Below are 72,089 nucleotides of genomic sequence, written 5' to 3' on the forward strand. Positions count from 1 at the left end.
ATCAGCACTTGCTCGGATGATAAAAAAAATTATCTGACACATGCAGAACTGGAAAAATGCCAGAATATTTGTAATATACTGACAGACTGCATCTACCGCAATACATCAGAATAAAACTGTAACTGCAATGTAAGTTTGCACTGAGGAACACAAAGATTTCTTTTTCCCTTCATTACATATGCACACTCTATAAATCCTGGGCTTATCTGTCACCTACAAGTAAGTCACAAAAAAACTTGGTTGAGACACGCTGGTGCAGAGATGGGCAATTCTAAGCACCTGCCAGCACATGCTGGAGCTTCAGCATTGCCAATTCCCCACTCTCCCCCAGGGTGTAGGCTCCCTTTCCAGTGCAGGACACACAGGGCACAGGGTTCATAAGGGGATTGCTTCCTGATCCAAGGGGAAAACGACCTCATCCTTCTGAACACGGTGATGTATGTAGCTGTCATATTGTCTGTCAAATCCCAGCAATTTCATAGTCTCAACAAGAGAAAGAAACGCCTTGCAGGCTTGCCAAATGGCCTTGACACTTACAAGTCTTACGAGCACTAATTCGATATTAAAGTTTCAACTAGTTCCATTCTACAGGAAAGGTCATATTTCAAAAACAATTTTATTCTAAATCAGAACACAAGCTGGAAATGCTGAGGATTCCCATCCACCATCCAGCAAACAACAACAATGACAGGATATGTTAGCCCCAAGAGTTACAAGTCTTACAGCTGGAGCATTTCACAAAAATGATTTTGAAGCAGGAGCAGAGAATTTGAGACACCTTAGCATCAAAGACACAGCACATCATCCTTCCCATTGGCCTGGGTGGGTTGGGGGGAGGACGAGAATTATACACTTGTTAAGCATATAAAGGTCAAATAAAAATGTGAATTTTAAAACTGCCATCATACCTGACCTTTGCCACTCGTATGAAACTTCAGAAAAGAACATTTTCTATAAAATATTGATAAGGCAAGCCTTAAAAAAAGCTTAGCAAAAACTCAGTAATATAAGACCAATTATTAAGTGTAAATCCAGTAAGGAGAGTGCAGCTTTTTCTCAGAACTGCAGCATGCCTGTGACACTCTTGTCTATTCTGCAACACAACAGCTGCAGCTCAGCTAAACACACATCATCTCACATGGTCACAGCACCACAGCTGGAGTAGTGGATTTAGGACCTGTTGGCTAACTAACCACCAGGTACCAGGAGATCACAGTGAACTTGGTGCTACAAGAACTAAATTTCAAGCGCTATCCAAAGTGAATAACTGAAGTTAGCTTGATGACACCTATAATAGTTACGATCACTCTTCTATTTTTCTGGTAAATGAAGCCTAAGCAGCACTTATATCTGCTCTATCTTTAAAGTCTTGTCCTAAGAGACAGAATTTCAGGGCATATGAATAATCTCTAGAGATACCCTGGTTACAAGTCCTGTGCTCATCAGCCTGGGCGCACACCAGGGTATAGTTACCAGCTGCCTAGGAAGATGCTCAATGAAGACCACAGCAGTTATCTCAACTGTACGTAGGTATTCAATGATTTTGTATACAAGAACTCTATACCTCACTGAAAAAAAGGAAAAAATAGATCAAAATGCAAAATTACAGTATTCCTAATTAGTAGTCATAGTGAATAAGAAACTCGAACCCTCAGAATGACATACATGTACAGCGAATACTTACACAAACAAAAGCGCGTTGTACCAGGGAAGTCAGTCATACCAGTCCAGTTGTCTACTCCGACAACTTTTGCAGGAGAGCCTTGATTATCATTGTCTGTGTCGGCATGTCAACGGAAAGAACTTTCTATTTTCCAACCACTTTTTGAGATTAGCCTTTTTTCTTAGAGTGTTCCACTAATTGTTTTTTTCTTCACTTGCATCAGCAGGAGACCCAATTATAGCTCTATCTTCAATTTGCAATAACCTCCTTTTTAAATAGCGTAAGTCACCTTTTCACCTTTTATTACAGAGATAGCATAAAGGTCTGATAGAGAAATAGCGCACATCCTAAATTCCATTTTTCAGAAATAGGATTTTATAATTGTTGGTCACTTTCCTTGATTTAATTTAAATCACATTTACATCCTAATATGACCTAGAAGAAACTATTTCAGAGTCATAGTTTTCTGTATGTAGTTTTAGGTTTTTAACACTGTATCAACTACCTCCTATTTTTACCGATTAAAATCTTTCAGGTTTTTTCCCTCCAGAAGTCCCAGCATCATTGAATCTATTGTCACTCACTGAAAGTATTTTTTTTTTTTTAAATAAATAAGTAGGCCATCTATCCTTGGGCATGCAAACTGTTAACCTTGAAAGCTGCTGTATGTGGTTGACTGATATGTATTGGATGCACAGAGATGAACAAACTGGGACAGTATTTAGTTGGAGTAAACTCCCAAGATGCTATTAGTTGTGATTTCAAAAAGACAGCTCTCACTTCCACCTGGCAAATGCAATTATGCAATAGAAGCATAGTTCAACAAAATAAACAACAGCTCAAACCAGCAATTTACAGAATGACGTGCACTATCTACTTTAAATGTATTTGAGAAACAATGACAATAAATCAAAGTGCTTGTTCATTTTGGGAACCTGAATCACCAGAAAACCATGCAGTTCTCACTTTAAAAACAATCTTATAATCAGTTAATAGCTTAACAAACGTTTTAAAATAGCTTATGTAAGTTGAATCTTTGAGAGACTTGTTAACAATAATTAATATTATTGAAAAAGAGTTCTGTAAGCTTTGAAGAAAAATGAGCCTAACTGAACTCCACTCAGCCCAAATTCTTTCAACTGAAGACAAAACCCCCCACCGTACACACTACAGAAAAGGAAGGTTAAAAATGGATGGGACTGAAATCTTAAGATGCCAGAGGAACTAGCAGGATAGTGCTGCTCTTGCTTTTCAGAGGGTAAATGCTTTAAAATAATGGTAAACACTAGAAAATGACTAGTAAGGTTGGCACATCTTCACTGAAGTAAATGAATTTACACCTGCAGATAATTCGGCTTTAAAACAGGAGACTTATTTCTAAAAGCAGTGTGGTTTTTTTTTAAACTAATGATGAAAAGCAGCAAGACATTTCATAGCTAGGATTTAGATTTTCTTACAAAAGGCAAAAGTAGTCCTAATGTTTCCCCTTTCCACCTTTGAGTCTCACTGAATAGTCTCAACTCTTCTGCTCTCGAGTCAAAGTCCAAGATTGAGGGACCAGCCAGAGACTGTTCATAGAGCAAGAACTGTCATCCCAAGCTCTGCATTCCCATCTCTGATGGGCTGGGACCCTTTCTGCAATTCAGCCTTCGCACCCCTCACAAGCCCAGTGTGCTTCACTTTCTGCTGCCCCTCCCTTCCTTGGGCTGTCAGACAGCTAACCCTGTCTCTACCTGCTGCAGATCTGAGCAGCACCTTAGTAACAGGAGGACATGGTTGCCAAAGCTTTCTTCAAGTTACACTTTGATTGTGCTGCATTTCACATACTTAGGAGGGAATCACAGCAAATTCAAGCACCTTCAAATAGGTGCATGTTTATAGAGACTAGGAAGAGAAAGATAACACAAAAGGAAAAAAAATAAAGTCTTAAAACCTAGTTTCTGATATTCATCTTGATCTGCTAGGAATCACAACTTAATTTCAGCATTAAAAAAGTAGCTATGAATAAGTATTTAAATATATTTTAGAAGAGGAAAGCTAATAAACAAACAAAACCCCAAAAGCTAAAATCCACAGTAGGAGCATAATGCACACCATCCAAGCCAAGGACTGAAGAACCCACACATGCTTCCTAGTTTAGCTGGAAAGAAAGGAAGCATCTGTCCTGCCACACCTGCTATTGCAGCCTTACACTCAAAATATGAAGTGACAGAGCTGTAGGAAGGAAAATAATCCCGCAGACTCTACCATCAAAGAACATCATCAGAGCCACATCAGGAGCATGACTCACACACACTGAGACTGCTCAAAAGAAAGATTAGTTTAACTCTAATTAGTTTAACATTCTGATAACAACTTGAGATATTTCAATTTTGTGAATTGCACTGGGGGAGAAGGGGGGGCTTTCTAAGCCATCCTACTCTGTAACACTTACCTGGATTTCTTCTCCTGTTCCAGGCTAAACTAATGCAAAATTCACCAAGGTAAGGTCTTTAAACCACAGATTTCCCTGATCACTAGCAGGCAGCAGTCACCAGCAGTTTCAATGCAGCTCAGGTTCATGGAAACAAATGTTTCAGGCTCCCTGCTGACTCAGGCAAGCACCAGGGCCCTGGGAGCAACCCCTTCATTTTCCTTAGGGGCAGTCAAATAGAGGACAAGCTTTTTATTCAACTGCTGCATTGCACCTGTTTTCCTCTCTTCAAAGAGCTTTATTTGTATATGTTATGCAAAGATAAGTTAAATATTATTGGAAATACACTAATAGGAGTATATACTTCTTGTAGCTGAATTGCCTGTACTGGCTATGGGATCTGAAAGCATTAAAGGAGTTTCCAGAGCACAGTTATTTGGGAATCAGTTTCTATGCATGATAAACTAAGATAGATGTTATATTCCAGCCTGAAAAAATAAATAAGTATCATTTTCACTGCCACTGTCAGTATAATTAATAAATAACACTTACCACACAGTGACATGAAGGCAGAAGGGGTCAGCATGGAGAAAACAATGCGAGTGGCAGCAGCATGACAGGGTCCGTCCTCCTGTCCGGTACGCACACACTGCCATCAAGCAGCGGAGAGAGGAACAAAAACAGTTTCTGGGCTGTGTTGCCACACTGATTGACTGGCACAGCACACACACAAAGAACTGCAATAAACATTATAAACCAGAGCAAAATCCTGGCCCACTCCATGTCCTCAGGTGTCCTCAAGCAACAACAGCTTCACAAGCATTACCCTCCCGATGCAGTTATGGCTGCAACTCATCTACATTAACACCTGAGCTGATGAGGTCCATAGTTATTGCTGACAGGAAAACTTTTGTTTCCACACCAGCTTCAGGCTAGAACAGAAACTGTTTTTACCCCTTTGGAGACACCAAAGTTGCCGAGAGCCACCTCAGGTGTGGCCTGGGGACGCCCAGCCAGGCCCAGGCCTGCTCTGGGGAGCCCTGCCCAGCCCAGCAGGAGAGCCGTGGTCTCACCCTCCTGCTTTCTCCTGGCAGGCAGGGGCTCCTGCAAACACCTTCACCTCAGGATGGCCCCAGGTGAGGGGAATTGGGCTTCCTGGCCTTGGGAGGGCCCAATCTGGCACAGCTGCTAGGCATCGTACCTCACCCTGACTTGAAATCAAGGGTGGGGATTGTAAGAGCCCAGCTTTCTCACCACAGGGAAACAAAGGCAAAAGAGGAATTCCAGGCTGAACAAAACAAGGTGTTTAATAGAAAAAGCAACAGCTTTGGGATTGCTGACACACTCACAGTAACAGCACCCGTCCTCAGGCCCTGCCACCTGACATCCCAGCCACAACAAGCCATAACAAGAAACAAAAACCCAATCTCCTCCAGAGGAGCTCAGAGCTAGGGGGTGAAGCAGATAACAGCAAACCACCCAGATACCATCCACAAGAGCGTGCAAATTGCACTAGTCTATCCCTGTCCTTTTGTTACAAATGCTATCAAAACTAAAGTATTTTGGAAATTGCAAAAATTGGAGTAGCTTGCATTTTATTTTGGCCAAATTGTCAGCCAAGTTTGATACCTTCACCTACCCTTTATCTTTAGTCTTTCAGTGAAATAATTGTGAATTTCTAGTCAGAGAGACACTCTCCAGCTAACGCATCCTCCTCTCTTCAGCGCAGTAGTCAAATAACAACCTAATAATAAGCTGGTGTCTATGCGTTTGGTTACTTACAGGAAGCACATTCTAAACTGCACACATACATAAAATAGCACATTGCTGGTAGTCAGTAAAGACTCCCTCTTTGTCCAAAAGCCTGCGTTTATAGAGAAGACCCATTGCCGAACCATCCCTGCTGCTGTAGCATTGCAGTAGGGGCAACAGTGAAATCCCAACGGAGCCTTGCTCACCAAAGCTGTGATACAAGCGGTTCCTAGGACTGTAGCAGGGGCTCAGCACATCTGAAGCAAATAAACTTGGCCAGTAGGTACTCATAAACTAGTGGTGACTTTCATAAGTTAGTGATAGCATTGTGGTATATGCAATAAATAGATTAAAAGAGGTGGAAAATCTGCTGGGCTTAAGCAAAGTACTGCATATCCTGTGGAATCATTGAGAGCTATAGATGAGCTACAGAGCCAGGTAAGCTTATGGGGTTTTAATGTGTGATTAACTTTTGACTTATATCAAAAGGAAATTTCTATCCAAGGAATTTTATCCGTGAATTTTCCACAGAACTGCTTCAGAACCGATGTGTCTGTGTCATATTTTATTTCCAAAGCTCCCTGCACTGTTCTGTAATTTCAGCTTCCCTTCAGGGGTGCATTTTCTCAGGAGATTGCCCCAGGAGATTTTGGGTTCCATAGCGCTCCCATTTTTCCACTTGAGAAATTTGGAAAGAAACGTTTGAGTAAACGCACAGTTTACCATGCACCACGAATAGCACCCTGGGATACACTGCGTGACGGCTTTAATTCACATGGCCGCGTTCCTTAGCACACAGAGGTGCATTGCAATCCCTGCATCGCACAACACTGCACATGCACAGACAGCGCTTGCCGAGGATGTCTGAAAAGCAGAGTTCCAGGAAGAGGGACTTGCTGAAAATCCAGAAATTACCAGCAGGCCAGGTTCTTCTCAATTTTTTCACTTCCTGGGTCAACAGAGCTTTGTTATATCCCCAGGCTTTATTTATCAGTCTTCAAAACCCACTATCCCAGGATGTCTGTCTCTTCCTTTAAACAGCCAGCACATCAGAAATGCCAGCAGGCAGTAGCTACAGAATGCTGCCAAACATACACGCACGCACGATGTCTAAACAAAAAACCCAGGCCCATAAGGTGAAATCCTAACCATGATGCTGTCATTCTTGTATTCTTTATCTGAAATTTAGCAGGTGTGCAATCCTCTGTTTTTTTTCTAACAGGTGGAAAATGTCATCTTGTCACGAGAGATTCAATGTAAAACACTCTAATGCTCTATTGCAGTGGTTTATATATCTCAACGTTCATCACCTAACAACGAGATAGAATAGCTTTTTCTATTCTCTGAGCCATAATTTAGTTTGTCAGTTACTGGCAAATATATTTCAGTGTTGCACCCTGCAAACATGTAAAAATATCAAATGCATTGTATTGTTAATAATATGGTTGTAAGTCATTCATGGCAATTAAACTTGCATTACAATTACATTTCTTCTGACCATAATGATGTTCCTGTTATGCCATTTTATTACTGCACAGTGAAAAGTACAAATAAATGTATACCCTACAAGAAAATTAATGAGGTATACTGACTTGTTTTAAGTGCTTTTAAACATTGTCCTTTGGAAATATAAACTGGCATAAAAATATGTGGTATAAAGATTTCACGCAAAAAAAAAAATCTTTTTTTTCCTTTGTTTATATTTCTCAACCAATATGACCACTGATTTCCAGTTATATTCCAGTACTAGATATTTTATCTAATAGATATGTTGAGCTTTGGCAGGAAATTTTATACTGTCATTTCCCAGTTGAGAGAATCAATGAAATTAAGGTACTATCAGAATAGCATGTCTGAATTCACACCCTCAGCTAGCAATACTGCTTTACAAGTATTACTTAATATTTTGTTGGTTTTGCCTTCATAATCTGCTTTCTTGCCTTAATATATTGTTGTGTTGCCTGTGCTAGCAAAAAGCAGGAAATAAGTAAAATACTTAGCCAACAAGATTTTGAGACCAAAACTCCTTTTCAAGGGATAGAATAAAGAAAACTATTCATTTCACTGTACCTAATACCAAGCCTTTTTTTCCAATAGTTCTGGTACTAGATATGCAGAGATTTCTGGCTAACTCTCATTTGAGAAGGAGGCAAAAGTTACTTTTTTGAGGACCTAAAACCATTTTTTTTTTTTTTTGTACTGGACTTCTAACGCACTTTAACCCCACGTTCCGGAAAGATGAATTCAAACCAAAATAAGCAGAGACAAGGAATACCAGAATGATGGAAGAGCTATTGTAGAAAATAAAACTTTTGGATGCTTAAGCCTTAGCAAATCAAAAGCTAAGAGTGTTATTTATAGAGGGCACTCACATCCAACTAGAAAAGTGGAAGCAAACCCTCCAAATACTACAAAGGTGGAGCTGGAATCAGTTAGGAAAGGAACTAAGATGTTGTGGCTGCTAGCTATTGCCAGCAAATAGATTTATTGCCCCATGAGGCTTCTTGTAGTTCAGTGTTTGTCCCTTGCAATGATAGTGGAAGGCTGAGTGATGAAGCAGTCACAGTGGGTAACGGAGGGGACTGAGCCAGAGCGCAGTTTCAGGGTGAGCCTCCACTCAGGTTTAGGCTTCGAACAGTGTTCTTTTTTTTTCCTAAATTGCATTAATTACCCAGTCTTGCCTTGCAGGGAACATTAGTTAGTCATTAAAGCACAGTGGTAGGAATCATAAGGTTGGATTCTGGCTTAACTCTTTCAAAGCTTTATTGTGGGGGTTTTTCCTAATCTTCTTCTGCGCCACTGGAATCAGTATTTTGCTGCCTCCCACAAGGGAGCTAGCAGATAACTGATGGATTATTGAAATCACTTTCTGAAAACTCTCCAGGCACCTATCTGCATCTGTAGATGTCTAAATGCATTTAACATCTGGCCTTAAAGTCCTCCAGGTTGGTAAAGCATGGCTAGAGAAGTGCTACAGAGGTGCAAAGTATTATCTCAGTTATTAAGTATACACGTTTCCTTGGATACAAGTCAGGCTAAATCATGCTTTTTTTTGCTATATGCTAATATGCTTTTGCAAATTAATTAAGGAAGGAATTGGGCATATGAAGAGAATTACTTGAACGATGCCTGAAGGATTACTAGTTTAACTTCATTTACTTGAAAAATTGAAAGTAGGCAGAAAATGTCAGGTTGTGTGTCTGAGTCTTCATACTGTTAAAAAAAAAAAAAAAGGTAGAAAAAAAAGCCCTTTTTGTTATACAGAAACAAGGAGAGTCACCAGAGAGCTTTTCAGCATTCCATGTTATTCCTGTTGCTAAGGAAACTTTCCTTCATCTGTGCTCAGTAAGGCATCCTCAATAATTCCTCCACAGAAGGATGGCATTACAGATCAGTGTCAGAAAAATCAGCTGACAATTAACCAGAAAACTAGTCACTGAAAAGTTCTAACAGGAGAATTCCCAATTTTCTTTTATAAAGCCCAGGATGATTTGTAGCAGGGAGGAGCCTGTAGGAACTATAGCAAGTCTGTATGATTACTCTTGTCCCGACAGAATTTCCCTCAAGAGGCAAAATAGAAACAAACAAGAATAAAACTAATCGTTTGGCTTGGATTTTGTTGGCATTGTCCCATTAGCTTTCATCCTGTACACTCTCAGTTGTACTTTCTAAAAGACAAAGTAAAAATCTCCCTCACCTTAAAGAGAGCAGGAAAGAAAGAAATCATCAAAATCTCTGTACTCTGTAGTAGATTTCACTCCCTCTGTTGCATGTGTTCATTTTCAATCCATTACACATGCACCACCATGGCTTTCAATACCATTGTTCACAAAACAACGTACCATTTATCATGAGAAAGACAGCAGAGTTGTCTCATATAAATAATAAGTGCTAGTGTGCTATCTAATTTATGTTGTAAGATTTCTTATTCTTTTCCAGCGAAAGTTTACCTGCTTTCATTATATAAGTCTTGAAATACAAGCTAGCAGCTAACTTTATTACGCCCTTTAATACAAATCAAATACTCTAAAAACACTACATTTCCCAGGGGAGTTTGGAATCATGATTCTGCCACATTTCACAAACCAGGAAGGAAGGGGAGCTTTGGTCTATCTCTCTTCCTAATGCAAAAGATCTGCTGCTCCAGCACTGTCTGGCTGACCTCCTTTCTCCAGCAGCATTTCACCACAGATACGTCAAGAGAGAGTGCAAGAAATGGGGCTCGTACCCCGTGACCCTGCTCTGACATACTTTCCAGAGAACAGAGCTTCCAGTAATCACTAGTTAGAGAGGATTAAACCTATTACTTTACCCTGTCCATTTTGTCTAATAGTCACTAATGACCTTATGCTCTGTGCTTTTGTCTAATTGCTTTTTAAAGCCATTTGCACTTTTGCCTAGTGTTAAAATACGCATATTATTGGTCCCAGTAGTGTTGCTCTCATAAAAAATGTGATACAGAAGACAGTAGACCAAATTTTCATTTGATGCACACTTATGTATGGTAAAAACAAGTAAAAGGATAGACTAGGAGACCCTTTCTCTTTCCTGAAGGGAAGCAGTGGGTGCCTTACACTATGCCACTTGTAATATTCACTTAGAAAATACTATGGCTCCTGAAAAGGAGATGAACCTTGTATGCTTCACCCTCCTGTTCCTACTCCATGGTGTGTCTCTGCTCTATGAGAATTTCTGGTCACACTTCCGCCACCTTTTGTTGGAAAGTCTATTTCCAGAACAAGTTTTTGTTTTCCTCTTTGAAGCCATTTGTTGTGGCATACAATTTCTATCTGTTCCAGAACTGAGACAAACGCAAGTTTCAGCAGAGATGCAGTTCACTTCTCCCCTTAATCACACAATGTAATCCAACAGTATTCGTCCTAGGAGATCTACAACTCTAATGCACGCAGAACTGGTCTTTCATCTTCAGAGCCAGATGTGGATTCACCTGATGCATACCCTTCCAGTGGCGTACTTCCTGAAGAGATTTTTCTTCCTCTATATAAGGGATTTCAAGAATGTTATTTTCCTATTTGAACTGCTTTGTTTTCCAGGATCACGAACCAGGATCAGGTTTTCTATTGTACGATGTTGAGCTACTGAAAACAGCTTCTCTTTTTCATTGCATATGTGAATATTAGCCATTTGTATATATAGTGGTAATGTAATATCCAGACACATATATTTCAATAGCATCAACATTTATACCTTGGCTTACAGTTACATCATACACACAGATATGGACAAGCAAATCCAGTCCATTCACAAGCCAGTTCCCTCTTCTGATTATTACAATCTTTTCTATTTTTCCTTAACAATATGCATAGCCTTCAGCAGGAATTCTGTGTATATGATTTCAAGCCATAGAATGTTTTTTCTTGTTTCTTCTTCATCTCCTGGATAAGAGCCCATGAAACAATCTGAACATCTCCAGCACCAGCATGTGATCTTCTACACTGGCCTGTTGAATGTGACCACAAGATTACTTCTCTGGAACCTGCCAAAACAAGTCTTATGCTGTGGTGTATAAAACTGTAAGCAATTCCCTCTTTCCAACAAATTGAGAACCTCAAAGGGATACCATTTCTTTTCAGATGGCTTAGGTTTTGCTCACAAGACCTTAGCTTTCATCTTGGTTAGCAGTGAATCTGAAGGAATGGAAAACACTGAAGTATTGTGGTATGTCTGGAATATGAAAGATACATTCTGTTGCTTCTTTGATGTCTCATGAAAGAAAACTGAAAGAATACAAATGCAATATCATTAAAACACATTACTAATCCAGCAGGAATGGAGAGGCTTGTGCATTATAAATTTTTGCTCAAGACTACTTCAAACTATGATTTGTAACCTATTGAGGAAACTGTCATGAATAATGAGTTTCAAGATGACAATGAATTTTAAAGTTTCTTGAGTGAAATATGGATGACAATTTTTTACCACCATTTTGAAATACCTTGAAGTGGCAGTTGCTGGTTAGAGAACAAAAAGCCAAATGGCATGGTTTAGTTATACAGAAAATGGAAGATAATGATGCATGAAATAAACATAGAAGAATTGAGGAAAATACTGGAAAGTGGAAGTGCAGAAAACAGTTTGACCCACCAGTGAGCCTAGTCCTATTTCTATGGAAATGAGCTCATTACTGCTAATTTTTTTTTTAAGCTCCTGGTTGATTCATGAAGTGCTTTTTGAATTCCGATAAGGGCTTCATGAATCACTGAAAAAAAACATTTGAACAAAATATCCAGAGTCAAATGATTACCAACTCCCATAGATTAATCAGCAGCCTGAGTACTTTATACAACAGAGCATGCACTAGGAGAGCCAGCTTTTTCCCCTGGTATCATAAGTCTATAATGTTTCGTTCTGCAAAGAAAAGGGATCATGCTTCTGAAATCTAATTCTGGATGGTTACTCCATCCAAGAGCCTATATTAAATAGGAAATACATCTTTGATTTTTTCCCCTGCTGTTTCCATGTTTGATCTGTTTTAAAAATCAGCATCACGAGAATCAGGCCATAGAATTGCTTCTCGTTCCTCAGAAATAAGAGCATCTGTGGTATTCATACAAACGGTGCTTTCACATTTGTAACCAAGTCAGTATTGGCTGTAGGCTCTCCTAAGCAGGTAAGGGAAATGCCCGAGGGCCAAAACACTGGTTCTTCTTAAACCTTCAGAATTCTGAAATAAAAATAAAATAAAGCAATGGATTTAAATAGCAAGTGAGCTTTATTTCTTTTATAAACCCAGCAATTTTTAAGAGTGTCTATAGACATGAACAGAGTACGTGTCTGTGACAGTGGTATTTTTAACTGAACAATGCTGACTGACTTTACACCTTATACATACAGCATCTACACTGAACACCTTTTGTTAATTCTCTGTACACTCCAAAAAGAATGCCCTTGGCAAATTCTGTGACTTTCTGCTAATTTGCCTTGTACTAATTTTCAAGGTGTGTGTAGGTCACGAGCATTCTCCGGTATGCATCTTGTAACAATGCACTTACTAGAAATTATACAAAATAAATCTAATCCTATTTCGTGTAAGTGCATTGTGTCTCTTTTCCAAAACCTTTCACATTTTAGAAATGACTATATATCATACTTCAAACATGACAAATAGAAATAACCAGTCCTCATCAGACATGCACAGGCCATGCTGTCCTGCGAATATGCATTCTTTAAACAGTTATAGGACTCTGCACTGTTAATTGCAAACAATGGATTAATTGACATTTGAAGCGCCAAGTATTTGGATTGGCTTTTTAAAAATATTATCTAGAGATGGATGGACATATAAATACACCATTCTGCAGTTATGACAGACGTTCGATGATTTTCATTTTAAGATCAACAGGAGGTTGAAAGAGAAATTTCATGCTAAATTGCATGAGGTAGTACACTGGTGTAAGTAAGAAAAAAATTGGTATATATGACTCCACTGAATTGGTACAGATTTATACCAATTCAATTTTTATACAATTTGGAATTAATTTTGGAAGGTTATAAAGTTATAAAGCATTCTGTTATTCAGTTAATAACACTATTAATAATGCAAAGATGGTACTTTCATTGTATATATTCCCATACATTTGGGCAGGATGTGAGACACCAAAGCTGCTTTGTTAAAATACTTCCAAGGTTTTCTTTTTGCATCTTGCTTTTGTACACTTCTCAGGGCACCAGAAGCATAAAGAAATCAGCATTTGAAGAAAAACAAAGACAGAGGATTGATGTGGGAAAGGAAAATATCAAAAGCTATTTCACTTAGCTGTGAAATCGCATGACAAAGTTGTAGAGGTGAATACAACTTTGGAGTGAAAGTTTGTGTGCTCTGCTTATGAAGCACAAAGTGAAGGTCCAAAGGCCCTCTATTTCCAAGACCTTACACTCCCAGGCTTTTTAATTGCATCTTGATTTTTGACATTATTGACATCTCATTTAATTTCCTATTTCCCTCAGAGGAAGGCTATGGTCTAGGATGGAAGAACAATTTATTATCCTGGATTATTTAGAAAAAGATAAATAATAACATAGATTATTTGTTATTTATTTCCACTTATAGTTGGGAATAATGATACTTTTTCCTATTCAGTTCTTTGGACTCAAGATGATGAAACTCCTATTCAAACTAAATTAAAATATAATAGTATCATTACAAATTAACAAAGACCAGTACTCCCTTAAGCTAGGTGCAAAACAGACCTAGACCAACTGGTAGTTGTTATTTCAAAATTTAAAGGACAGGTGAAGCACAGTAAAACGATAAAAACCAGAAATATCTTGTTAGTGCTGCCAGTCAGAAATGGGAAAAAACTTTTTCTTTGTTTTAATTATTTATATGGGGTTAGGATAACAGAGAATAAGAGGATATAAAGACAAAGAATTCAAAAAGTGAAAACTGAAATCACTGGGAAGAGAGGGAGATGATCCTGGGAAGCAGATGGAGAGTTTGAGGTAGAAATACTCTAGGGAAGGCTGCTAGAAGCCATAGTTAAGTCAGCATAAGGGATAATGTCCAGAAAAAACCCAAAAAGTATTGCTGTTACAATTCAAATCAGGGTATGGTCTCTAGGGTCTCTCTGATAGTTTTGGTTAGCCAAAACTATCCTCTTTCACAGCTGTGCTTCCTAGCTCCGGAGAGATAACCCCATCTCAAGTCAGACTCATCATGGAAGCCCACAAAGTTTTTAAAAAGGTACATGGAATATTGAGTATTTTAAGTGTTTGTAATTGTATTTAAGCATAAAAAAATATTGAGCACATTGTATCATGTAAAGATAACATACAACATGCAAAGTTGAGTTAGAAGTTTGATTTACAGATTGCACAAATGCTTTTTGAGTGACAAAGGTGATCTGTCCTTTTCTTACTGAAGGTCTTTATGTGCTGGTTTTGACTGGGATACAATTCATTTTCTTCATAGTAGCTAGTACGGGGCTATGTTTTGGGTTTGTGCTGAAAACAGTGTTGATAATATAGACATGTTTCTGTTACTGCTGAGTAGTGCTTACACAGAGTCAAGGCCTCTTCTGCTTCTCACTCCACCTCACCAGCGAGTAAGGTCATGTTAAGTTGGGAGAAGAAGGTGGTAAAGAAGCTGGGAGGAGACACAGCCAGGACAGCTGACCCCAACTGACCAAAGGGACATTCGATACCATATGATGTCATGCTCACCATATAAAGCTGGGGAGAAGAAGAAGAAGAGGGGACACGTTTGAAGTTACAGCGTTTGTCTTCCCAAGTAATCATTACACGTGATGGAGCCCTACTTTCCTGGAGATGGCTGAACTGCCTGCTGATGGGAAGTGGTGAATTAATTCCTTGCTTTGCTTGCATGCACGGCTTTTGCTTTACCTATTAGACTGTCTGTATCTCAACCCACGAGTTTTCTCACTTTTAATCTTCCGATTCTCTCCCCCATCCCACTCAGGGAGTGAGCAAGCAGCTGTGTGGTGCTTAGCTGCCGGCTGAGGTTAAACCACAACGCTATGAGTTCTTTTGTATAATTTTGTTTTAAGGCTGAGAATTATGCAATAAAGAAAATTCCAGTTATACAACTTTATATAACATATAAGGCTCACTCATTACTGTGGAAAACAAGATAGTCCAGTTCTGCTGAAGAAATTTCACCAGCAGAAATCTACTTCATGGAATCCTACCCAGCACAATACAGTAACTGGAAGACCAGGATCCAAGCACTCTTTGCATGGTTATAGCCATTTTTTCTCCAGAAATTTAAGTAGCTGGACCTTATTCTCTTATTTGCCTGCACTTTTCTACTAGTATTATATATTAGTTTGCCTTTTTTCAACAAACAGCTGCTTGACTGGGTGGGCATCATACACTTTTACCATTTTGGTTTCAGTATTTAAAGAATACTAAATCATAAAAAAGTTATATTAAAAAGAAAATGCTTTTGTTTTCTCCTACTTAAAAAAAAATAAATCATACAGAGATGTGAGTGGATCATAATTCTTTGTCCCTTTTTCTCTCCAGGCCAGAATCTGAACAGGAGGCCAGCTCATACGGGAACCTGAGCTTTAGCCAAAGAAGCTACAAAGCTGGTTGGGACATGGGCTGAGACTGACATCCTTGCTTAGCTCCCAACAATGGCACTCAGTTTCCTTGAACGGGGAATGCAGTTGCCATAATGCAGATGTCCAGACCCCTTGATGGCTACAAGTATTATGGTTTACCAATGAATACCTAGCTAGCCACATGGCACTAGTTTTGCTTATATCGAGCTCCTAGGTGACCTAAAGAGACTTGATGCAAACAGAGTAAATAGCTTCCTAATACCCCTTTTCTGGGAAAGCAAGTGTTTCATGGACACTTCATGATTACAACGCTTATTGAAAGAGACATGATGCTTGGATAAAGCAGTGTTTGTGTTACAATGTGGTTTGTGCTATAACATATTTGATAGCTCTGCTATCACATCTCAGTAAAGAAGCTTTGGTTGCTTCAAAGAATCATTTAAAAAAAAGTCCATGCTACATTAACATGCCACAAAAATAAAGCAATAGAGCATCTTATTCCCACTGTTAGCCAAGATAACACAACTTATGTGTCCATAAAGAGCAGCTGCACTGCTTGGCCCATCAGCAACATTCAGATCTACTACATGGTGTACAATAAGCCAGAAACTCTTTATTAAAAGAAATATTTACAGAGATGCCTCAGTGGTGTTTCCTTTCTGTGTGTACACAGCATATTATTCTTCCAGATTCCCTTTTCGCCCCCAGGATAGACACATTCATGTTTACATTTAAAAAATCATATAACAATCCATGGCCAGTCAATATAAAACCACCAGAAAAACAATATAATCGATCCAAATACACAGCCCTGATAAAGTTAGTGCCCTGAGTGACTACAAAGACTAAGCAACCCAGTACTCAAGTGGTTTTCCTTGTAATTGTATTGTGCCTTCTCTACCCTCCTTAGGAACCAAAAAAAAATACTGCATTGTCAGTCTCTGTGCCCTTTCCCTTTGTGGATTGAAAAGCTCTACTGTAGTATATTCACACTTCTTAAGCAAACATGCTGAATTAAGAGCATTTACTCAAACCCTTTTTTTCTGTAATACTTATTAACAGTACTTTCATCTAGAAAATTTTAAACACGTTTTACTTTTCATCATATTAATGTTGACAGACCTCCTTTATCAGTACTTTAATTAATAACAGGTAAGGGAGGCAAAGTGAGTATGACATGCTCTTACTTCTGGTTGATTTAAAGTCTGCTTGTGAGACTTTCTCTCAACTCAAAGTTGAAATTGTCTTATCTCATACATTCCCCAGGTTACTGTTTCATGTAAATGTCATTTTTCCTGTCCAAAACATTAAAAAAAACCCCACACCAGTGCGATATAACTACTGTCTCTTTCTGAAAGACATGAGGGAAGCTGTATGCTTTTGATCAAAAACAAGATCCCGACTTCAAAGTAACACCTCATCTGTAAATATATTACACAGTACTCTTAGTAAAGAAAGGGGGACCCCTTGATTTCAAATAACCTGAGGCTAATACAGTGGGATTTGCCCACATTCACAGAGTTTAATCTTACTCTTCTGAATACTTACAGAAAATCAGGCAAAAAGATTTTAAAGATCATGGGTTCTAGCCTCTTCTTATTTATATAAATCTGATAGACCATAGTCCTATACTTCGTTGGCAGAACACCTGGCTTATTCTGGACTGAAAGAAGAATGTGAAAACATCACAAATTTCAGAAGCATCAGAGAATTTTTAAAACCTAAGTCTTCCTCCTAGTGACACAAAGATGTGGCTATATGCCTGCAGATGCTCTACCACTACTTTGATTGACATCTTCTAATATTTTTTGTATAACCATTGGAGATGTTTTCATTATTCCTTTCATTGCTGCAGTCTAGAAAAGCAAAACTAAATTCCAGATTCTCTTCACTGGCTTAATCACTTGAAAACATTGAGAAATGACATAAAGTTATTTCATAATATGCTAATCAGCACGGACCATGGTGGTACCAGATCATACAAATAATATTAACTATTTAAGAGCCAGCTACAATGCTAATATTTGCACATGCAAAGGAACAGTTTTGAGTGGGCACAGGGGTTAGTTTTATCATCAACTGACAATATAATCAGCAGTGCGAGTGCGCAGATATGACTCTCATCTCTATATAGTCAGAGGGAAGCAGCCTGACACTGAAATCAATGACATTTTTCTGTACAAAACTTGTTTCTTCAGAAGATAAAAAACAACACCCCATAATTCCATGATCTAGGTATGGTTTATAAATCATATTAATTTCATTACATCTTAAAAAAAATTTCATCTATTTCAAAGAAACAAATTTTGGTTTTCAGAATTTTAAATTTTGAGGTTATTTTAAAATGTCCTGTTGTTTTAGTAAAATTTCTTATGTCTCTCACAAGTAGAAACAAAAAATTTCCATTTACCTGAAATGAATGTTTAATATGATAGAGAACTGTAGAAGCTGTTATTTCCAATTAGGAATTAAAATCTCTTGAGCACTCAAGATAGTTAATAAGCTGAAACAAGTCTTTGTTTCTGCCATATTTACTCTCAACGTGTGCATCTTCTCATTCTCACTAAATGTATTTGCTGCAGTAAATGCATAGCAAAAATAGCACAGAGTTCCCCCTTCGGATTTGAAAAGGATCACTTCCTCCTAGGTTTCTAAATGAGTATTTTGACTACTGAGCAAAGTATATTCCTTAGTCAGAAATTTAGCATTACTGCCCATCTTGTCCTTCCTTCCCATACCACTTACAAAAGGCCAAGAAGAAAAAAGCTCTGTATGATCTCCAAGGCATGCTAGGCAGCATGCACCCACATTGCAGTGCTCAGCTGTCCCCACCTCCCATCACACACCCTCCCAACCTGCTCTTGGGGAGAGACAGGGCCTTGAGCAACTTGCTCTCACCATGGCAGCAGTAATAGAATGGCATTACGGGCATTTGGGCCGTACAGTAGAAGGTGTAGCCAGGAATGTACAGCCCCAGCATTTCCTAGTCTCTTCACATCACAAGTAAATGCTTGTTTGTGTTTGTGCTACCATTGCGGCTTCACTGGGCAGGCAGCTAAAACAGCCACGCAGCCCTTCGCTCACTCCTCCCCCCTGCTCAGTGGGATGGGGGAGAGAATCAAAAAGAAAAAAGGTAGAACTCATGGGTTGAGATAAAGACAGTTTAATAGGACAGAAAACGAAGAGGAGGAGGAGGATGGTGATGACTATGATAATATAATAATAATAATAATAATAATAATAATAATAATAATAATAATAGTAGTAGTAGTAGTAGTAGTAGTAGTACATGCACAATTTCTCACTACCCAAAGCCAATGTCAGCTAGTTCCTGAGCCATGCTGCCTCCCGGCCAACCCTCCAGCTATATACTGAGCATGACACCATATGATATGGAATATCTCTTTGGCTAGTTTGGGTCAGCTGTCCTGGCTGTGTCCACTCCCAGCTTCTTGGGTGCTCCTCGCCTTCTCGTTGGCAGGCCAGAATGAGAAGCTGAGAAGTCCTTGACTGCTTGGCAACAACTAAAATATTAGAGTATTACCAACGTTATTGTCATCCTAAATCCAAAACAGAGCATTATAGCAGCTGCTAGGAAGAAATTTAACTATCCCAGCTGAAGCCAGGACAGCTACACATGTGTGTCTGAGCATGGATCTGTGTCCAAACAACAGACGTGTCCAAGGCAGGAGACCTAAGGCAAATTTGACCCAAATAAGGTGGTTCCCATCCTTTCTGCATCAGTACTGCTAATCTAAAGTAAAACTTTCCTCAAAGTGAAAATGCAGATCATGTGGCAGCTTTCTTGTTAAAGGTCTGCTGGAGACTAACAGCCATGGAACAAGACAAGACAACACAAGCCAGTAAGTCCTGCAACATTTATATAAAATGTGAACCTACAAAGATGTTGTCAATTTAAACAAAACCAGATCACACACTTTCCAGGGCTCGTGTTGTAAGACCTGACAGTCACCGTTTGTGCCATTAGCACAGAATATGTACCCTTTATTATGCTTGGTTGCATCTTGCCATCTCTATACTACTGTCTTGCAATGAAACTCCCACAACTTCTTGATGGGTGAAAAATTAAACAGTATAGCAGGCATAGAGGGAATTTGCAGTTTGTACAAGATCAGACTTAACTGAAAAGCTAAAGGCATACCTGGAAACACTTTCAAAATATATAAAATTCATGAATACTTTTCAGTTTGCAGCTGAGACATAAATATGTGTAATGAGCATGTAACAGACATCTTACCTCTCCAGCATGGATATATATCTGCTGCTTCACTCTCCCTTGGAAGCAGAGTGATTTAATGTGCTTTGCTTGGTAAGTCACCCTCCAGCAAAATACATTTGATTTCTGCTGCAATCAAAAGAATTTAAACAAAATCACCTATCAGCTCTCCCTAGGTTCATTTATCCAAACGTCCATTTCAGTCTTTATTTTCAATATAGAGAAATTAAACGAGGTTTGTTTGAGGCAATCTTTATGATTCTCTAAGGACAGGTGTGAAGACTAGTCTTAGATGACCACATCTTTCACACGCACCATATTTCCAAAGTCTATGGTTATATGCAGCTCTCCGTGAATAAGTCACTTTCCCAGTTATGCTCATTTGCATCTCTCTGTCTTCTAAAAGCAAAGGTCTGGCAAGGAAAGATAGGGGACTCTCTGTGCTCCCTACCACCCTCCCACCGTGCCCTGCACATGCCATAGCCAGAGATTTCCAAGTGTATCAGTCTCCAAGTAAACAAGGAAAAAGAGTGGCAATATGCTATGAAGCAAAATCAGCTTTTTAAAGTGTGGGGTTTTTTCATTCTAAGCCTGTAGCTGACGTTTTAAATAATTGCTCCAGCAAATTTGTAGGCCCATCCTTAGTGATCGTTCAGCAGCAGTGGGGAATTGCAGAGGTGCTAGACATTCTTAATTTCCCTTTCCTTGTACTATGGCTCACTGCTTGATGCATCACATATAGTGCATGAAAGTCATTGCAAAACTCACCCTTTTGCTCAACAAAATACATTTTTAACCATCCTGCTTTTAACAAAATATTCAAACCATCAAAAGTAACCTCCTGCTACTTAGTTTTGTCATATGCTTTATTAAACAATGGAATCTGAATATTTTCTATGAAAGAGAAATTGGAAATCATATTTCTTAATTCAGACACTCAACTTGTACAAGGAGGATCTGCATACGTATGAATCCATGTGACCATGATTTTTCACTAGTCATTAGTGAAGAAAATTGTCTAGCAACCACAGAATGCTTGCACAGAACAGGCCATGATAATCTTTTTCTATTAATACATTACTATCGTAATGTTAAAATGTTAAAATCAAGGACCTCTCAATGGATATTTAAGAAGAAGAACAACCTTCTTTTTTCATCTACATTACTAAACAAATTATTTATTCTACTCTATTCACATAGATAATTTTAAACAGCATTTCTAATAAATTTTAGACAAATATTTTTAAAATCTTGTCTCCTATTTGAAACTGTACAACTTTCAAAACTGCCTAAACATAGCAGCTCCTATCATTATACTTGTTCACAAATTTTCAAAAAAACTCACAACAAGGTGCTCAGAAAATGCTGACTCAGCAAATGTTTCACAGCACTATCTTAATTTCAGCACATTTACAACTTCAGGATGTGCCATCACATATTTTACTCCAGAATGAGGGAGACTTACCTGTTCAGAGAGATCATGTTGTGCAGATAGCTGGAGGAGGTCAGAGCCCAGCTCTAAAGCAAGGAATTTGACCATGAAATCTTGCACTGGGATTAGAAAGATCTGGTGTCTGACAATGAATAAAAAAAAAAAAAAGGCATCATCAAGATCATCAAGGAAATGGGAGCTAAGGCTCTCAGACTTGTAGGATCCTCCATCCACAGAAAAAATATCCTCTGAAATCTGAGGAACTGTGTAGGATCTGCAGAAACTGGATCCTGAGAAGAAGTCTGTGAATGCTGAAGTCAGTGACTTCTGTTTCAGTTCGGAAAACTAAAGCTGAAGTAGCTAGGGTTTTGTTTGTATGATTGGTTGGTTGGTTGGTTTGGTTTAATACCTATTATTCTAAATGTTCCAAAAAACCTTAACAATTCTAGGTAATGTTGTGAATCATAATGATTATCTTTCCTAAATTAATTTTCCCCAGAATATATCTACCAAAGTTTGGGATCTCTCTTTCGAAGAGAGACACTATATTGGAAAAATGAGATCAGTGACTTGTTTCCTAATTGAGCACTGGAGAATCAGGCTTCTATTGCCTAGGAATTCAATACCAGTCGAGTAATTTTCCCCTCCTTTCAGATATTTCATATTCCATCTCGCTGTAACAATGAAATAAGAATGTACCTGACATTTTCCACAAGTATTCTGCATCTGTTTTCATATAATATTTTACCCCCAATTTGGGTTACAATTTAGCTTAATTGTGCCAAATTATCAGCAGGCCATCTTTTGCTTGAAATCTTTTTCTTCTCTCTACTGTCATTTTTACAGGCAGCTCAGCAGATAATTTTATGCTACTGCAGTCACACAAGGCAGATTCTAATATTGATCTGAATTTTCCCCTTGAATATGATTTGCATTCTTAGCCTGATCTATTTTTTTTTTTTTTCTTCCCATAGAACATGATTTACATTCTTATGTCTGGCTGTTTCATTTTAAAGCCATCTTGAAAAAGTCTCTTTCTAATCATCCTTCTAAATTCATATGGGAATAACTCTTCCTACTGATGCTTAGGAAAGGAAAATCTCAAATAAATTGACGCTATTCTTGCAGACTGTAATGACTGGAAACTGTATTTGTTGATGGAAATTAGAGACTTTTTTATAGCTTACTAATAATCTAGCTCTGGGACAGCTAATTACTAGGGATTGTCATGTCTGAATACTGAGGAAGTGCATTCAATCTTCCGGCTGGTCTAAATAGGAGAAAACGAGCAAGATCAGACAAGGACCATCTTTGTGGCATAGTAGTCTCCAGTGTAAAAACTTGTTTCACATATAGCAAGGGAGATACATTTTCCTCGGATTAAACATAGGTAGGTTTACCATTATTACATTCATCTTTTTCCACATACTCTTTATTCATTGGCAGTAGTAAATATTATACTTACAGTTCTTGAACACAGCTGACATGCATCAGTTGTCCAAAAGCACTGAAAGAGGAGGAATAGGAAACCACACAGCATTTTTCGTAGTGGGAGTATTGTATCACACTGGAAAGACACAACAGAGAGGTTTTGAACATCACTATTCTAGTTGGTTTTAAGTTTATTATTGCAATGCATTGTACGGGAAAAGGAAACTCAGATTTTAGGAAACTCCAGATAGGACAGACTCAGGCATACATGCGTGTTGAGTGCCTCATCCAACACCAAACATTTGACTGGATCCTGATTACTTAAAAATTCCCCTAAGAGGCCAGCGTAAGAATTGTAAATATATGCTAAAACATTGTATTTTGCACCATACACAATATTTTCCTGGGGCTGAAAGCAAAGACAGTACTAATGACAAAGGTTCATGTTGCTTAAAGTATTACTGGCCAATATGCATTTATTTAAGTGACAGGTAAAAATAGGAAAATCTATGGCATATTTCCTGCTTGTATTAACTGAGTACTACTTTTTCCAAGTCATTTAAAGTTCAATTCATCTTTAAATAAACAAACAAAAGATATTAGTAAATTTTAGTAAATGCCTCAACTAATTTGAATCATTAACACTCATACAGATGAGCTCAATTCCCCATTCATACCTGCCCTTAACTACAAGCAGAAAAGATGTGTGGGCCAGAGAGGAGTTGTGACTCGATACTTTGCAAAAAGAAGGAAATCTGCTCTGGAATAGTGATTTTGTGGGACTGGCAGAATATCTTTCGCATCAGAAGCTGCACCTCAATGGTACTCCTTTCAGTTGTAACCTCTGTCAGGCCTTTCATCCATCTACGTTTTGAGTGGTACCATTTGGCAGAGGAACCTGCAAATCCAGAGTGTTTACCTAAATAAGCCACTTTCACTGCAGAATATGCCTTTAACCAGACCACAAAATTGCAGCACATGCATTAGGTGGCATTTCTTAGTAAAAGAAGAATAACTCTGGGCATTTACAGGACAATTACTTTTGCCATGAAACAAATGATTATACAATGCAAGGTATTCAGAGTTTAGTCCATCACTAGAATTAATGAGGCAATCTAACACAGCATTGCAATCTACAAATTACACATTTGAATGAAATCACATTTGCCTGTGCTATAATTTAGCAGGCTTTGTAACTTCCTAGGCCTTGTATTTGCCCAAACAGAGCTGAAGCCCAAAGTTAATATCTTAGTGACCTTACACTCCATATACAGTAAGTTAAGAGACGTAGAAAACTTTAGAGGTTGATTCAGATCTATGATAAGACAAATCACTCTCTAGAGAGGCCTGAATTACCTTCTGGAGATGTCTGTCTCTTCATTGATTATATAGCGAGTGGAGGCTGAGTAGGCTCCTAACCTGTGCGGTTAGAGGGGATGAATCTGTACCTGAGCATTCTTTGTCCTTTGCCAAATTGGGCCTTTTAATCTGTAACATATTTTACATCACCACTTTATTAATGATCATGTCAATACACTCAGAGTCTTTACTGAGACAAAAGAAACCAATGTGCAATATCAGAGTATGCTCAATGGAGTTTAACTTTTTATTTTAAAAGCAGAAAAACAAACATGCAAGTATCTGCCTAAAACTACGCTACATAACAGTTCTGATTGTTTCATATATGTAACTTCTTATTACTGTTGTTTGATTATGAATCTATTTCTTTGTTGCTGTTATGCTTTTCAACCTGTATTCTCACTTACAGAAGTCCTTCTGTTCCTTTCTTTTCTTCCAGAGCAGTTTCTTGGTGTTCTTTAAACTGTGGTAGCCCATTAATCTGTGCTTTTGTTGCCTGGTTCTGTGCTACCTCTTAGTGGAGGGAGGTCATAGAGATTTTTTATTTTATTTTATATTTTGAGATGCTTGCTTTCCTCATTATTTTAAGGTGTTAAGTAATTACTCTCCTCTTCTAGCTATCATAACACAATTAATGGGCTGATTTTCTACAAAGGTCAGCTCTTTGAACAGTGTAGTACGACCATGGGAATAAAAATGAGGCAAGTTAGCTACCCTGATTTCCCAGTCTAAAGAAACTGCATATTTCTGAAAAGGCTTTCAACCTGTTAATCAGATTAGCAGAGGGACCTAATCCTCTGAAATACTGATTGCTCCTCGATACTTCTTTTTTATACTCCATAATGCCCCATTAGTGTCTTTCACTAAAAGTGATGTCATTCAGCATCCTCCTTTGTCCAATAACACCCTCAAGTAATTGATTCTTTCTTGTGTCCTGTATTTTATCAATGAAAATATTACAGAACAGGAACCTAAATATGCACTATTAAAACCAAACAGAAATGCTGTCATATACAGATAACCTTTGGAATTAATTTATGAATATAAATTTAATATCATCCAGAGTTATATTTTTATTTGTCCCTGTATCATATAAGTGTTTGTTATTTGACACTAGTGTGAAGGATTCATTTATTAACAGCTTTTATCAGCTACTTCAGTTCATTTAAGCATCTTTGGAAGATGCCTGTGCTTTATACAGCTAAGCTCTTTTGTTCATGATTGAATTCATATGTCATTTCACACATGATTTTTATTTATTTTATATATCTATATATAAAGATAGACATAAAACACTAAAAGTCCAGCAGCTACTTACTTTAACCTGGTAATGTAGAGTTGCTATCTGTACTGTGTGCATTGGTTTGTTAGGAAATCCAGGGACTCTGGAAGAGTTTTAATCCATGCCACTGGTAGTCTCAAGTGTCAACACATCTGCATTAATGGCACACCAATGCTTTGCTGAGGATTAAAATGTCAAAAGTCTTATGGCACTTCTGAAACCATCACCAACACTGAAGCAACAGGTTTGACACTTGAAATTACAATTGCAAGTGGGAAAAAACATGACCCTTTTCAAGACCAGCACAACGTAGCAATAATTTCAGAAACAGCTTTTAATTTTAAATGATGCATGCATGATATGCTTATGGATGGAAGATAGGGTCTAAGGCCCCAATAACTAAATATTCATTTTCAAGATTTTGAAAAGGCTTCCAAGTGCTCAAAAGCCTGCTGCCGTTCACCTTGTAGGCTGTGTGTGTCTATGTATTATACAACATGATTATATTAGCAGCCCAAGGGCAGACTAGAAACTGTCAGTTGAAGGAGTGAATTCTCTTCTTAAGACAAATACGTAACTGCTGTTAATATCAGGATTCTCACAAACATGTCACAAGAAATAGGGGTTGACTGGAGAAGGGAGGTGTGAGAGACAAGGCATAGGGTTATCTGTAAGATATGCAGTGATAATTTTGTTCTTGCAAGAAGAGAGAAGAGTTAGGAATTACTAGATTAGAAAACATTTAGTAACCTTAAAGTAGGAAAGAATTGAGTATGTAGAGGATGCCTTCAGTATGAAAAATAAATTAGGTTTGTTACATGAAGTGGATAAGACACTGAAGGATAAGCTATCTTAATTTGCAAAAAGCTATGAACACTGGGTATGTTCCCTAAAAATCACTTCACTCTGCTCCAATGGTAGCAAACGTGCTTCTGGGAGGTGCAGCTAGATCTGTCACAGCTTCAGATAGTTACCTTCTAGTGCTTGGCTTCCTCCTTTCTTACCTTCTCAGCGCAGAGCTTGCTTGTTTGCACACGTCCATCACAGTGCAACTTGTTCCAGTTCTGTTCCGAATCTTCATCCACACAACTACAGCCTAAGAACGAGAGGACATTAATTAAACAAGAATATCAGTTCAATGGTACATGAGGTCAAGCAAGGACTCCACATGGGCTTGTATGACCAGAGAAAGACAACGGAAAAGAAACACCTGGCTTCTAATCTGAAGGAGATTTTCTAAAACCTCAAGAGATTGAAAGGAGGTTGGGGGAGCTCATAGCTGAACTGCAACACTGTACTAATGAATGCCTTAAAAAATAAACAACACAAAGCAGAGGTAGGCACAGAGAATGTGCAAAGAAATATTAAAATGTTCTCCAAACAAGCTCCATAATCGTGAATACAGAGCAAAAGAGAATTTCATATTTAGACTTATTCAAGTTTTCTGAGTCACAAATTAGCACTTTTAAGGGCTTATCTTTTTCCCAATTGACTTTAATCAAGTGTTTCAGAAGCTGGAAAATGTTTTAAGTGAATAGAGCTCTTAAGCAGAGAGCCCAGGGAACAGAATAGCAGCTATTTTGTACTCTCCTTCAATGTTTTTGATTTGCCTTTTTTTCTTTGTTGGTGTTTTTACGGTTTTCAACACAAGTGAAGCACCACAGCTGTAGGTTTCACAAACAAAAAGAGGGGCACAGGCAGAGAGAGACCCTTGCGGGGACAAGTTCAAGCAAAAATTTAAAATAATTTTCTTGACAGTGTCAAGCTGATGATCTTTTAAGTGTTCACTTTGCTATGATCTCTAATGCACTTCATGGAGACAAGAGACCGATATTCTCCAAATGACAGAATCCCTTTGTTTTCCAATATACTGTATTGAAAACACAGTCACTTTTACTTTTTAAATAATATCTCAGAAAAAAAAAATCAACACACTTCAAAATACATGTCTTAAAAGGGCTTTAGCCAAACGACTTCAGGCAACCCTATCTAAATTTTAAGGCAAATGGTCTTGGAAAATTTGATTAAAAGTCTCCCATGAAACAAACATACCCTGTCTATATCTGTATGGTAATGTAGGAGGCAAATCTTGGAGAATATTGCATCATAGCAGGCTCATGAAGTACCTGTTCCCATTATCAAATATATTGAATTGTATCTAAATATGATATCTTTAACATACTCTCATTAGATCTTTCCCACAGTGCCTTACAGTGCTTATTTAATTATCATTCACACATCTGTCTACTCTCCCTGTCACCTACTGTAAAAAACCACTGCCTTTTCCCCTTTGTTCTGGAGCTGTAAACCATATAAAGCTGAAGCCATATGAACTGTCTTTCTCACTTTTGCCTCTAAATGTCTGTACTTCTACCATGAAGTCTTAACAAATTTAATTAGTATCAGTAAATAATGGGAAATTAATGCTTGCTACTGGTACAGAATGTGAGAGTTATCAGCCTACTGTTTGCTCAGTATGATACTATGTTATGATCCTTCAGACTGAACTAAGCTGATGGGAGCCAGCCTAGGCACTGATCAGCTGGATCCAAGAAACTGCTCACAGGCTTCTCCACGCACGTTTCTCTCGGTGTCATGACGGCCCACGCTCTCGCTCTCTTTAAAACGTGATTCCTCAGACCAGCTGAAAGCGGCAGCACTGGTTGTGCACGTGAGCGCAGCCAGCCCAGCTACTGAATGGAGGTCTGGGGTTTGCTGCTGTGCTGCTGCTCGCTCTTCCTCCAGCTGCCTTGTTTCAGAAAGAGTAAAATCCTACCTTGGCCTCCCAACCGACGGCACAGCCACAGGAAGCCGGTTTACCCAGAGATGCAGTGTGCACCAACGACACCCCACATCTTTCTCAGAGGCTCTCAGAAGTGTAATATGTGATGGCGGAGTGTGTCACTTAGGCTAAAATAGACAGTTACAATTTTGGATGAGACGTGATAGGTTTCCACATGTGTCTGCACGCTCCTTTGTGTGTGCAATCACCATCAGCATTTAACATGACAGGCCAGGCTCTGGTCGATCAGTGTCCCTAACCAAACTCCCTCTTTGCTGAGACAGTGTTTCGCTGGACCAAATTATTCAGGATATTGCCTTAATCTGTCTGGCACAAAAGGGAGAAAGTTTAGAAATCAAGTTGCATCACACTTCCACTCCTTTTTACACTACTTGAGCATTACCAGGAAACAACTCCTAAAACTAGGGAACTAATAGAGAAAAATCATTATTATTATTATTATTACAAAACCACCATGTCTTCTAACACCTTACCTGTAAAACTACTTTTGAAAAGGTTACTTTCTCAAAAAATATAAAGTCTTTCATTAACTTATGGGAATAAAAGTAGGTACGGAGCTGACAAGACTAATGACAAGGCCGTTCAATGCAGTCACAGTGCCCAATGGAGATTAGGTTATCAGAGTTCCAGCACTGACTTGAGAAATGTCTTTTGAAGTCACTATGATTTAACAATTAATAGAAAGATTTGTTTGATAGCTAGATGCAGCCAGATAAAAAAGACATTCCATTCCAATTACCCATTATTTTGACTGTAACAGATTAACAGCATACTTTGAAGCATTTTTATATCCAAACCTGTATAATTGAAAGTGAAAAAATTCAATTCACCAGCTTCACTACATTTAAAAAAGAATACTGAGTTCTCTTTTAATAACAAATGTGCAAATAATCATGACTTTGAACTGAAAGGATGAAAGATACAAGTCAGAACCTGGGAATCAGTGATGATCATTTTCTATTTCATCCATTTTAGTACTTACACAATATTTCTATGATGGTTTTCAAATATTTTATATTGCCTGTATTAGTATATATTGAACTATTTAGTAAATGTTCATCCCACTGAAGTCAATGGCAAAAATCTTTCTTCTTTTTGAGCGTTATTCTTTATTAATTGGGTCTCTTGATCCTGACCCTGTTAATTGTTAACAGCAAAGGGATCGAGAGACCTGGGACTGTGTCTGATCTGAGTTACAGCTATTGAATGTGCTCTGAATATTTCATTATAAGACTTAATTGTGCACTGAGAGACAACTTGAAATGCCTATTATTTTTACTTACCTGTACTTCCCATTGAATGTTTAATACTTGTCTCACTCCTTTCTCCAAAAATGCCTCAAATTCACCCCCCAATTTGTTTTGGAAACTTTTCATATTTCTGAAAATTTAGAATGGACTGGATTTTTCTCTTGCACGTTTCTCTTAAAGTGTCATCATTGGATGAGTATTAAAGTTTTTAAAAACTATGGAGCTTTTAATATTACAATGATTTATATATTTGATTTTTCCACTATGTACTCTGTATATTTCATTATAAATTTCTCTGGTTTACTATTTTTATTTCCAAGTGCTTCCTTAGTAAGGTTTTTTTTATTATTAAAAAAGTACTTTTGTTGATATTTAATTTGATTGGCTGATTATAGACCTAGCCTTAGTAAATTTTTATCTGAGTTTGACTAGTGAAAGCTAACTTTCCATGGCCCTCAACAGAAACTGCATTTTTTTTCCCCCCATACAGACCTTGAGAATTACTTTGGTGAATGAGTATGTGCTTTTAAGGAGAAAGAATATGATTTGTGTATTTGTAGCAAACAGTTTTTCATAAATAGCCTAAATATCTGGTAATATAAAGTTGTATATAAATCAGTGTGGGCTGAAAAAAAGTCCTATCTGGCAAGTAGCAGAGGATGTGGAGTTATAAACACAAATTTTTCAAATTTTGGAATTCTTTCCGATTAATTAAAATACATTTTTGATTACCTTGTTATTTGTCAATGTGTTAATTATGTTTGTATTTTCCCGAGTCAGTCACAATAGCTATATACTTCCTTTGAAAGATAAAAGTTGGTCTTTTTTATAAATTTGTTTGCCTCAGGTTTGAAACCTTATAGAAAACATCAAATATTCCAGCACTTGACAATAAAATCAGAAGTGGCAGTTTGGAATATTTATTCTAAAATAATCAAAAGAGTTCTTTGATGCATACCTCAATAATTATTTACTACATTTTACTCTTATAAATATATTTCTTTGCCTTACAGATGCAATGAAAAACTCTTAAAAGATATTTCAAATGAATAATTCAAACAATGACTGACAATATAATTGTTTATATTTTTTCATGTTGGCACATTCACTTTATTCCTTCAATTTATAAACCAAGTTATCATTCTCTGTGATATTTATAAAAGTTGAATAAATAAAAGAAACTTTGTAAAGATGTCTTGTCATTTTTTTTTACACTGTATTTGCTAATCTGCTCCCATTATTTTAGTTCTTTAGTTGAGAGCTTCTGGTACCACTTGTATACCACCTTTGGTGGGATTTTAGCTATACTAAGAAAATACATAAGCACTGGCAATTAAATTGCCTTATCAATTTTCTGCAGCTTATTAAGTTGTTTTATTGTAAAGGAAGATTAGCGTCTTCAGTAGAAATAAGAAAATACCTAAGCAGGAGTCCATGGATTAAAGCTGTGATATCTTGTACAAACCCCCCTTCTGAACAAATTCTTAAAGAGATAGAAGTAAATTGAAGTGGGAATGTAAGGAAATGAAATAAAATAACAAGCTGAACAATTAAAATACTAACATGGAATTGCAAAATCTTTCATATGTGCAGAAGAATCTTTTAGGGCATAAACTAGGTATCTTGTGAAGCCAGTCAGTCCTTAAAAAAAAAAAAAAAATCTTAATAAATCCATAAAAACCAGGACAGTCATAAAGCTACAAAGAGAGATTACAAACTCATTCAGAATAAAAATCTGCTTGGGGCAAAACAAAAAGATATAGGCAGATATAAGAACAAAACAAACAACAGTAGCGAAGGAGCAGCTAGGAAGACGAGAAATGGAGACCAAGACACAGAATTATGGCTTACAAGGACAGAAAGGACTTTGAAGTTATGAGCTTGGCAGCAGCAGCAGCAGCAGCAGCAGCTCACATAAAAAAGGAAATATGGACGGAGGTGCTTTCATGTCAGCGAAAGCAGTCTCTCCTTTTATCCTTATTTCCCTGTATTGTATTAATGACCATGGACCAAATTCCATTCAGACTAAAGGGTAATTCCCAAGCTGGGGAGGCAGTGCACAGCTCCCATAGGGTACTTCTCACAAAGCCCACACGACTAGTGCCATTCCTGGCATAATATCTTAAATTACATTTTGAGTCTATAACTACTTGAGCTTCCCACAGCTATCCCACAATGCAACACCAGATTTGAGAAATATACGGGCTAGGTTAGCCAGTATGTGTGTGAAGCAGTACGGGCATCCAACGCAAAGATGTGAAGTTACGACTTCATGTTTTTCAGAACATAAAATAAGATTCCAATTTGACCCCTGTAATCACTAAGTGGAAATTTGAATTAGATCAATATCTAAGTCCATGAGAGAGGCTTTTGACAACAGTGTTTTTAACTGAACTGTCACAAGAGTGTTACTTGCCTAAAAAAAATTTAACAAGTATTTCTGAAGGTACTTTGTCTAAACAAAAGCCTCAGCTTGGAAGAACAGAGCCTGAGAAATGCTTAACTCATTAACTATTGGGAGATAAAGTCATACATTATGGCTGTGAGGAAGTTGAATGAATAGTAGAGTTTCAGCAAATCAATTATGATTAAATCAGGATGAAATTTTAACGGGGAAAAAAATGGTACCAAAAAATTCTCCTGGGATCAATGCCACCTTCCTAGTTTTCAGCCAGACAGTTATGTTTAAAAATATTTTGTTCAGAATTCAGACATCTGCTTTACTATGTGTTTGTTTTGCAGGTTTTGTGGTAAAGGGACTGGCAAGGGATGAGGTCTGCTGTTTAAAATTCTGGGCTGCCTCTGTCATCTTTGTTTCCAATTTATTAACTTATTTAACTGATTGAGAAAGATATTTAAAAATTTGGTAAGGTGTCACTGTAATTCCAAATAAAATTAAGTATGTGCTTAAGTTCTTAATGGAGTGAAAGGAACAGTCACTTTACTATTTGCTTTTTTGTTTGCTGTAGACTTGTACTGAACTCAGTTCATTGCTTTTCAAAAAAATACATAGAAAAATTTGTTAATTCAATTAAGGAGCTGAAAGCACGCAATAAAGCAAGGCAAAACATCATCCACAGAATATATAACTTTTTTCTTTTCATTGCAGCAGCACTCCAAGACAAAAGGACACATGGGCAAAGGGTGGCTATCATTTATAGTACCGCTGCAGTCTGGGGAAAGACCTTTTAGACTATCTTGAGTTCTGAGAAAGTAAGTTCAAAGGGCAGAAGGTTGCTTAAATTGATCTCTATACTACTAACACAGGAAAGGAGGAATGTACTGGAGGAGTCAAAACAAATTTAAATCAGAGGGATTTTTATATTGGTAGCAAACTAAGCCACCATAAAACCTTGCCTAGTAAGGGTATTAATATAATTGCATATTGCTCTGTTGGGGAGGAACACATTCCTCTCTTAAAAGCTAAGAACTTCACAGCATTTATATGTTCTGCTGCTCTCATAAATGATGCTTTGTAGCATTGATTCTGTCAACACTGTTCCTAATCCTGGCATTTTCTGACATTTTCCATTTTGTAAAATAAAGAGTTTAAAATGTTTAGCTTTGACCTTGACATAATGAACTGATGGATCACAGGAAGGAAATGGAGATAGTATGATTGTATTTGTTCCAATCTTTCCTTTTGGTGCTATCAGAACTGCAGATTAAATTATAGGTTTTTTTATCAGAGGTGCCTGGAAAATGGATATTCTTTTCTATAGTGGGGGGAAAAATCCCACATACAAATGTTTCATCTTATATTGGGACAGAAGTTCAAATATAAAATAATTCAGGAAGTGTTCAAAATAATTCAGGAAGTGTTTCCAGAAAAAAATGCAAACAACTAGATGCATTTTATTAGTTTTTTTTCAGCCTGCCTAATTTAACTGCCTCCCTACAATCTAAATGAATATCCAATTTAAGATCTAGAGAATTTCCTTTTGTGTTATGAACAAAGCAAGCTGTTATGCTGTCTCCTGGGTAAGCAAGATCTTGGTACTTTTAATACTTAGAACTTGTTTCCTACTATTGCTAGGCCAAGTCTCATATTAGCTTTGATGTGTTAGAGCTAGGCTTGTGTTGCTAGCAATCACTGTGATCCAGGACAAGTCACTAGACTGCTTATTGTGGATAACACTTCTCATCAAAAAATAATAATCCAGTTAGGAAGAATTTGGAATAAAACGTTGAGGTGTTAAAAAGCATACTGTACTAAGAATTGTCTACTCCGTGTGATTCAGGGGCCAATCAAGCCTGATGATAGCAACAGGCAGAGGCAAAACAGTTTCTCCTCTCTTCTAATCCCTCTCTTACTAGTAAAAGCACATCATAAAAAGAGCAGTGACATATAAAAACTTTAAATGAAATCATAAAATGCACAGATGTGATACACTCTTGTTTCTGCCTTCCATTAGTTAAAACAAATGTCATTGCTTGTATTGTAAGACCTGTGATCAATCAGATCAACTTGGCTGACAGCATCACTTCATATAATAGAATCAATTGGCTATGGTATATATGTCTTTCCTTTGGACAATTTCAATACTAAAAGGCATAAGAATTGAGAATGGGAAACAAGTTTCTCAGCTTGCTTATAAGACAGTTTTGCCATCATATTGCTAAACATTGTTCTCTTGATTTGTCTTTACTCCCTCCTTTTTCTTAGGAGATCATCTCAGAAGGATTTTATGTACTGAAATTTAAGCTTCTATTATTTTTTAACATATATCAGACTGCCTTCACACATTATACAGATTGAGGATAACAGTCATGGCCAACACCTAGACAGAAAGCAGGCAGCCAGTTCTGTCTCAATCCTCCCGGTTTAAAAGAAGGTAAGGAACCTAAACTGTGTGTGGGGTAGCATCTTTCTCACAGTGTGACAAGCAGTTAGTAACTGACAGCATAATTTATTCTTTCAAGGCAACATGAGGAACCATAGCAATGGCCAATGATAAACCATCATCCTGTGGGATCTGTACTGCATCTGGTAGCATAGCTTACATATAAATTGGTCATGAGCCACGCTTCATTAGAGTAACTAGAAAAAGGTTTTGCAGGGCTGTTGATGGACTTGTATTTCATCTATAAAAAGGCCTTCCCAAATCACTGTGGCCAAGCTGCCATGAATACCTATTCCCAGTGGGTTTCTGCAGGAAAGAAAAAGGGAATGCTGAAGGCAAAAATAACTGAATGACAGGGGATAGACTGGGGAAGGGCAAGAGCTGAGCAAATGGCAGATGGAAAAAACCTGGAGGTACTACAGGGTAAAAAGTAGGAAGGAGCTAGGAAAAGTGGAGGTTAGCAGAGACAGGTAGCTAGTAAGTATGTAACTGGAAATGAGATGGTTAAGCATTAAAGATTCATGCTGTCATTTTAGCCGTGTTGATTTCTTCCATGGCTTTCTCCCACATCAAAATCTAATTTGAAGGATTAAATCTTGACTTGATAACATAGACCTACCTTTGCTTCTGCGTAAGACTACTTGTCTCCTTCAAATCATTTTAGATAAGTAGATGTTTACAGATCCTGTATGCGCAAACAGAAGTACATGCGACTTACCCAGCTTAGGCCAGGCATCCTGCCTCAGTCCCGGTCACCTGCTCCCTCCAGCAAGATGCAAGGAGCACCCTTCAATTTGGCATGAACCTTGGCTCACAGAGCTGAAGGTTGGCAAAGGGTCTGAACAGATGAAAGCGGTATCAGCATTATAAGTAACCCCCTCCAGAGATGCGTTCCACAAAAGCCACCATAACCTTCTGACAAATAATCTGAGATAGAAGTTATCTGGAAGTTCCATTCATGGAGAAATCTATAGAATTGAAAAACTGAAGCAGGGCAAGGATATGAGAACCATTTGTCTGCTCTCCCACCTCTTCAGACAAGCCCAAGGACAAGTCTGCAAAAGGCTGACAGTGCTGGTTTCAATGTTGCTTATCTTCAGCATGATCCATACTGGCAGTTTTAACTTAAATCTACTGCTTTGTCTTCCAAAGAGGGACAAGTGTTTTAAATAAATCTTCTCTTCCTGCGCTCTGTGTTAGCACTTCCTTTTCTCTAAACTGAGTAAAGAATCTATCCTGATTTAACAGACATCTGGGAAAGACAGGAGTAACAACATTGGTCATGAAATCTTCAGGACTGCTCCAGAATACGTTGTAGTAATGTCTTGGGTCAGTAGTTTAAACTACATTCAGAACAAAGACAGATTTTTCCATGTTGCATACCAGCCTCTGTGCGTCTTAGTCAAATCTTATTGGAGTCAAAGAAAATTACCTGGACCGGACCTTTTGCCTGTCAAAGGCGGCTGCTTTCCCACACTTTACAAGCCTCATATGTCTTTCTGGTTCCTAGATGGCAACCAGTAAGTGAAATTTGAGGAAGAGAATTTAAAACAGATATGTCTACTTGCATTTTCTCAACCAGCTTGGATAGGAAAAACAGTTGTTTAGAGTCATCATATTCCATCTGTAAAAACATAGTACCCAGTGTAGTGAAAATCCCTGAGAACTATTTCTCTTTAAAATATATTCTAAGTAAAATTCAATGTCCCACAAAGGAAAAGTGCATGATTACGTCATGAAAATGAGGAAGACAACCACACTGTGTTGTAAACAGCCATGTCAGTGGGAAAGGGCTGTTCGCTTATTTTTATTTTCCCTCTAAAATTGCAACTGTCATGTAAACTCTTTAGTAAAAAGATCAGAGCTAGTCACTAAAGTGCTAGTCAGAAATGCCAGGCACTGCAGAAATCAGAATTTTAATTTGAGTTTTGAACAGAATGAAGCCTTAACATAGCTCTCAAACTATTTAAATATGGAAAAAATTAGCTGAATGAATGAAAGAAAATAACACAGCTGGTGACTATTTAAAAAGGAAGAGCGAGACCGAGTTTTTGTAAGTTCAAACAGGGATGTTCAGAAATAAGTACTTATAAACTATGCAAAATCAGATGTTGTACAAATATACAACTGTATATCTATTTATCTCTCCATATCGAGGCTTTGACAATAATTAATCATAATGAAGGTTTGTCCAAGAAAACTCAAAAATACTTAACTGTGAAAGAGCCTACAAATGTTTGGTTAAGTTCATATATATATATATATTTATACAAACACATTTGAAAGTAATTTACTGCAAAGTTCTTTTAGAAGCATGTCTCTTTCTGTACATTATTTATCTTCACCGAATTATTCTGTAGCATCTGGGAAGACTAATTTAGGCAAAGAAAATTTCCAGCTAAAACCAATATCCAACTTTTTATAGTTTTTGAACTCCAGCTACATAATAGCTACTCAGAGAGTATACACAGACTGCTCCACCCTCATGCTGGGCTGACTCGCAGCAGCTGTCCAACATATGTCTCTAAGTTCTTGAGTAGTTTATTTTGCCATCAGAAGATTACAAAATGTAAAGTTTTTTCTCTGCAGGCAAAAGACTTAAGTGGGTCAGGATCAGCATATTAACCTGAGCTGCTTAGCATCCTGCACGCTTACAGTTCTACCTCCCTGAAGAAATGTTTTCCTGTTTGTACAGAATCCCAGCATTGTTCAGCAGAATTCATCTGGCAGAAATGACGCATCTAATTTTTAAAAAGAGAGAGAAAAATAACAAAAAGGAGGTATAATAAACTCAGATGCTGTGCAGATGAAAAGCTCCAAGCCGTTCAGGCACTGGTAAGTCTGAAAGCCCAGCTGATAGTTCCGCATCTGTCCCTACAGTCCTACTAGCTGTCCTTTCTCCCACTACTGCCAAGACTACGGATAATGCAGCACCTTTTGTTCTAATAATATGCATAATAGTTCTCTTTGCTTCATATTTTCAGGGCTTGTACAGGTCTGCTTATTTTGATGTCAGGCTCTCTTCTGCAAGCCAAATCATTTCTTTACATGGTAAACCCTCCAGGGCTCGGCTTGGGATTTTTTGATTAAAAGAACTTCTTTTTTAAGTATGATAGGTTTCTAAAAGTATTTTAATTTCTCTAATTTTCCATTTACTCCTTACAGGTTAGCATGGCCCCACAAAATCCTTCAGTGGCAAACAGTTGGACTAAGTCCATTCTAGATCAGCTAAAAGATGAGGAATGAAGGAGAAACTAGACTGCTAAAGTTAAGTCTCTGTGTCTGCCCCAAGACAGAAGTGCAGCTGTTCCCTTTCCTGGCGCAGGATCTTGCTGGTCCATTGTCCAAGAACAAAATCAGGACCACACTTGCTGCCTGTCAGCCAAGGACTGCATTCTTCCTTACTGTGGCTGGAGGCCACAGTGTGTTGACTCATCTTGAAGATGGTAACTCGTCTCTTCTGCAACAAGGCAGAGGAGCATTACTCCCAAACTAAACGGGAGGTCTAGCCAGTCTGCCATTCACCTTCCACAACTAGGAGTATTTAATGCACAGTTGCTTTTATTAAAACCTGTGCACATTTTGAATTCCACCCTGAATGTATTTATCCTTGCCAGTGTTTTTTAAACCTGTTCAACAGGTAGAATGTTCCAAAATATCGCAGCTTTAAAAGCCCAGGTTCCTGTTTTAGACTCATTCTTACAGTATGGAGTCTAATCATTTCCAGTACTACTGAACAACTTAATAGGCTGCAAAAACTTGATAAGACAATGTAATTGCCAGCTTTTATGTATATTCTTAAAATAGCTACGTTCCTCATAGAGGTTGTACAGGATATAAGTGTTAGCACAAACAATTAAAGACCTGAAACAATAGAAGCAGATTAGAGAATTATAACATGCAAAAACTATAAAAAATTCCAAACAAAATGTCCTTATTCCTTGTCTTGCATAAACAATAATTTCAGATACTGGAACAAACTACTCAAACCCAGAAAATCTCATTCACTATGAATAATGAAGATAACATTTACCAATGCTACAGGAAAAATAGGTATAAAGAATCTTGTATCAGTTCAGGTAATTGAAGCTCCTGAAATGAATGAACTTTATCTCAAATATTTCAGGTATTCAAGCCAGTGGAAAAATACAGTCATTTACTTATTACAAATATTGGTGTTCAACACATCACCAGTTAGAAGGTACAATCTTTATTGAAAGTTATTTCCATTCCCAGTGTTAACACCTCGCACAAGACAAGATGCCTCCTGCTTGTGTTAAAAACCCAGCCTTCTAAATCTAGTGCCATGATTCTGTCTGTAGCAGGTCGTACAGAAACTCATTATTTCAAATATATCAGATATAGCCTCAAAGAAAATGCATGGTAGCACTCTTGTGTCTATTTTACACTAGTAATACTATTTGAATAACTTTAACTCACTTGTATACACCCTTTGGCAGATGCTCCCCTTTCTTATCCAAACCCAAAAAAGGTCAGCTCCCTTAAATAACAATACAACTGTGAAAACACAAATAGGATTACAGAACAGTGGTTTTCCTCTAATCCTTACTACTTTCAATAAAGTATATTTTTTTCTATATATCTCTTGATCATATTTTAATATATGCTTTATAGCAATATTGTCAGGAGGTAATACAGGTTAACTGTTCTATTATGCATCATATTAAAAAGACAACAAGTTTTTTTCAGGGCAAAAAAAAGGCAAAATAAAAGAATTTATAGCAAAGTGATTTGGAAGACACTAAATTAATCTTACACTCTAATCAATCTGCAAGTGAAAAGATACTTGACTCAATCTGTCAGCAAAGTCAGACAGGTATCTGATCAGCTCAATGGAAATCCTTTTATAAACTCAAGCTATGATGAATACTATAACCTTACCTGAAGAAATGGCATGCCTTATACACACATGCATGGTAATAGGGATGAAATTTGAAGTCTGAATACCTGATCAAGGCATTTCTTTGTTTTGTGAAAGGAATCACTCCATTAAGTGTTTAATCAAACAGCACTGTTCTATCAAAGGACAAGACCTCTAAAATAATGATCTTGAGAACTCCCCATGACAGAAAATTTCTAGATTACATGACTAGACAAATTCTGAATATCTGCTCACTGCAATAAATCTCAATAAGAAGAAAAATTATCAAATTAGGAGGAGATTTCCAACAAGTACTCCTGCAGATTTCCTGCAGTAGAGATTTATGCTGTTGGGATAATCAACATAAAATATTATTCATGTAAGTGCAGCGAAGACAAACCAAATGGCACTACTTTATAGTTCTATCTTTGATCACCTGAAGGTCCAGGTCAACTTTAATTTTTTCTAGTACGTTTGATAATGAGATCCTTCGTTACCTTACACGTCCGACTACTACATTACAGAAAGCAACAGGGTAACCTGACACATTAAGGATGTTAAGCTCTTATTTCAATCACATCCAGAGGTTGCAAAACAGCTGCTGCTTAAAAATCAAGCTGTAGATGGAATGACAATACTGCAGTCAAAGCTAGGGCTCAGCTCTATCCATGTTAGCTTTTACTAACAGTTCAGATACTGTTGAAATCTATTACAAAGCATCATGAAAATCAGCAGTCTAGCCGCATGTCTCGTTCAAATCCCAAACGGGCTTTCCAGTCCTTTCTCAGTGGCCCTGCAGTTACTATGGTACTGAATCCCAAGCATTTTCAGTCAAAGCTGTCTCAGGTTCGTCCCTCCTGTAGCTACGCTACAAAGTGGGGCAGTGTGACAACAGGGAGCTTCACCATTTTGCCCTTTGAATAATGACATTCCTCCTCTGTAGGAGGGGAAAGCTGGCCCCGAGCCACCGCAGAAGGGTGCAGGGACTCCCGAGGACGCTGCCCTGCCATGCCCCTCCGAGCACCGCGGCGGGTGCTGCCTCTTGCAGAGGTGACAGCCTAACAATCAGCCACGGCCGAACACAAAGCCACAACAATGAGGTTGTTTCCTCCACTTCAACTGCAGCCTGGATGTGCTTCGTTCTGGCAAAGCAGACGTTCACTTCACATTTGACAATTCTGCTTTTAGCTGGAAGCCATTCAAAAGACTGCACACAAGCAGAAAGCAGAGGGAGGAAAAGCAGAAGGACATAAAAAATGGTATGGGGATAGAGTTTAAGATAAAGGTTAAGGACATTCTTTCCCACTAAGAATGAGGATGCACTATTCCATATTAAATACATATGCTAAAACATACAACTCATTTGGGAATGAAACCTCTCAGAGAGCTCAGGCACTTTAATGGAAAATGCTCACTGACTCCAGGGCAAGGTTTTGCCTTAGTTATGTCGAACAGTAAGGTTAAAAGCCTGACAGGAATAATGTTTTGTCAGATGATGTCAATCCCGTGGCTTAGTTTATATTGGAAATTGGGTGAAGAGGGTATTCTAGGGAAATATCACCTTCACTCCATATTAGGAGATCCTGGAAGCTCACTGAGACACACAAGAGCGCCAGCACCTGCTATGCTTTTCCTGAAAACTTGCCATTTGCCACGTGGAAAAAGGAGACAGACAGAGGGAGGGGAGGTGTTGAGTCCTAGTGTGGGTAGTTGTATTGCTGACATTTAGCAACAGTAGGCTGACTTTCATTGCTGAAAGTGAGCCAGAAAGGCTCAGAAGAAAGTTTGCAGTATCTGAGAAATACTGCAAAGAGAGAAACTAAAATATTAAGCAGAGCAACACAGCAATTGCTATTTAAATGACAAACAGATACAGAATTTGGAACAAGGTAACTATGGGAACTTCTTCCATTACTAAGAGATGATTGCAAATCAAGGCCATGGCCCACTGCTTAGTACTTTTATGAAAATTTGTAGACCAGATTCTCAGCTTGTGTGCTGACTTGGTCCTAAGTGAACCCACCTTGATTTACACCATCCAAGAGTGTAGCCTTAGCACATTATTAGATTTACAGAGATAAAAGATGTATGTCATGGTGTTAGAAATAAGTCAGTTTATAAAAGTTAAAATGAATAAATAAATCCAATTTCAGGGCAGCTCCTGATCTCTGAAGGGTATTATAGCTACAGTGATTATGATGGCAAGTAATGATAAAACATGCCAGCAAACACAACAGGCATGTCTGAGACTACAAAACAAAAATTCTGTGATTTAAGTTCCCCCATTCCATTTTGATACTGTCTACTCATGTCTAAACAGGTGCTCTGGGAAGCAATGATACATGAAAGGCCTCTCCGTCTATATGTGACACAAAATGAACCAATATCTTCCTGAGCAATTTTTCAGTTCCCGTACAGAAATTTCTATTCCCAGTGCCAGAGAGTCATGCTTACTACAACTAACCACTCTGTTGTCCATCACTTAAAATACAGCTTTGCAGGTTTAGTTTCAAGGCACAATTCACAAAGACTTGTAATTTGGGTACAGCCCAAATGAGTGGCACCTTTCTTGGTTTGATGTGCATTCACTTATCATCATAACTTACTTCTCTTTTATTCAGTTATGTGTAGGATGTTTTATTCATTGTTCATTGTGGACACTGTTCCTGATATGTGAGCAAAGGTTTCTGAAAAATATCAGTGAGGACCTGAACAGGAAAACCTGACAAAATCTGAGATTTTGAAAGCCACATCTTCCTTGTCTGTAAGGATGCTGCTAGTTAAAAACTGGAAAGAGTGCATTTTTTTCAAATCTAGCTGGTGAGAAAACACATACACATCTGATGATTGTAGACATTATAACAGTAACATGGGGTTCCACCAAATAAAAAAAAAAAAAAAGACACACAAATAAATCTTTGAATAATTTAAAGAAAGGCACACCTAGACTTTAATAAGATACAGTTCTATTGGCCACAGCCTATGGCTTCCCTCCTCCCCCAAATAATTTTTTTACTCTTTCTTGTTGAATAGTGGCCATTGTCACAAGAACTCTGCATTAATATTCTCACCATAAAGGCACAACTGTTCTGACAGAGAGCTTGCAGCAGAATAACTCTTATCTGCAAAAGAGAATATCATTATGGGCTCCAATAAGAAAGAAGTAGATGGAAGGATGTTGAAGAAAGAACAGAAAACCACTGCAAGAAGATAAATTATTTACACAGAATTCCATCTAGGAGCACAGAAATCTCTTTATTTTAAAGTCACATTCTTTTAAGCCATTGATTTCAGAAAAGAAACAAAGAGGTGCTGAAAGATAAATGATTGTCTCAAAACTACACACAGTGCAGTTAGCAAAATAAGGGAAGAGTAAAGAATATAAACAGTATACAAAAGATGCTAAAATCAACAGACTCATCTAAGCCATATTTATTGGCATTAGCTTTTCTTTAAAAAATGTACAATTGCTCTTTTATCATAAGCACTTCACATTAATCCAAGCTGTATCTTGGGAGTTTGTTGTGTATGTGCCAACTTTCATATAAGTGAGACATGGTTATTAGGCTTTTAAATAAAATATGCGAAACTCAGAAGATGGTCGAGATCATTTGTGCATTTTAATTGAATGACTACTGAAAAAAAAGGTATTTCTATCACATCACATCTTAATAGAGGCTCTGGATTAAATACTAATTAATTTGCCACCAAAGTTTGCTGTTAATCAGTTGCATGTCAGCATACATTCTGAGTGACATTTAAATTATAAAGTATAGTGGGATTATCTCCAGTCTTGCAAATTTCCTCTTTATAAAAGTCAAAGTAAACATTATGCACTCACTAGAGGTATCATTAGTCTCCTGTTTACTCGCTGTATGGTTCTTTGGATTATAGGCTGTCTCAGTCTATAGATATAACACTTAGATCACCTTAGAAAAAAGGAGGTGCAAGTTCTAAGGCTGACCTTTGAAGATCCAACCTCTAATGACCAACTTCGTTAACAATTGTCTCATTAGGTTTATGTGTAGCTGACAGTGTTTCTCCACAGTAGAGACGAAACTGAGCCTCCCATAGAGCACTGAAAATGCTGACAACTCCATCATCAGTACATCGGCCTTGAGTCAAGCTCTTAGAAACAGTCTAAAAACTACAGGAAATGAGAATCCAGTTGGAAGACGTACGAGTAGAAGCTCACTTTCTATCTTACCTCTGTATGAAAATTGTCCATCAACTAAAGAGAACTGAAGAAAGATATATGAAAACAGATGGACTAATGGGTGAGGAGGCAATTAAAAGAAATAATTGATATAGTATCTGTAACAGTATCACAAATAGTTATGGTGGTCTTATATTCAAAAAGTAATAGAAAATTAATTCAGTAAATAAGCAGACCATTTTGTTGAAAGATGAATATTTGGAACAAGGAAGGAGAGAATTGGTTTTTAGCCTTCCTCATGTTTGAACAGTCTATTAGTATTTTATAAAAGTTATAATTGAAGTGTCAGCTCCTTTATGTAATGTAAACCAAGGAAGGAGGCTATAGATGGAGATTGAATCATCAGACTGATTAAAAAGCCATTCATTGAGACTCAGCATGTATCATATATATCACCATATATGACAAACATATCCATTAAAGTAGAACTTCAACAGTAGAGATAAAGAAGGTCTTCACAGCAAAATTCTAAATTTGTCACAGCACAGAAGAAATAAAATCATAATTTCTACTGAGATGGACAGGTTCCTATGGCCTCAAATTTGTCTAAGATTTAAAACAAAAAATATGCAAAAATCTCGAGGGATGACTCTCAAAACTTTAATGAATCCTTATTTTTAGCACAATGAAGAAGAAAACGATGACAGAATATTAGTTCTAAATTATAATTTTGGTCTCATAGTCACACTTTCCAATGATCTTGAACTTGGCCACTCAATCTCAAACCAACAACGCACGCTAGGTATAGATATAGGGATTAGTCAAGTGCAATCACAGAGGAAAGGAAAATGTCTCAAGCCAAAAAACCCCCAAATTTCCTGAGCATCCACATATGCAAGACACATTTTTCATTTATCACTGCAACTGTTAATATGCAAAATTGCACCCAGATGGAGCAAAAATATCAAGTAGAAAGGAAAGCAAGCTGTATGCAGTGTCTTTTCCCTGTCCTTACCTAACTCGTGTGCTCCTTACACAACCCACAGAGACCCAACCACTTGGAATTTGTGCGGAGGGTTCTTGTGCAGTAGACTCACCTTATTCCTTCTCTTTTGGCTCCACCATCACCGCTCAGCAGAAAGAAGTAATTGTCCTTATGCATAGGTGGGAGAGTGAGATAGTTACCAAGGAAACGGGCTTAGTTTGACAGAGATTTGGAAACCCAAACCCAGCTGGAGATGGGAAATCTAAGTATCCTCCCCCAGAAAGCATTTGAAAACTAGATGCAATCTGGCAGCAATTAAAACCCAGTTAACTCTTACCTTTCTTCCCTTTGTGAATCTGTCTTTCATTTTATTTATCTACTTTTTAGTAATTCTCTTCTTTGGCTTAAGTGGATTCTAAGAGAATAGTAACCAACGCTCCTGAGAGCCAACATCTAGAAAGCACACAGATATACCTTTCTATTTAGAAGGATGATTACTCTTCTGTATTCAGGTGAGGAAAGTCCAAGTTGTGCCCCTAGGTACACACGTGGGACTCCCACTTTAAACGAAATTCAATCAACATAACCAAGACCAGAATTTCTCCTAAGGCTGAAACTCAGTCCACAGTTCAGTACAGTACAGACGTGCCATTGATTACTTGCAGAGGTGCTATAAAAATGATTAAAAGCACCAGGATAGATCCTGAGCTGGTGGAAATCAGTGGCAGTCCCATTGATTTACTCCTAGCTGGAGGAGAGCTAATCTAATTTACACAAGCTAAGGATCTGAAGCCATCACATTTGAAGAAGTGGGTAGTGGAAAATGATACTGCACAGAGGAGATATATCAGTGCAATGTAAATATAACAACAAAACAAGGATAGGGAGGACCTGTTTGAGGTGGTTCGAGGTGAAAAGTCCAAGAGTAATGGCCGTGAGCTAGACATGAGAAGATGCACTGCAGAGTAAAAATGCATTTTAAAGGATAAACTTACAAGAGAATCTTTTCCTCGGAGAAAGGACAAATAAACAGTATGTCCAGATGCTTTCCCTAGAAAGTTACAATTAAATCTGAGTTTTACCTTAACTTGAATTACTCAAGTTTAAAAGCCATCATAGTTGTGTTTCATATGGGAATCCATGACTACAATCTCACATTTACAGAGGGATAGCAGAAAAGAATCCCAACATTTTGCACTTACATGGAAATATACACCAGAAAATGAAGGAATTTTTTTTTTTAGGCCAAGAATCTATGATTTTTTTATCATACTGAGAAACAAGAAAGACAATGAAAATCCCTAGAAACGTCATCGTTGCAAATGAATAACCAGCACTTTCCATGGTTTAATAAATTTTTGCCATATTTCAGGAAAAAGATTTAGTGCAATGAGAGAAAAATGGAGCTATTGCTTTGGTGCAGTGAATCCTTCCCAGCTGTATTCATGAACAGCTTTTCTAAACTTATTTTGAGTGTCACAATTCTATATTTCAGATAATAGTAGATGAAATCTATAAAGGCTTCTGAGCTAAAACCTTCATGAAAACAAAAAAAAATTTGTTATCATGGCAAAGCAAATTAAATTTAATTATTTTAACAGCTGCAACTGTCTCTGAAAGGAACTCTGGCTAAACCTTCTGGGATTTTGGTAACATATTATCAAGGTTGCTGAAAATGAAGGTTGTTGTTAGTAACCTCAGTTAACTGATGGATGAACTTTGCAAAATGCCTCCCAGGGATGCCCAAGCCTCACGCAGCGTAAGCTTGTCCCCTCACACAGCCCTGACCCACCCTCCCCACTGCAGGAGGAAAAGGGCACAGTCCAGGCTGAGCCTATGTGGGCAGGCTTCACAAGCTATGTGTTGATTATGCTCAAAGATCCAGAAGAAGACTTTTCCAACAGCTAGATCACAGCACCCCATGCTCTTTCCCCACAGTGACCTGCCATGTTAACTTTGTTAATTGTCTTTTCCCTAGTCAGCTACTTCAGCGGTCGCCCTGGACACGAGGTCTAGCAAGCACTGCTTTTGTGAACCTGTGAGTAACTGGAGTATGTTCTGTGGAGCTGCCCTGTTGCAGTAGCAAGAAATCTCTCCCCCCTGAGAAATAAAGATAACATCAAATCTGAATGCACAGTTTAACCCATCTAGGTGATAACTAGGAGGATGCTTTTTGTATCACCAGGAGTTCTGTCGAAGTCCAAACTCTCTAGATTTATCTAGTGTTCAGTTATCTAAGATACATAATTTTCCTCTTTAGGAGCACAGGATTTAGAAAGAATATTAATCAGAATATTAATAACTACATATACACATAGTATTTTTCTACTATTTCTCCCCTAGCATTCTGGCAGTTCTACAAACATTACTTAAGAACCTGTAGAAGCCAGGTATCAGGCGGAGCACGGTTCTTCTGAAACTGTGTTTAGACTGTTCAGCAGTGAGTAAAGGGGAGGCAGAAGAACAGACCTGCATTCCCAATGCCCATCTGAGATTTAGCTCATCAACCACCCATTGCTGGTGGATTCCAGGAATGGGAAGAAGGAACCTACAATATGGAGACAGGAAGCCATACTGGCATATGCAGCAGCCAAGCCTAAACTATGGCTTTCTACTTGATCTTCTTGGTTTTAATTACTGACTTCTTATGACAATGATTGTATTTTATCTTTTATCTGTTCAAATACTTGCAGGTCACTTGCATCTGGTTAGAGGACAGTGTTTAAAGAAATGGCCTATTTAAGTTGAATAGCGTATTATATTTTTGTACAGTGTCAGATGCTGTTTCTCCTATTTCTGTATTTCCTTTCTTGACAATTTTTTCACATTTCTATAAAGCTACCTATTCATGCATATTCTGATATTATTAATACATTTCTACCGGCTGTTTGATAAATATAGAAGCCATTTTCTTTGGGTTTGTTTTTGGGTTTTGTTTTTCTCCTGAAAGAGTGGCTTTGGGTTTTTTTCTAGTCAGATTTTGCATTTTGTTCATGGGCTTTACTAGCAGGAAGAGAATTTTAAGAGGGTTATCTCTCAACAACATGAAAGGAGGACTGGAAAAATATAGATACTTTAAAAAAAAAAAGTTTCTGTAGAAGCCTGGGCCCAGCAGATTGTACTTCCATAACTGAAGCCTGCTTCCATGTATAGCCCACTAAGTGAATCATATAGAAACAAGACACTTGGCCCTGTTCCTAAATGGCAGAGCAATAGCTGACATATTCCTCCTTCTAGTTCTACGTATGACTTTCACAGAGAGGTCATTGTTCCTGGTTAGCAATTTCTTCCCCTTGGAGATATTTTTTGACTGAATTGAAAAGTTGCAAGGAATTTGGTTTCTGATTGACCCAAAAGGCTTTTTCCCTCTTCCTGAAAACCAGTGAAGATGTCTAGAGGTACTACAGAAAGTCTTCCATGAGATGTCAATAGGAAGCTTTCAGGGTATGACACAAACTGGGACTTGCTCAATATCCAGGGTACCACTTCCATTTTATCTCAAACTAATGAGCGTTTTACTCTTCTTATTTAGCCTTGTTTTCTGACAGGAGTATAATTTGAAGATGGAATCTGAGCTATAATTTGATACATCAACTGTAAATTTTCTTGGTTTTCCCTAAGCCAGCCAGTTAATACTATTTACAGTAATGTCATTCTCTGGCATTGATATACAGTAATATAACACCATGTCATGTAGTTTGCACATTTAAAATTAAAATTGAGCAGATAGTCCTTTCCCATACTAAGTTCCACTATTGTTAATCAGCCACATATTGTTCCTGAAATCTAATTGTTTTAAAACCGTTATGTTAATTCAGAGATTTACAGTTGGAGATTGCCAGCTGGCAAGCACTAGATGAGAAATGACATTGACCTTCAAACATGTGTATCCACCTCAACCCTCCGAGAGATCACGTTTTGCAGATGGAAAAACAAAAAACCCAACTCTTTATTGGGAACAGCCGAGAACCCTGGGAGCTGATCTAGTTCAGACACCTTTAGGAAAAGATCAAACATACTCTTCAAACTTCAAGATAATTCTGACTCCAGATTACAGAATAATACGTCTTTCATTAGTTCCCAAAGCTAGGCTAAGATGCTTTATGCTACCCTTTGTTTCAACAGGCTGTGGCATTGCTTCCTGGGTACAGGCTCTCTATGCATGGAAATGGACCATTGCAGATCTAAACAACCTGATTAACATTGGCCATCTCTTATGTAATGACAGAAAGGTTTTGAATTGGAGGAGGAATGTTACGTCAAATCAGATGCTGGCCATTAAAAGTTTCAAAAACTGGAAGCTCTGGGGTACAGACGTACCAAAAAGCCATGAAAGCCAACATTTCTTACTTAATTTTGAGGTTTGGAGATAGGCATGGAATAGTTGTTGCTATTTTATTTTAGATTTCTGATAGCAACTAGATTTGACTAGCATCCAAGCAAAAGAAAGGTATCTTCCTCAGATCAGGGGAATACTACAGCACTATCATATCAATATAAAGTTAATAAATCCATTAAAACCTGGAATTATGCGTTGCTATAGTCAAACTGGAAAGACCTTTACTTAAGTGAACAGAGTTAATTCTTTTAAGTTGGGAATGTGCCTACCATTGCGGTATTGAGTGGGAAGTAATATGTACTCAGGCAGTAGCTTCTAGAATATACCCACATTCTGGAGTCAGCAACTAGCTTTCAGATTTCCATTCAGTTGACTTACTGTTCGGTCTTAAGCAAAATATTAATCTTTGGTTTAAATATTTGTTATTATATCATATATCATGTTGGAAGTTTAACATTCTTGAAACAGAGAGATGAAATTAGAAACATCTTGAGAAGAGCATTCTTGTTATCAATCATGTCATCTTGAACATGTTTAGAAGCTTGCTGCTGGCACCAGGAATGCATGTTTTATTCAAAAGAATGTATTTAAAGAAAATGACAGCGGTTTTCAATTCAACTTTTCTAAAACAAGAAATCTTTCAAGTCTTCCAAGCCATGTGGATTTCAACATTCCAGTGATTAAGACTATTTTCAATTATACATGCTTTTTCCATTATTTTTTCATAGCTTTAGGGTAGATTTTCAACACTCTGCATGAAGAATTAGACACACAAATCACTCACAACTATTAATGGAAATTGCACAGACGGTGGAAGAACTGGTACAGAACAAGAAAAACCAACTCAAACCATCAAAAACTTGAGAAAAACCTGTCATGAACTTTGCAGAGTGGCTAGATCTGTCTTTCCTGTTTCTCATCTTGCCAAACTGCACACTTCCAACTTCTAGCCCAGGAAGTGAAAATGTCAAACAGCCATAAGAAAATTAGAAATGGTGAGAGTACCTCCGCAGTTTCATGTCTCCAGGATTTTCAGAAAGCATTTTGGTCTAAATAAACACAGAGATGGATGACCCTGTGTGGTCTACACATGCTGGAGCTTCTGGGTAAACAATGATGGGCTCTCCACTTGGACTCAGAGACAAACGTGATGTTCCTGTGTTTCTCTGTTGCCATTTGAAAGAACTACAATTGAACTAGGAGAGAATATGCAACATACTTTTCTGTTTTCATTTGAATGTTCATTAGAAAAAGAACTGCGATATTTAAACAATATTTGTATTTTTTTTTAATCAAGGGAACCGTTAATGAAATCATAGAAACTCAATTCATTACACTCCTCTGTTGCCTCAGCAATCCACTTTTCTCCAAGAAATGATCTCTCTAATCTAATTTCATCAATACAACTTCAAAAATAACTTATTAAAACATTCATTAAACCAATCAGATTTCAGTCTAACATTTGTTAAACTTTAATACTGTGAAGAAAGGTGCCAATTTTTTTCAGGTTTTTATGACAGCTATAGACAGATTCTAAGAGTAGAAAGGCTTGAGAAGATGACATGGAGAATGGTTGAAAGTAAGTACAAACTCACTACGGCACCTCCCCCACCACCACCCTCTTTATTTTTAAGTGCAACAAATGGTGGTTGATTTTGTTGTACCATTCATTTTCTCATAGCATTGTAAATGGACATTGAGGAATGCTAACCATGTTTGTATGAATTCAGAGTCAACAATCATACAATGAGCATCTAGGTCAGCAATTACACACCAAGATATTTTGAATCACAATACTGCATTGTGAATCTCTTACTCGCCATGTAAACTCTTCACTGTTGTTCGTAATATGCAGTTTCAAAACTAAGCTCAAATAATTTCGGTTTTGCCCTCAAGCATGTGGGTAGTTCAAAAACATACAAGTTGGGTTTTGTGACTAAAATTATTCTCCTTTTTTATATTCTCAGCTAGCAAAATATAATAGTACAATTGTTAGTTTTAAGCTGAAGAAATGTATCATGTATCAACACAAACAGTGTTCTTCATTAACCTGTCAGAACTTCCTTGAAAGGAACTTCATCACAGTATGATTTGAACTATCTAGCAATATAATATTAAAGCAATAAGCTACATAAAAGTGTATGTTATGGTAGACTTGATAGATAAGTTGGACATCCTAAAGTTATTCCCATGTTCTCCACTTAGTATCACAATACCTAACTGCAACTCATAATCTTAACTGTTCTGCTGTTTCGTCATTTTTATGGCTTACTGGAAAAATAAAGCCATCTGCTGTCATTTCAGATGTTTCTGGGTGGTAGTTTGTTACACAGACAAGGACTAAAATATGTAATTTTTATATATAGATAATACCACCATTTTTAAAACCCGGAGACTTTTAAAGTTAAATTAAGATTCTTGCTCAAGACCTAGCTTCTGAATCAAACCTAGAAAAGCAAAATGGTGAAAAAATTGAAAGTCTGCAGTTAGAAGTTATGAATCATAATTTTTTAAAACTCAGTGCATATGCTTCATTATTTACTTCTCTGTGGTTTTCTGTTCTCTGGAATTTTCGTAACTTCTGCAATGTTACTGATTGGCATGTTTTATTCTTCTGCAACCACAAAAATGTAGGATTTAAAAACAATAAGAAAGCTGTGCACTTTGCAACACACCTTTATAGACAAAAGTTATTTGGAAAATATTGACCTTTGGCTCTTAAAAGGCATTACTTTCCTGGCACATTGGGATTCCTAGGTTCTGCTGGGAGTAAGCAAGTGTGCCCACTTGCTGCCGAGGTATCCATGGGTGGATATCCACCCGAGGTGGGTGGTGCTTAACCCCCCTCCTGTGGGGAACAGAACTGGAAAGAGCAAGAGAGCAAGCGGCAGGGACACATGGAGCCTTAATAGCAGCCAATTTAATTATTTCAGAGATGACTTAGGGAAGCGAAGAACAGTTTGTGACTTCACAAAATGAAATTTGTCTTACAGCTATAAAAGGTAAATTTAAGACAGGTGTCAAAGACGTAGTATTCGTTGCCAAGGAGGAGGAGATTTAGTTAACTCAGGTCGTATGAGAAAAAAAAAAAAAAAAAGAAAAAACCACATCCCAAAAACTTTAAAGCAGTCTGTTTTCGTACAAAGTGTTTCTAAATAGCTGACCAGTGTTCACTTGGCAGCATTTCTTGGCATATAAAGATATTTACATGAATCACAAATAATTTATGGCTGTAAGTACAGAAAAGTCACTAATGTTAAGCATTCACCTACCTTGCTAGAACAGTAAATGTTTACAAAAACTGGAAAGGAGACATCTGCTAAGCTTAACACACTGGTAGTTTAGTGAAACAGTTTAAAAATGTATACCTACTGGAATTTTTAGTTGATGTTTTTAGTTCTTTGCAGGGTTGATTTGTGTTCTTATTTGAGAATTAGGAATATATATATATTTCATGACTTAAGGTCTACTACATAAGAAAATCTTGATAATCACTACAAAAGAATCTAGATAATATCCTACCACACACATCTGCTCTTTCCCTTGACACCTCTTGGAATAAGGCTGGCAAAGGAGGTGAGTAACTGCAGCATTCTCATGTCTTTGTAACTCTTCTGGAGCATAAGCTATAGTTACACTGCAAGTGAACTCTTATTGCATCATATAGTCTCAAAATGAACAGTAATCTCTATTTTTACTTAGGAGAAAACAGACTGTGTATCTCATCTGTTCAGCTATATTTTATTCCCAGCTGCTTTTTATGTCCTTGTTTCAGATAAAAAGATATTGGAATCTTTCAAGTGCCTCAGAGAGCCCATTTTGTCAACTCTTCTGAAAAGAAGGTTTTCAAAACCTGTGCACTAAAGGGCTAACCTGCATTATGGAGGACACACAACAGCTCTTGGGTCTGTGCACTAGCTCCATACTGACATCTTTCTTGGAAAAAAATTAAAAAGAAAAAAAAATATAACCATAGCTCATGCCTACAAATCTTTGAGCATGACAAGACATTAATTAAAACTAAACATATAAGAATAAAAGTTGGGCCAATAAGCACATACTGGTTTGAACGTATGAGCTGACCTCAAATAAGATGAGCTAACAGTATCTTAGAAGTATACCTAAAGCAAGTTGTCAGCTCTGACAAGACAGCTGGTAATGATCCATTTTGGCACAGGTTTATAAAAAGTCTAACATGACAGAGGTCTTTGAGAAAGTGCAGATTGCCACCTTCTCAAAATTCTCCTTTAGTATCACAAAAATTTTCAATCAATTTTCAATGTAATAACGCTATAATATGCAGCACCTAAAGACTCTTCCTATTATTATTCTTCTGCATTTTAAAATCAAAGGTACAAGAACAGATTTTTAAAATCCATTCAGATGCTAAATAAGCAGCTAAATTTTTAGAAGTTGTTCAGCTCCCATTCAGCAATGAAGCAAACAGGTTTTCACTTCTCAGTTGAAGTTTAGAAATCTTCATTTGTATGCCTAAGCAGGAGATAAAAATTATCCAGTATTCAGTTATCCAAATATCCAGTTTAAGGACCAATTGTAGGTGCCTGCTCATATATGATACATGACTCAAAATTAATCTCCTTTTTTCACTCTTCCCACTGTCAGCCCTCTGTACCATAACACACTCCTCTACCACATCACTAGCAATTGAGAAGAACTAGCAACCTTTTCTTTGTAAGAACACATCCATCGTAAACACTATTTTACCCTGACACTGGGGACCTGGGATTTGCCAACTAGAAAAGATATGTTGATATGCTGTGCTACACACCTACACAACACTTAACATTTTAAGTAATGTTGCAAATTAGCATTAAAAAGGAGACACTCTTATTTTCTCAGAGTTTTGAGCTTTACTGAAAGGCTACCATAAGCATACTAGTTCTAACATGCAAATGTTTTATCTAGGAACCCTTAAGCAATGATGAACAGTGCTTTGGAGAGGAAATGGACAGTATTAAAGAAAAGGACACGGGGTAACAATTCGAATCACCAAAGTGCAGTCCCTGAAGCTCTGACTCTCCCATTCCCACACCATTTGGAAATTTTTAATGTATACAGTATGTGCAGACACAATCTCTACAGGCACTTAGAGTGCTGCTTTACTTAAAAGCTCTCAGAGTCAGTAGAATAAACAGGAAATAGAGATTTGACAGTAGGCTTCCTTTTCAATACACACAGAAATTCAACACAGAGGTTGGAGAAAAAACACCCCTGTAAGTAGTGTAGGAATAAGAGTCAGAGGTGTCATCTTTAGCTGCAGAGTTAAAAATGGGTCTCTAAATATCTGTATCAGGTAAAAGCCACCTGCTTTTTTATACATATATTTAAAAAATAAAAGAAAAAAAAAGAAAGAAATAAAAAGAAAAGAGAAAGAAAAGAGAACATTGGCCAAATTGCAGCACAGACAATAACAGTCCCAGAATACACAGAAGATCATCAGCCTACTACTCAGGAGCAAAACCAAGCTTATTAAGGATACTGAATACCAGAAGAATAAAACAGAAGAAAAATTATATTTTTCATATTACTGAAAAAAACTACATTCCCTCAAAGAAAGCTATCTTATTAAAAAAATTACAAATGAAATATATAAAGATTCCTAGCACCTTCCATGTGTAAAAAGACTCACTCAGTAATGTACAATATAATCTTTCATTTAGGTCTAGAGTATCATAACAGATGGGGTTCCAGTAGTCAAAATAAGCATGTTATGATCATAGACAGCTATTAAACTTATGCTAATAAATGACATTATGAAGTAATAAATTATTCCTAACATTCTACAAGTTCATTATGAGAGTTTATGAGGAAAAAATATTGAGAAATCATATTTTGAAGAGCACCAAGGTAGAGCAGGATGATGTAACATTTAGGCAAAAGAAATTCCAAGCTCCTCCTAAAATCAGAAAGTTAACATTTGTGCTTGCTTGAAAAAAGACTCATGATAAGCCAAATGGCACCATGTACAGGGCCTCCAAAATGCTTAGGACAGGTCCACAATCCCCTGAGCATATTCCTTTAGTAAAATACTTCTCACAAGAGTTTAGGAAAGCTGCTGTTACTGCAACTTCTCCTCACCATGGGACTCATCTAATGACTGCTGAAGTCAATAGAAATACAGACCAAGGGCAAGGGACGTTGACTTCATTAAGACTCCCAGTCAATCTTAAAAGATACTCCAAAGATTCTTCTGCAGTCTCTTATAGCCTTTGTTCAAATAAGTATTTAGTCAATAAATTAGGCTGTCAACTTGCAACACTTTAGAACAATCACTTCTTTTTCAAACAAGTGATACAGCAATTTCTTAAAGGCAATTCATGCTTGCTTTTACCTCTTGCTACAAGAAGGCAAGGCATGAATAAAATTAGTTAATTGGAATAATGGAAGGTTGACATCATTTTTCAATATTTCCCTCTCTAAGGAAAATACCTTGTAAAAAATGGTATCCAATATCTTCCTTTTCCTTCCCATTGGAGCATAGATTATTGTACTAATGATTATAATAAATAATTTATATATTCTTGGTTATTCAAAGAAAAGCAACACAAAAAAGAAATATATTTATCCTTAAATAAAGTATTTAACTTCTGAGCTATCCATAACCTCGGAGAATATCAATGTAAGATACATTCAGCACATTCAGGAAGTTGGGGTTTAATGATGAGGTTTAATGATCAACACGTTAGAAATGAAGTATATCCTTCCCATGAAAACAGATTGAAAGCAAGCTAACAACTGGAAACATTGTGGTGTAAGTCTTGAAATCCAAAAGTAAGCCCAAGTAGTATTAGACATCAGCATAGGAATAAGGAATATTAATCCCCAAACCATCTATAGGCTGAATCAGGACCTGATTTACATCTATGCTAAATCCATTGTTTTCTATGGAATATTACAAGATTAACTTCAGACTGCATTTTTCCTGGTGAGATATTTCTTGGCATTGTATGAGCACAGATAATACTTTTTAATATAAAAAAACCCTTTTACTCAGTCTACATGCCCACTTATAAATTTGATCTCTTTTATGTTTTTCACAAAAATGTGCCTCTTTTCAGGGCAGCCTAGCTGAGTTCCAGCTTACAAATGTATTTATTGAAAGAAGTACAGCAATAACAACTGTTCTTTTGTCTCTGCGAGAAAAGGCTGCCTAGAGCCAATTATTGTTTATCATTCCAGATACACATTTTATGATCACTGCGTTAAACAAAAAAAAAAGTTTAAGAATAAGGAGCCAATTTAATATCTTCAAGTCCAATCATATCAGAAAGGATCCCTTACTTGTATTTTATGTTGCTCAGTCTAATTGTCAGGTTTTATTAATTTTGCATGCTAAGCTGGAAACATTAGGCACAGGTTTCTCCTTGGGAGAGCAGCAAAGCTAAAAACAGCACAAGCACCAGAGGAAACTGTGTTTATAATTGCTCTGTTTCTTAGTTGGACTTTGTCAGCTCAACTTGGGTGGCAGAATGACATGGAGAGAAAAAGCTCACTTTGATTTGGAAAAGGTTGTTTGCAGGTGTCAAAACAAAGTCTACTAGGAAACCAAGGGAAAAATTAAATGCTGTGAGCCATTATTGCAGGTGTGCTCCAGTGAAAATTATCATCCTTTTGTTTTTGTCTCAGTAAATACATTGTGCAGTTGAGGCCAAACGTAGTTTGGAAGGAATTTAAAATGCTATAAGCTTACAGTGAAGTTCAAATATAAATTTCTTGACCCAAACACACAGATTAGAAATGATTCAGCCTTCTCACTGAAGACAGGAATACAACGCAGGCTGATAATGAACAAGCACTGAGGACTAAACATGTAAAAAGAGGCATTTCTAACACTGCATGCATCTAACTTACAGCATTTAATAAACAGCCACCTTAGAGGCTGTCTGCAAGCAATTACCGTGCATTGGCAATACATCTCCCCATGCAGAAGAAAACACTTATGCCATGCTCTGAGGGGCACGTCAGTGGCTGCACCTGCTAAAGCTGCCCCACAGCGAGCAAAGCCAGGCTCATGCCGGGTCCCCTGCCCCAGCACCACACGGCCGCTCAGCCAAGTTCCGAAATGGCCAGAGAAGATCACCAGCTTCATGGAGGTGGTTTCTCCACTACCAGGCTTAGGTTTGGGACAAAAGGACTCTTGCAGTTTTGATCTAGGACCCACATTGACTTGAACATGGAAAACAGCTGTCTGCAGGTTTTGGCTGGAAAAGTAATTGGTCCTACTATACCACAGGTAGGCTTTGGATTAGAACAGTGACTGCCTTTTCCTGGTAGTTCATTCTCATATGTATATGCTTGATGACAACACAGATTTTATCTGGGGAGAAAAAAGATCTTCTGGAGTACTTCAAGATATATAGTCCAGCCTGAAGTAGTATGCCCTGCAATATCCTGGAACTAGGATTTGGAGTCTTTCACACAATCAGATTCATATTGATTCAAAAATTATAAAATGATGAATGATGAAATTGCTCCTCTGATGTCTCCGAGTCTGACTTTTTGATAAAATATCCTCATCTAGTAGATCTGCTTTGGGGTTACCCGGTGAGGTAGGTAGATTCTTAACAATCTAGGTGACAGCGTGACAAGTCCATAAAGAAGATAAGGTAAAACCACTGGTCAGCTGGACACTGGGTTGCCAGTTTGCGAGCAAATAAAACCAATCCAACTACTGGAATTATCTTTAGAAATGAACATCAGCAGAAATGAGAGAAAAACAGTGCAAAAGGGCCAGGGACATGGCATGAGCATCCTTGGTATGAATAAGTATGGATGTTGATGTTCCTGCAACAGTGATATACTGTAAATGGGGCTGAATGCTAAATGGGGCTCTCTCAAAGGAAGAGAGATTTATTAGTCCCCGTGCTGTTGGAAACTATTAATTCTCAAGGAAAATCTGGGAGCAACCATGACTTTCATAAGAGAAGTGCTCGAGTCCTTTACAATGTCTAGGCTCTAAGAAGCGCCTTTGGAAACTGGAGGTAAAGATGAACTCTACAAAACAAGTCTGACTGAGAAAAATTACTTCTCACAAGGCCAATTCAAAGAAATTGAGCCTATTTACACTGATATAAAGGGAAGGGAATGGGCTGGTAGGAGCTGAATGTGCCAATGAGCCATTCTTACAGTGAAAAAGTTTCCAGTTTTGACTGTGTATGCCTGTAACCCAGACTCAGTAAGGGCATGTGTATGCTCTCAAAGACAGAAGTTATTGTTTCCTATAGAGTGTTTTACTTTGGTTTTACTTGTTTATAAAAAGTGGTCCAAATGTCATAATATTAAAAATTGTTACTTTCTTCTTTTTTTCCCTATGGTGGAAGGCTGGCTATGACATACTTATAACATGCTTTGCCTCAGTAAAGCTCAGACGTCACAAGAATGATTTTATGCTGAGTTGGCTTCCACAACACCTAGCTGTGGATTATAATGAAAAAATACACACAGGCTTCTATGCATGAAAAATAGAAAAAAGATATACTGAATACACTAGGCAATCATTCCCAACAAAAATTAAATACAAATATGCTTCAATAAAATGAAGCATGAGACCTGAATCCACAGGTTCAGAGTTGAATTAAGTTTTAAGTTAGGGTTATCTTTCTATGTTTGCTTAGCTCAAGATATTTAATTCGGTGCAGCACACATTGACTCTCCAGAGGTATTCATAACAGCAAATTATTTTAGTTGTCTGTAATGCTGAAACTGGAGGAGTTGATATATCACAGGTGTCCCTAAACTTCCTTCCCTAAAGTACCCCAAAACTGGAAATCCACTGTCAGCTTCCTTATCTGTACCATAGCCATTGTACTAGCCCAATTCCATTAAGTCTAAACTGATAGCTTTAATTCAAAGTACTTTTTTATAACCTTTTTTATAATAACAATAAAAGAAAATGGTCAGAAAAAAAAGAACATTTCTGCAACCCACTCTTTCCTTAAACTAGAAAGAAAATCAGAACAATCAAAGCATATTAAGCAAGTTCTTTTCTGAATGAGAAAACACATGCCGGTGACCAGCAGCCTGTATGTTAAATCAATGCAAAACCCTACAACAGCATCTGAAAGACACAGCGTAATTTCCGCATATTTTGATCAAAAATTTTACTTACTTTTGATATAAACAGGGCAAAAATCAAAGTAATCCCCATCATTGCCAGGGCCATTTACTTCGAAAAGCTACATACTTGTAATTATATTATTTCCTTATATTAACTGGCAGGTTTACATCGTATTTTCTACATATCCAGTGATCATTAGGACAGCTGCTAAAGGTTCACTGCTTTCCTAACAGAGTTATCATTTATCTGTTGGTAAATGACATGTGACTCCTAGTTTAGAAAATGCCTGAAACTGTTAACATTGTAGCTGGAAACCCACATGGTACCACCTCAATTTTGCATTACGGTAGCCACCATAAGCACCACAGCTTATTATTGATGTTACATCTTCAAACACGTTCACTGACATATCAGAAATCAATCTCAATAATCTGAGAAAACATAATATTTCTCAGATTTCACTGATACTCTATCATTTCACAATGCACCTGTATTAGAAACACGGATTATGCCCCTACAGAGAGGGAACTTGAGACACCATTTGCTTAGAAAGGATTTTTCTGCCATGTTAATAGCTTTTTGTCATGCAGCACACCAAAGAAAATGATCTATGACAGTTGAACTACAGTTACGACAGGTGGACAACCTGTGGCATATTAAAAAGTATAGTTGAAATACCTTTAAAATTTATAGCTTAATTATAAAAACACAATTTAAACTTCATAAGAGGGAAGCAGAGGTAGGCCCTTCGAAGTTACTTTCAGTTCAGCAAAATTTACTGCAATTAAGATTGCAGAAATAAGCTATAAAGAAAGGCCAGTAGTACTTTAGGGTCTGCATTTATGTCCACTACCGTTATGTACATTTTTACTTATGGCAACTGCCATAAAACTGTAACAGCTCTCTACAGCCTTCTAGGCAGCTGGGCAGTCATTGCCTGCGTATAACAGTAGGACAATGGCATTCACCAGGGTTCACTGCTACCCCGGTCACACAGTGGAGTCGTGGTTCTGCCATGCTCCAGTTTAACAGAAAGGCTGTTTTTATACCAAATTCTCCACTAAACACTTCAAAAAATGTCATCGTTTATGCAGTATTCATGCAACTGTACAATACAAACATGAAAGCAGCCAACATCACATTGCAAGACCGAGTTCCCACGGGAGCCTACACTGTTACCAGCAAACAGTTCTGAAAATAGACAAAGTCTTGAATTTGGGCACCAGCCATGACAGTATATTCCTATCTTCCCATAATGCTCATGCAAATTAAAACACTGCATAAAACGGCAGATTTCAAACACCCTCACAAATAGAAAGTATTAGAATTGAAATATCAATAACATTTTCTAAAAAGCAATTGAGTGACTTGGTTTATGGAGTAGAACCTCATCATTAGTTAGAGAATCCTCTCATCACTGAGCATGGCACTTTATGGAGGTTTAGATGAAATCCAAGATAATCTCCATTGTTTTGTTCCTGAGACATCATAGTCGCTACCATCAGTAGCATTTCAGGACACCAGCATCTTGATGAAAGGGCTTATAATAACACTGAAAGGGGCTCTTTTTGCTCTGTAGTAAATATGGTGAGAACATGCAGAGTGCAGGAATTGATGCAGTTAAGTTTTTAGTTCAGGGCTCTATAGAGGACAGCACATTGCTTGCAGGGAAGAAGAAAGGGGAAAACAGCTACTTATGTTATCTGGTTGTTACTTTTTTGTTAAGTTTTTATTTGGTTGCGATTTCAGAAATATAATTAACAGTCCCCAGGCAAAACTGAAGAGGTGGAATACTAATGGAAATTTTAATCTTCAGCATAAGAAATCAAAAACATTTGAATAGCCTACATACACACATATCCATTATTTAACACTTGAGACCAATTCAAATGTAATATTTTCTTACCACCCAGGTCTCCATTTCTTTGTACAGTAAAATCATTTTAGCAATTCCATTTCTATGCCCACTTGTCCCTCTGAGAGACATTATATTGGCAAGTGTCATGTTGGTAGAGGTTAAGAATAGTAATCTTAAACCTCTGGGGGTGGTTTGTGATAAGTATGGGGCAGGTGGGATATTTCTGTATTAAATTTATTTATTTAGGTTATGGTCCTTACAAGCAGAGTAAAATAATCCTGGAATCCTCATACAAAAGTTTGTGCTGCCTCAGAGGGCTATTTTACTTACCCTCTTTATTTCATTCTTTCCAAGGACTGCTCCAAGATTACTACAACACTTCAGCGTTTTCCAGCTATGTTCTATCTTGTCTAGCACAGATACTCTGCAAAAAACAGTCTTAAATATTCTGTGATTTGATGATTCTGTGACTGAAGCAGTGACTCACAGCTAATGATTAGTTCATGGTATTGTCCCTCATCAGACTCCAGTCATACACCATATTTTGGAGGATACTATCATATCACACAACAGGTTGTGTATAAGAAGGGAGCTCTCCTCTTTAAATTTCACAGCTCCTGATGTGATTTGGTTCTAAGCTATATATATGTGAATATATACACATACATTTGTATATACACTTCATGTATTAGCCAGATGCATTTAAACTGATTGCCCAACAGAAAACTCATTACTTACAGCTAGGGTAATGCTCATTTGATAGCTGAGAAAGTACCACTGACCATTTATCCTTCATTTCAGGTTTAAGAGAAGTGTCAAGGGTGACACTGACACCCATCATAGAAGTGAGGGAAAGAGAGGCAGAGAAGATTAAAAAGAAAAAAAAAAAAGGGGGAAGAAAAATGAAACAGGAAAAATGAAGAAGGATAAAAATAGAATAAAGAAAAGAAATGGGAAGTATAACAACTTCACTGCAGGTGTGAATTGCTGTTCCTTGGTGTTACATCTCAGTAAACAGAATAAATGCTTGGTGGTGTGTGACTGCTTTCCAATCAGTGAGAGCAACGTGCTGTGACTAGTAATGGGTCATCTTTCAGCCTTCCTTTCCATGGGGAAAAAAAACAATGACAGTGATTATGGTAGACAGGGAAAAAAGGATGGTCCATATATTAAGTCAGGAAACTCTCTAATTTCATAAGTTAAAATCATCATTGCAGTTTAAGCTGGGTTTCACAATTGGTGTGACTTGCTTATATAAATACTATAGATATTAATTAACCCTTTGCCCACATCCTTCAGAGGTAGAAGCACTATCCTTAGCATTCCCCTGACAGTTTTGTTCAGATTGTCATTTATGCCATAATATAATAAAATCTTAGCAGAAACAGTATGTTTCCTGACAAAGACATGCTAGAGAATCACAGTTAACGATGTCTGCAGGTGCTCTATACTCTCAGTAACTATGCAGTTTTGCAAAAAAGGCATTTAAATAGATGAAACTGGCACAAGCATTTACATGCTTTAAAAAACCATAATATGCACTAACAGTATAAACCATCAGCTACAATAACAAATATATTACAGGGGGCCTGATTCCATGGTCCTTGTCCACCACAGATGAGTTTCACTGTCAAAATTTTTTATTTCTGGTAATGGCGAATTTACATTTCCTAGTGAAGGCCACTTCTTTTACCATGGAGGACTGCAACATTGCCTAGAATGGTTAATGCCAGCTCACGTTGCCAACAGGTGACAGGAATTTACAAAAAAGAAAATCAGTTTGTGTATTTGATTCCTGCATGAGCCAAGCCTGAGGATTCAGAAATTTGAAGAGGGATCAAAGGAGGTAGATGTAAGTTTTATCTGAATATTGAACAGTTACGAGCTGTGCTATCACTAGTCATTTCTGATCTGCTCTGAGAGTCCTCACCCCCATTTCTAAACTACTTTAGGTAGCAGTTTAATTTCTTCTCTTACAAAAAGAAATTCCAGTTACTGCAGAGCTCTGAATGATATTGAATCAATGTCAAGTGCTCAAGTTCTTTTTCGTACATCAGCATGACAATCAAAAGAAATGGAAATTTCCTTCTTGTGATCTCACCAAATCCTGATCTTGTTCAAAGGCTACAATATTCAATTTTGTGATTTCACTGTTGAGTTTTAAGTCCTTCCTATAGGCAATATAGCACAGCCATTCCCTGAAGCATACAGAAAACTGTAATCACTAGTCTGCTGGTGTGTTAGGGTACTTCTTATCCTGCTGACCAATATTGTCCTACTGTTGCTCTGCATTTATGTTTGCTTGTTTTATTTCTCTGTATCTGTAAAGGTAGACATAGAATTATGTGAAAACAAATGCTATTTTTCCATCATGGCAACTCACTGCCTCAGGTTGCCACCTTATAGAGAGAAATTGGATGTAAATAATGTCACTTAATGTACCAAATAACATTTATTTGCAGTAAAATCCTCCCTTCAGATACTAACTGCCTACTCTCTTTTATAGGCTAACACTTAGCAATCAAGCCACTGAACATCTGGGCTTCCGATCGCTCAGTAATCATTTAAATCAAAAAGAGGATCCACTGAATGCCTCTATGGGTCATAGTGTGGAAGACAAGCCCAAAGCAAAATATCTGTGGCACATACAGAAGGGCACATTCTGAAAACAGCTGATGCCTCTTATTCAAAATTTACTAAAGCAGTGTAGGAAGCTGAGCATCCTGATGATTTATGTGGATAAATAACTTAGTGAGATGCAAAGGTTTGCACATCTTTATTACAATAAAACAACACCTGGTGCCCTTTCGGTACCATCTGCTTGTTCAAAATAATTTGGTCAGCATTATTGGCTTGGAAAATAGCCAGAGAGTCAAATTATTCACTAAATGGTGTGTATGAACTGAGGAATTACAAGCAGGTTTTTGAAGTACGGTAACAACAAAACTTTACCACATGTTGCTCTAGCTGACAGCTTAACGGCAACAGGAACAGAAGGCCTCCATTTATCTATGGAGCTTACTTAGTCACTGCTCCTTGCTGTACCTCACCTACCCAGATTTCCCATAGGAGGAAGAGGACATTGCAGTCAACACTTGTCCCTTACGGAGTGTATCATCTGTTTGCAAAGCATGTCTACCCCAGTAAGATCTGCATGTCCGCACTTAAGATTCTTAGTCATTTCAGAAAAGAAAAACAAAAAATTGTAATAATTAAAGCAACATTTTTTGATGAAGTTTGCTACAGCCAAAACCTGTTCACAGACCTTTACCATGTGGGCAGATCTATTTGGAAAGGAGGTTAAGGAAATGGCAGTACATTGAGTGGAGAACAAGCATTACTCCAAATTCTCATGGAAATTTTCCAATACTTTTATGTTACAAGCAAGCTGGCTGGAACTGAGGGAATCAAATAGCACACCAAGGACCTACTCATACCAAACAATTTTTCTTCAGAAATTGTGAAAGACATACTTCTTTCTTATAAATGCATTTCAGTCACTTGTTTATTCAGGCATTGATCTTAATCTAACACGCAGGCTCTTCAGCACCCAGAATCCTACCTATTTGGACTGGACAGATGGAATTTAGGCATTTCTGTTCCTCAGCAACTGTCACCATCAGAAGTTGTGAACATTCAGAAGTGCAACTTCAGAAACCACCATCCATGGGCGATGGTACTATTCTGCACCTCTCCCTTATGATTGCTGTTTCATTAAATGCATCTTTCAGCAATTTACCAGATGTTCATGGAAATCAAATTCAAAATGGTAGAAAGAGTCCATGAAGTGTCATTAAAACCAAAATACTTCATTTGATCTATAAATATTTTATCAATTAGACTAAGGAAAAATCAGGGAATGTACAGAGGTGGGGTGTCCAGTCTGGGATCCGGCACCTGGCTCACCCTGGTTGTATTCTCCCTACAAGTAAATTAAGTAGCTGTGGAGCAACTCTGACCCTTTCACAATCCAGGCACAGACAAGCCAGTTTATAGACATTACAGTATCTGTAAAATTGACTTACTTTTTGTTTTCTAAACACTATTTTTCATGAATTACTGCCCCATCTGCTTCAAAATGCATTGACCTGAAACTTGGAATAGAAGTTAGTAGCCTAGAAGCAATGTTTCATGTTCATATAAAAAACAGCACAGTGAGGCTATTTTAGAGTACAGAAAACCAAAAACTCATAATTTGGGTTTCCTTCAAGTGCTCTTCTAGTAATCACTTAATAATAAGAGGTGCATTTTTATATTCAAAATCTAGTCCTTTAGTTCAAAACTTAGTGTTGGCTTATCCCCTGAAGTATTTGAACATAAAAGAGACCTAACATGAAAATTGGCCTCTGTGAATAAAATACAACCAACACTAGCTTTTTTTTTTTAATTGCTGAAAATCCTATTAAAAAGGACAGAACGTCACAATATCTGCCTTTCATCACATGTTGTAATTCTAGAAATTTGATGGAATCAGAAATTAGAACATAGTGAACATTTCCCATAACTATGATCTTTCCTTTTTTAATGCAAAAAGGTTATTTACAGTAAATGTAAGTAGTAACAGAAGTAGACATAAAACCAGAATTCTTGGATATCCTGGGGATAGTTTGCTTACACAGAATTATTTTAATACTCTAACAGGAAGCGAGAAAGGAAGGAAGAAAAAGAGAAATGCTTCTTTATTATTAAAGCATGGCTCCACTGCCCAGATGGAGGATGTAATTGAGCAAATCCACAGTTAGCATCATTGTAAGTGGGCTTATTTATACCAGCTGAGGATTAGTACAATAAATAATACATATAAAAGACTCAGATACTGTTGGACTATTCAAATTTCATTGAACTTTTTTTCTTCAGATTTCTAAAAAATACAGAGTGGAAACAAAAGAGCCGCAGTCTTTGTTGCCATAATGTTCTGCATAGGAAACTTGTCTCCCTTCCAGTAGCTCCACAGGAATTATATGAAAAAAATGTTCAAATCTCTGATCTTTCTTGTTCATTTTCATGAGAACAGACAATGTTGGGGAAATTTGCCAAAGACAGAGTTAGCATTTCCTCTTTTTTGTTGCTTTGTTTTGTTTTACCCTTTGAAACAAGGGGCAATCTCAGGCAGTGTTCCCTGTCCAATGCTGTTAAATCACACTGCTAAATACAGTTTGTGCAAGTTTCCAGCACTGCACTGATCCTGCCATGCACAGTGCCCACAGGCACTTGGTCTGCTTGGAAATTAAATTCTCTAAACCAGATTAAGGTAAATTTACAAACTAGAATTCACACAACATCAAAGCATATGATTTAGACACCACCAGTCTCTAAACAATTATAAACCCTAATGTGAAATACATATGCTGAGGAAGAATTCTCAAACTTAGGCAGTTTCAAAATTGCTCAGAAAACATTGCCAGATGCACCAGTAACATTCAGTAGGTGTAACTTGGTCATCTAGGTGCAGAATACAGCCCATATGGGTTCACTTGAGGTTAAGTGGAAAGTCTGCACTCTAGCTTTAGATTAGTGAAAAAAAGTGAGACCTACCTTGAAACTGGAAAAGATAATTCCATTTCAAAATCTCCCCCATATTAACTTGTCAAATAGCAGCTTTCTGTTTACATCATAGATACTGTTCAAGACTTTTTTTTTTTTTAATTGACCATGTACTGTGTTTTTTAAAATAACTTTTGGAAAATCAAAGTAGTTTCATGTTTTCATATGAACAACAGTAAAATTTGCTGTATTTTATTCCTGTCTTCATTGATATCTGAAGGTTATCTTCACCAAATTTTGTCACTTGGTTTACTGACAGGTCTGGCATGACAGAATTAAAAGCTTGAGTGATTCACTGATGTTTAACATTATCAGAATCAGTCCTGTGTAACAGTAGGGAGGACTTTTTATTCCCATAACAATGACCATGACAACAGCCTGTAGGATGAGAATATGAATGAAGACTTTCAAAAACACTTTCATATAAAAAAGTGTTTGTGCCTTGCAAGCATACAGTATGTCAAATGACATAGCAAGCACTTCTCAAAACTGACTGTACCTAATACTGGCTTCCACCTTACTCCAAAAAACAAATTGACATTTTCATACTAAAATTGCACCTGATATTCTAAGCACTGCTAGCACTTCATTGCTATCAGTAGGGTTTCTGGCATCCAGAAGGATTATTTATGGAGATCTTGATAAAATAGGCCCAGTAATCATAAGATAATACTGTACTCACTAGCATTGGTTTACCTGTGTGAGCAGAAGATGAAGATAAAGATGTGTTTACAGGATCAAAATCCATAAGCACCTACCACCTACTTGCAAACAGTAAAACCGCTGTGTTTTTTTTCTGTTTTAAAATGATAATACAATTCATAAACATATGAGTTACATTATAGAACAATGAATCTCTGGTGTCACACTAATTAAAAAGCTAGTATTACATTACTTCCTCAAGGGCTCATTTTATAATTTTTAGGATTATAGCACATTGATTAATTTATACAAGTTTTTAATCCCCTAGTATTTAATGAAGTCTAGGAACGTGGGAACGTGTGCATAATTTAGATTTGTATAATTTTATTACACTGGAGAAAAGTTAAACTGGTCATGTACTACTTCATGTAGAAAAGTGTCTGAGCACACCAGTTCAACCATCAGCTTATTAACCATTTGCAACGAAAACATTTGAGTCTAAATTAATTCTAGGGTTATTAGATTATTTTTCAGCTTGCTAAGGACTCCAACAAGCATTGCTTGTCTTATGTGCTTGTCAACTGCCTTTTAATTAGCTACTGTGTAACAACTGAGCACAGTGGGAAACTAATATCTGTTCAAGTTATCTTCCATATCATTTAGAGCGCCTTGAAAACGACATTGTCATTATCCTGTACAGCCTCAGATTTACCCATTCCGGCACATCAAGTTAAAATAGCATGCTGCAAATAGCGGTTCATAAATGCATTGCAACGAAATACAATGGGAACTAGCAAAATAAATTGTTGAAGACAAAATATTCTACAAAGATAAAATTCTGAATTGTGTTTTGGGCTAGTGTCTGGTTCACTTTTACAGCCTCAAAAATGCAGTTTGATCACCTAGTTGTCAAACCATTAGACCCACCCACAAATCATAGGCTCACAAACAAAAGAAATTTATTTTAAGTCTTCTATATACAGTGTAAAAATTCTCAAAAGCTACAGTTTCAGAAAACATAATCCTGAATCTAATACCAAGTCTTATATATACACTTCGGGGGGGGGGGGGGGGAAACAAAACAAACAAACCCAAACAAAACAAAACCAGACACTGAATTTTGAAGTCATGTTTACCCAGACCTTATAGTAGGTGAGGGACAGACTCCAACTCTGGGCATTAATCAAGAGAAACAGAAAATTTCTGGATGCTTAGAATATATTTTCTCATGAAGTGATGGCTACAGAGAAACATTACAGAATCTCCAGCCCTCTACAAATTGCAGATTCAAAGGAAGGAGGCTGATTATTTAAAGCACTGAAATAAGATTATTAGGGGGTGGAGGGGGGCACACAGTTCTATTTATAATGGTACTTCTAGACTCTGAAATCTTTTCACTTGGGATGCTCCAAATTGTGAGAAATAAAGAAGGGGGGGGGAGGGGGAAGAGAAAAAAGGAGTAAACTTGCACGGTCAGAGTACAAGTTGAGCCTGACCAGTGAATCTTCTTAAAAGACAAGATTTATGAACAATCCCTTAACGATATGTTGCACACAATTTTTCATGGTTTTGTCATTTGTTGGTTTTACAGACCAGCCTTTCCAATTTTCTCCTTCTCTCTAATTTGGATTTACTAGATTTAGATGATAATAAGGAATTAAAAAAAGACATGTGAATGTTGGTTAAGTAATAATTAGAATTGATAAGCACGTTGGTCTGCACTCTGAGAATTTGGGATTTGCATTCTGCTTCACATCACTTTTCTGTTTGGCAGCATCTCAACACTCCCTTCACATAGATGTAACCAACTAAACATGGCATCTGTCTAGATGGGTATTGACAAAGACATTTTCTGTTGTATTTATGTTTTCCAAACAAGTGAGCTAGCATGATATAAACCACTACTTAACACCTTGCACAGATACAACTTAACAATGTTGTTACTCAGGAGAATACCTACAGTAAGATAGGAACAGCTACCGTGTTGGTAAAGGTGGTAAGTTGTCTCTACTATGTGATAAAAGATGTTCCAAAGCCTAATAATTAACTTGAGTTAGCAGACTATTTAAAGAAAATTCCTTTTTGTTCCTATTTTAGAAAGATCTAACAATGACAGCAGTGCTAAAAATTAGACTTTGGTGCTAAAAAGTACTCAGCCATAAAACATTTATCACTTCTTGCAGAGGAAGCACCTTTAGATTATTAAATATCTAGGTTTATTTCGATGCATAGCATAGTGCTAGGCAGAGAGGTAATTACGCAGCAGGGAGAAGTGTCTCTCTGAAGGCAGTGGGAAGAAAAGGCCTTATTTATTTCGACTCCCCACAATTATACTCATTTTCTAAATGTTTTTGAAAATCTTACTGGCCTGTCATGTTTCCACCTCAGAAGAAAATGATTAGGGGTATGAGTAAGAGTCATGTTTTTCTTTGACAGTGAGGTGCACGGTGCAGAGACAATAATTTTGGGCTCAGTGTCATGGGGAGCTTAGATACAGCACATGTAAAAAGGTTTCCCCGAAACAGCTTTTAATTGCTTTTTTGTACTTTTCACTTGCAATATTAATATAGATTAAAAATTAAGTTCTCCAGATATTTTATCTCATTTTGCATTTTTCAAATGCAAAATTAAATGCAAATAATTCTTTTTAAAAATAATTATTTGTAAGACAGAATATGCAGAAATGATACCTGAGCAATATTGGAAAGCCTTTCATCACCTACATACATTCACAGGAAGGAATCTCTGTGCTGTAATTTAGCAAATCAAATAGAAGGAGTATCTCCCTGTAGCCTGCACAAGCTCTCTCTGATTCCAAAATTATTCAGTATTATTTTTTAGGTTTCCATTAAAAATTGCATACGTCCTTTTGTAGTGCTGTTACCATGACGCTTTCAGCATCACCGTAACTCACTAGTCTCACTAGGTATATACCCTTTTGCTACCTCTTACTGCCCAGCCATGTCCAGTTCATCCCAAATACACAGCACAGTATCTGTTGCACATCCTGTCCTAAAATGCAACAGTGTGCTTCATTCCACACCTGCAATCTTTGTAGGATCATTTACTGAGCTGAGTGGCTCCGAGTCCATACTGCAGTAACAGCAATCACTAATCCCATGTTCATCAGTTTGAACTAGGTTACCATTTGCCAAAGTGTATGGGACATTATAGTAGCTGACAATTTCTCTGCTTTAGTATGTGGTACTTAGATTATAGCAACTATATAAAGGTGATACTGGCTCTGATGTTCAGCTAAGCCTGCCTAGATGCTTTCTGTCATAAGACTCTGCTTTAGTTGCTTATAGGTTTCTACACTTTAATTGCTCTGGGTGACATTTTCTGTTCCAGGTTCTTTGAGTTTTTGGTGTTTGGTTTGGTATTTTTTTAAGTTTCAGCAAAAATGATTCCACGTTTTTAGAGAATAATTTATGCAGAATATACATTGTTCTTACCACAGTAAATTTTTCCATTTTATTGAGAAATTCTAGTACCCTCTGTTTTACAATAATGGCCTGATGTTTTACATCAATTAAGTGTATGAAGAAGATGGAAAATTTATCTAAATTTAGACAAGTTATGAGTTTGGAGAGAATTGTAGATAGCATGCTTCAAAAAGAGTGAATTGCTAATGCTGTAAATTCAAGCGTTCAGAAGTCAGGAGTGGCAGAATTAAGGAATAAGCAGCAGCTTTCCCCTGCATGTAAGCATTGTGATTACATGCCACATACACTTGTATTTCATAGTTCAAAAGCACAGGTGACTGAATTAAGGTTGCATATCTTGCATTTCCCAAGTTCCAAGGGTTTTGTGTCGGTGGGTTTTTTGCAAACTACCTCATTCTTTTGAACACTAGTTGATTTAGTTTTGTAGTTTGCAATAAGATAGAGCTGAATGCAACATATACTTACTTCAAAATATAAATCTAGGATTCTCTACCTAAACTCTGTTGAAAACACATAGAGGTTTCATGGTAAAAAAAGTCTAAAGCAGACACTTGATCAAACAAGCTATTGTTGGGGTGGATTGCCTGGGAGGGCTCGTATAGCTGAGTTTAGTAACATCAGGGATCCTGTCTGAAAGATGTGTTCAGCAGGAGGATCTCTAAATGATTTATGAGCAGCTGAATTGGTAAGCAACCACTGGTGTTGAAAATGTCTTTTGATGTAAGGTATCCCAGTCTGCTTTTACGGTGTCTGTCTAGAGTCCAAAATAAGGAAGCAGGCTGAAGATGAACATCTCAACAGGCTCTTGAGGAGTAGGATTTCCTAAGGAAATCTTTCTTAGTCATTTAACTGCTATTGCCCCTCAGACAAAGGTTCCGTTAGAAGAAAATTCAAGAAAGTGTCATGATAGAAGCTTGGGATCTCTGCACTGGTGAGAGAGGATTTCCTAGTCTGCAGCTGAGAAGTGCTGGTTATTGCTTGTACAGGTGCAACCAGGATTATTTTCAAGAGGAAAATGCCAACATTTTGAAATGCTTAGATTTTGCATCATGCATAATTTTTTTTTTGCTTAGATTCTGAATAAAGAATGTTCAACTAAAAAAAACACTAAAAATATTAGAACACCAAGAAAACTTCCATTCCTGTCTCCCATTTAGAAATGCCACAGCCATTGGCTGTGAACTTCAGGGGCTCTTTGGCTGTCCTTGACATACAAGAGTAAGCTCAGAGCACTATCCCCAGAGCCAAGGACTCTGTTGCTGAGGAAAATCTGACACTCCTAGCTTGAGTTAGGGGTCCAAGAGCTGCTGGGTTCACTGTCACAAAGTAGTAAACTCAGCATGAAAACAAGGCTCTTCAGGATGCAAGATTCCTTATGTAGAACTAAGATCAGGCTTCCAGGCTTCTGAGCTATCAACCTTAGGACTAAAAGCCTAGGGCAGCCATTATTACAATCTTATCCTTCAGCTGTAAGTTCTGAGAACGAGGACAGCAAGATCTATCAATGCACGTTTCCATCCAGAACAAGGAACTGAAGTCAGAAATTCTGAGTCTTGACGTTCTTCTGCTAAGAACGCCCACAAAATCTGCTACCAGAAGTTGTATCACTTCACTACCAAGAGTGACAGAATAGCAGCCTTACAGTAC

At 37.4% G+C, this 72,089-nt stretch overlaps 1 long non-coding RNA gene across 1 annotated transcript; it reads right to left on the bottom strand.

The window, feature by feature from the left end:
* Positions 1–11,042: 11,042 nt before the first annotated feature.
* Positions 11,043–44,672, bottom strand: LOC129212336 (uncharacterized). The gene is made up of 7 exons (XR_008579143.1): positions 44,648–44,672; positions 26,620–26,711; positions 24,331–24,462; positions 23,009–23,110; positions 21,577–21,685; positions 20,133–20,240; positions 11,043–12,513 (listed from the first exon to the last, which is right to left on the bottom strand). It is a non-coding gene; the product is annotated as an uncharacterized LOC129212336 (long non-coding RNA).
* Between the last annotated feature and the right edge of the window lie 27,417 nt (positions 44,673–72,089).

Source organism: Grus americana, chromosome 13 (genome assembly GCF_028858705.1).
Source record: "Grus americana isolate bGruAme1 chromosome 13, bGruAme1.mat, whole genome shotgun sequence".
Taxonomy (NCBI): Eukaryota; Metazoa; Chordata; class Aves; order Gruiformes; family Gruidae; genus Grus; species Grus americana.